The following is a 53,084-nucleotide window of genomic DNA, read 5'->3' on the forward strand; positions in this document are numbered from 1 at the left end:
TCATGGGTATCTATGGATATCTATGGGTTGTCCATAGGGTGCCCACATGCGTGCTGTGTGTGCTATGGGGTATCTATGTGTGTCTGTGTGTGTCTGTGGGTGTCCATGAGTACCCATGCGGTGTCCATGGGGTGCCCACTCGCTGTGTGTGCCATGGGTATCTATGGGTGTCTATGGGGATCCATGGTTATCTTATGTGTATCTAGGGGTACCCATGTGGTACCTGTGTGGTGCCCACACGTGCTGTGTGTGCTATGGGTATCTCTGGATGTCCATGCGTGACTGTGGGGTGCCCATGCATGCTGTGTGCGCTATGGGGCATCTATGGGGTGTCTATGTGTGTCTGTGGGTATCTGTGGGTGTCCATGGGTACCCAGGTGGTGTCCATGGGGTGCCCACGCACTGTGTGTGTCTATGTGTATCTATATGTATCTATGTGTGTCTATGGGTACCCATGTGGTACCCACGCGTGCTGTGTGTGCTATGGGTATCCATGGTTACCTGTGTGATTCCATGTGTACCTATGTGGTACCCATGTGATGCCCACGTGAGCTGTGTGTGCTATGGGTATCCATAGTTATCTATGTGCATCCATGTGTACCTATGTGGTACCCATGTGGTACCCATGTGATGCCCACGTGCGCTATGTGTGCTATGGGTATCCATGGTTACCTGTGTGCATCCATGTGTACCTATGTGGTACCCATGTGGTACCCACATGTGCTGTGTGTGCTATGGGTATCCATGGTTACCTGTGTGCATCCATGTGTACCTATGTGGTACACATGTGGTACCCACGCGTGCTGTGTGTGCTATGGGTATCCATGGTTATCTATGTGCATCCATGTGTACCTATGTGGTACACATGTGGTACCCACGTGTGCTGTGTGTGCTATGGGTATCCATGGTTATCTATGTGCATCCATGTGTACCTATGTGGTACCCATGTGGTACCCATGTGATGCCCACGTGAGCTGTGTGTGCTATGGGTATCCATGGTTACCTATGTGCATCCATGTGTACCTATGTGGCACCCATGTGGTACCCACATGCGCTGTGTGTGCTATGGGTATCCATGGTTCCCTGTGTGCATCCATGTGCACCTATGTGGTACCCATGTGGTACCCATGTGATGCCCACGTGCGCTGTGTGTGCTATGGGTATCCATGGTTACCTATGTGCATCCATGTGTACCTATGTGGCACCCATGTGGTACCCGTGTGGTACCCACGTGTGCTGTGTGTGCTATGGGTATCCATGGTTACCTGTGTGCATCCATGTGTACCTATGTGGTACCCATGTCGTACCCATGTGATGCCCACGTGCACTATGTGTGCTATGGGTATCCATGGTTACCTGTGTGCATCCATGTGTACCTATGTGGTACCCATGTCGTACCCATGTGATGCCCACGTGCGCTATGTGTGCTATGGGTATCCATGGTTACCTGTGTGCATCCATGTGTACCTATGTGGTACCCATGTGGTACCCATGTGATGCCCACGTGCACTATGTGTGCTATGGGTATCCATGGTTACCTGTGTGCATCCATGTGTACCTATGTGGTACCCATGTGGTACCCACATGTGCTGTGTGTGCTATGGGTATCCATGGTTACCTGTGCATCCATGTGTACCTATGTGGTACCCATGTCGTACCCATGTGATGCCCACGCGTGCTGTGTGTGCTATAGGTATCCATGGTTACCTGCGTGCATCCATGTGTACCTATGTGGTACCCATGTGGCACCCATGTGATGCCCACGTGAGCTGTGTGTGCTATGGGTATCCATGGTTATCTATGTGCATCCATGTGTACCTATGTGGTACCCATGTGGTACCCATGTGATGGCCACGTGAGCTGTGTGTGTTATGGGTATCCATGGTTACCTGTGTGCATCCATGTGTACGTATGTGGTACCCATGTGGTACCCACGTGGCGCTGTGTGTGCTATGGGTATCCATGGTTACCTGTGTGCATCCATGTGTACGTATGTGGTACCCATGTCGTACCCATGTGATGCCCACGTTTGCTGTGTGTGCTATGGGTATCCATGGTTACCTACGTGCATCCATGTGTACCTATGTGGTACTCATGTCGTACCCATGTGATGCCCACGTGAGCTTTGTGTGCTATGGGTATCCATGGTTACCTACGTGCATCCATGTGTACCTATGTGGTACTCATGTCGTACCCATGTGATGCCCACGTGTGCTGTGTGTGCTATGGGTATCCATAGTTACCTATGTGCATCCATGTGTACCTATGTGGTACCCATGTGGTACCCACGTGTGCTGTGTGTGCTATGGGTATCCATGGTTACCTATGTGCATCCATGTGTACCTATGTGGTACACATGTGGTACCCATGTGATGCCCACGTGAGCTGTGTGTGCTATGGGTATCCATGGTTATCTATGTGCATCCATGCATACCTATGTAGTACCCATGTAGTACCCATGTGATGCCCACGTGAGCTGTGTGTACTATGGGTATCCATGGTTACCTGTGTGCCTCCATGTGTACCTATGTGGTACCCATGGGATGCCCATGTGATGCCCACGTGCACTGTGTGTGTCTATGGGATACCCATGTGGTGCCTATGTGCTGTGTGTGTCTATGTGTATCTATGTGTACACATGTAGTACCCATGTGATGCCCACGTGCTGTGTGTGTCTATGGGTACCCATGTGGTGCCTATGCACTCTGTGTGTCTGTGTATCTATGTGTATCCATGTGGTACCCGTGTGATGCTCATGCTGTGTGTGTCTGTGTGTATCTATGTGTATCCATGTGGTACCCATGTGATGCTCGTGCTGTGTGTGTCTATGTGTATCTATGTGTACACATGTGGTACCGATGTGATGCTCATGCTGTGTGTGTCTGTGTGTATCCATGTGTACACATGTGGTACCCATGTGATGCCCATGCTGTGTGTGTCTGTGTGTATCTGTGTGTACACATGTGGCACCCATGTGATGCTCATGCTGTGTGTGTCTGTGTGTATCTATATGTACACATGTGGTACCCATGTGATGCTCATGCTGTGTGTGTCTGTATCTGTGTGTATCCATGTGGTACCCATGTGATGCTGTGTCTGTGTGTATCTATGTGTATCCATGTGGTACCCGTGTGATGCTCATGCTGTGTATGTCTATGTGTATCTATGTGTACACATGCGGTACCCATGTGATGCTCATGCTGTGTGTGTCTGTGTGTATCCATGTGTACACATGTGGTACCCATGTGATGCTGTGTGTGTCTATGTGTATCTATATGTACACATGTGGTACCCATGTGATGCTCATGTTGTGTGTGTCTGTGTGTATCTGTGTGTATCCATGTGGTACCCATGTGATGCTCATGCTGTGTCCATGTGTACACATGTGGTACCCATGTGATGCTGTGTGTGTCTATGTGTATCTATATGTACACATGTGGTACCCATGTGATGCTCATGCTGTGTGTGTCTGTGTGTATCTATGTGTACACATGTGGTACCCATGTGATGCTGTGTGTGTCTGTGTGTATCCATGTGTACACATGCGGTACCCATGTGATGCTCATGCTGTGTGTGTCTGTGTGTATCCATGTGTACACATGTGGTACCCATGTGATGCTGTGTGTGTCTATGTGTATCTATATGTACACATGTGGTACCCATGTGATGCTCATGCTGTGTGTGTCTGTGTGTATCTGTGTGTATCCATGTGGTACCCATGTGATGCTCATGCTGTGTGTGTCTGTGTGTATCTATGTGTACACATGTGGTACCCATGTGATGCTGTGTGTGTCTGTGTGTATCTATGTGTATCCATGTGGTACCCATGTGATGCTCATGATGTGTATGTCTATGTGTATCTATGTGTACCCATGTGGTACCCATGTGATGCTCATGCTGTGTGTGTCTGTGTGTATCTATGTGTACACATGTGGTACCCATGTGATGCTCATGCTGTGTCTATGTGTACCCATGTGTACCCATGTGACGCCCGTGCACTATGTATGTGTACACACATACATAGCTTACGCTCTGTGTGTACCCACGTGATGCCCATGTTCTGTGTGTACCCATGTGGTACCCACATGATGCCCACGCTGTATCTATGTGGTACCCATGTGGTACTCATGCGGTATCCATGTGATGCCCACGCTCTGTGTGCATCCGTGTGCACCCATGCGGCACCCATGTAGTACCCAGATGATGCCCACGCTCTGTGTGTACCCATGTGGTACCCATGTGATGCCCATGCGCTGTGTATGTGTGTCTGTGTGTATCCGTGTGCATCCATGGGCACCCCATGACCCCCATGCTCTGTGTGTATCTGTGTGTCCCCATAGGTCCCCACACGTTACCCCACGCACTGTGTATGTGTATCCATGTCCCCATGGGTCCCCACACGTTACCCCACGCACTGTGTATGTGTATCCATGTGTCCCCATAGGTCCCCACACGTTACCCCACGCACTGTGTATGTGTATCCATGTCCCATAGGTCCCCACACGTTACCCCACGCACTGTGTATGTGTATCCATGTCCCCATGGGTCCCCACACGTTACCCCACGCACTGTGTATGTGTATCCATGTGTCCCCATAGCTCCCCACACGTTACCCCACGCACTGTGTATGTGTATCCATGTGTCCCCATGGGTCCCCACACGTTACCCCACGCACTGTGTATGTGTATCCATGTCCCCATGGGTCCCCACACGTTACCCCACGCACTGTGTATGTGTATCCATGTCCCATAGGTCCCCACACGTTACCCCACGCACTGTGTATGTGTATCCATGTCCCCATAGGTCCCCACACGTTACCCCACGCACTGTGTATGTGTATCCATGTCCCCATAGGTCCCCACACGTTACCCCACGCACTGTGTATGTGTATCCATGTCCCCATGGGTCCCCACACGTTACCCCACGCACTGTGTATGTGTATCCATGTCCCCATAGGTCCCCACACGTTACCCCACGCACTGTGTATGTGTATCCATGTGTCCCCATAGGTCCCCACACGTTACCCCACGCACTGTGTATGTGTATCCATGTGTCCCCATAGGTCCCCACACGTTACCCCACGCACTGTGTATGTGTCCCCATGGGGTCCCCCGTGACCCCCCGCTCCCTGTGCCGCAGGTGGCCCCCGGCCATGAGCCAGCGCCCGTCGCTCTCCACCTTCAGCTCCGAGAACTTCTCGGACGGGGACGGGGACGGGGACGGGGAGGGGCTGACGAGCGAGGCCTCCCCCAGCGCCACCCCCGACGTGGGCAGCACCAACACGGACGAGCGCCCGGACGAGCGCTCCGAGGATTTGCTCTCGCAGGGCTCCGAGATCCCCATGGACGCCGCCCCCCACGACGGCCCCGCGCGCCCCAAGGTCAGAGACCCCCCAGGGGTGGGTGCTTGGGGAGGGGGGTCTTGGGGTACCCAAGGATGGGGTGAGCAAGGGGAAAGGGGACCCCAGAGGTGGGGGCTATTGGATGGGGGTTTCTTAGGGTCCCCCAATGCTGCTCATATGGGGTGGGGGGCCCTTAGGGTACCCCAGGATGGGGTTAGCAAGGGGAAAGGGGACCCCAGAGGTGGGGGCTATTGGATGGGGGTTTCTTAGGGTCCCCCAATGCTGCTCATATGGGGTGGGGGGTCCTTGGGGTACCCCCGGATGGGGTAAGGGGAAAGGGGTCCCTCGGGATGGGTGCTTTTGGATGGGGGAGGATTCTTAGGGTCCCCCAGAGATGGGTGCTTTTGGATGGGGGTTTCTTAGGGTCCCCCAATGCTGCTCATATGGGGGGGGGGTCCTTAGGGTACCCCCGGATGGGGCTAGCAATGGGAAAGGGGACCCTCGGGATGGGTGCTTTTGGATGGGGGGTTCTCAGGGTCCTCCAATGCTGCTCATACAGGGTGGGGGGTCCTTAAGGTACCCCCCGGGATGGGGTTAGCAAGGGGAAAGGGGACCCCAGAGGTGGGTGCTTTTGGACGGGGGGGGATTCTTAGGGTCCCCCAGTGCTGCTCATATGGGGTGGGGGGTCCTTAGGGTACCCCCAGATGGGGTTAGCAAGGGGAAAGGGGTCCCTCGGGATGGGTGCTATTGAATGGGGGGGGTCCCGGGGTCCTCCAATGCTGCTCATATGGAGTGGGGGGGGCCTTAGGGTACCCCCGGATGGGGTTAGCAAGGGGAAAGGGGTCCCTCGGGATGGGTGCTACTGGGTTGGGGGTCCTTAGGGTCCCTCAATGCTGCTCATATGGGGTGGGGGTCCTTAGGGTACCCCCAGATGGGGTTAGCAATGGGAAAGGGGACCCCAGAGATGGCGGCTTTTGGATGGGGGGGTCCTTAGGGTCCCTCAATGCTGCTCATATGGGGGTGGGGGGGTCCTTAGGGTACACCCGGATGGGGTTAGCAGTGGGAAAGGGGTCCCTCGGGATGGGTGCTTTTGGATGGGGGGGTCCTTAGGGTCCCTCAATGCTGCTCATATGGGGTGGGGGGTCCTTAGGGTACCCCAGGATGGGGTTAGCAAGGGGAAAGGGGACCCCAGAGATGGGTGCTCTTGGATGGGGGGGGTTTTAGGGTCCCCCAATGCTGCTCATATGGGGGGGGGGGGGGGTCCTTAGGGTACCCCAGGATGGGGTTAGCAAGGGGAAAGGGGACCCCAGAGATGGGTGCTTTTGGATGGGGGGGTTCTCAGGGTCCCCCAATGCTGCTCATATGGGGTGGGGGGCCCTTAGGGTACCCCAGGATGGGGTTAGCAAGGGGAAAGGGGACCCCAGAGATGGGTGCTATTGGATGGGGGGGTTCTCAGGGTCCCCCAATTCTGCTCATATGGGGGTGGGGGGTCCTTGGGGTACCCCCAGATGGGGTGAGCAAGGGGAAAGGGGTCCCTCGGGATGGGTGCTTTGGGATGGGGGGGTTCTCAGGGTCCCCCAATGCTGCTCATATGGGGTGGGGGGTCCTTAAGGTACCCCCCGGATGGGGTGAGCAAGGGGAAAGGGGTCCCTCGGGATGGGTGCTTTTGGATGGGGGTTTCTTAGAGTCCCCCAATGCTGCTCATATGGGGTGGGGGGTCCTTAAGGTACCCCAGGATGGGGTTAGCAAGGGGAAAGGGGACCCCAGAGGTGGGTGCTTTTGGATGGGGGGTTTCTTAGGGTCCCCCAGTGCTGCTCATATGGGGGGGGGGGTGTCCTTAGGGTACTCCAGGATGGGGTTAGCAAGGGGAAAGGGGTCCCTCGGGATGGGTGCTTTTGGATGGGGGGGTTCTCAGGGTCCCCCAATGCTGCTCATATGGGGTGGGGGGTCCATAGGGTACCCCCGGATGGGGTTAGCAAGGGGAAAGGGGTCCCTCGGGATGGGTGCTACTGGGTTGGGGGTCCTTAGGGTCCCTCAATGCTGCTCATATGGGGTGAGGGGTCCTTAGGGTACCCCCAGATGGGGTTAGCAATGGGAAAGGGGACCCCAGAGATGGCGGCTTTTGGATGGGGGGGTTCTTAGGGTTCCCCAATGCTGCTCATATGGGGTGGGGGGGTCCTTAGGGTACCCCCGGGATGTTGTTAGCAAGGGGAAAGGGGACCCCAGAGGTGGGTGCTTTTGGATGGGGGGGTCCTTAGGGTCCCTCAATGCTGCTCATATGGGGGTGGGGGGGTCCTTAGATTACCCCCAGATGGGGTTAGCAAGGGGAAAGGCGTCCCTCGGGATGGGTGCTTTTGGATGGGGGTTTCTTAGGGTCCCCCAGTGCTGCTCATATGGGGTGGGGGGATCCTTGGGGTACCCCAGGATGGGGTTAGCAAGGGGAAATGGGACCCCAGAGATGGGTGCTATTGGATGGGGGGGGTCCCAGGGTCCTCCAATGCTGCTCATATGGGGTGGGGGGTCCTTGGGGTACCCCCGGATGGGGTTAGCAATGGGAAAGGGGGCCCTCGGGATGGGTGCTTTTGGATGGGGGTTTCTTAGGGTCCCCCAATGCTGCTCATATGGGGGGGGGTCCTTAGGGTACCCCCAGATGGGGTTAGCAAGGGCAAAGGGGACCCCAGAGATGGGTGCTTTTGGATGGGGGGGGTTTTAGGGTCCCCCAATGCTGCTCATATGGGGGGGGGGGGGTCCTTAGGGTACCCCAGGATGGGGTTAGCAAGGGGAAAGGGGACCCCAGAGATGGGTGCTTTTGGATGGGGGGGTTCTCAGGGTCCCCCAATGCTGCTCATATGGGGTGGGGGGCCCTTAGGGTACCCCAGGATGGGGTTAGCAAGGGGAAAGGGGACCCCAGAGATGGGTGCTATTGGATGGGGGGGTTCTTAGGGTCCCTCAATGCTGCTCATATGGGGTGGGGGGGGCCTTAGGGTACCCCAGGATGGGGTTAGCAGTGGGAAAGGGGTCCCTCGGGATGGGTGCTTTTGGATGGGGGGGGGTCCCAGGGTCCCCCAATGCTGCTCATATGGGGTGGGGGGATCCTTGGGGTACCCAAGGATGGGGTGAGCAAGGGGAAAGGGGTCCCTCGGGATGGGTGCTATTGAATGGGGGGGCGTCCTGGGGTCCTCCAATGCTGCTCATACAGGGTGGGGGGTCCTTAGGGTACCCCAGGATGGGGTTAGCAGTGGGAAAGGGGACCCGAGAGATGGGTGCTTTTGGATGGGGGGGGATTCTTAGGGTCCCCCAGTGCTGCTCATATGGGGTGGGGGATCCTTGGGGTACCCCCAGATGGGGTTAGCAATGGGAAAGAGGGCCCTCGGGATGGGTGCTATTGGATGGGGGGGTTCTCAGGGTCCCCCAATGCTGCTCATATGGGGTGGGGGGTCCTTAGGGTCCCCCAGGGCTGGGTGCTGTGGGGTGGGGGGTCCTTGGGGTCCCCCAGGGCTGGGTGCTGTGGGGTGGGGGGGTCCTTGGGGTCCCCCAGGGCTGGGTGCTGTGGGGTGGGGGGGTCCTTGGGGTCCCCCAGGGCTGGGTGCTGTGGGGTGGGGGGGCCCTTGGGGTCCCGCAGGGCTGGGTGCTGTGGGGTGGGGGGGTCCTTGGGGTCCCCCAGGGCTGGGTGCTGTGGGGTGGGGGGGTCCTTGGGGTCCCCCAGGGCTGGGTGCTGTGGGGTGGGGGGTCCTTGGGGTCCCCAGGGCTGGGTGCTGTGGGGTGGTGATGCCCTGAGCCCCCCCAGCTGGGGTTAGCAAAGGGCAAGGGGGTTCCCCAGAGATGGGTGCTGTTGAGGGGGTGTCTCCAAGGGATGGGTGCTATGGGGGGGGGAGACACCTTAGGGTCCCCCCGGAAGTGACTGGCAACGTGAAAGGGGACCCCCAGGACGGGGGGCTCTAAGGTCACCCAGAGCTTGACATTATGGGATGGAGGGGAGGGGGGGGGGGGTTCAGACCCCCAGGGCTGGGACTTAAGGGGAGGGGGGGCCTCCAAGGCTGGATCCCATAGGGAAGAGCTTTGGGGTCCCCAAGGTCATGGAAAGGGGGGTTGGGGGGGGGGGGTCTGAGGATGCTGAACCCCCCCTTTCTGTTGTGTGCCCCCCCCCCAGGTCTCCGAGGACTCGGACTGCGACAGCGCGGAGCTGGATCACTCAGGCAGCGGCGAGGGCCCCCCCCGGCCCACGGCCCCCCCCGGCCTGTGACCTGCATCCCCCCGCACCCCCCCCACTTGTACAGCCCCATATATTTATATAAATATCTATGGATCTCTAGAGGAAGCCGTCTCTGTGCATGGGGGGGGCAGGGACACCAATAGGGGTCAATACTGCCTATCCCCCCCCCGTGTTTCTGTAGGACCTACTGTAATGCCCCCCCACCTAAAGAGGGGGGGGGAAGACAGGAGCTGTGTGTTCCCCCCCCCCAGGGGATGATTTGGGCTGAACCCCATCTCCAGTCCCAGCCCTGCTTTACTGGGGGGACTGGGAGCACTGGGGGGGGGGAGTAAAGGATGGTGGCCCCCCAGACCAGGGGTTAAATTGGGGGGAGACAACAAAGCATAGAAGGGGTTGAAATCCCCCCCCTCCAGCCCCACTCCTTTACTGGGGGGACTGGGACCAGTGGATCTGGGGGGGGGGGTGTTAAAGCAAAGCCCCTCCCAAAGGGGAACCTAAAGGATTTGGGGGTGCTGCTTCCCATTAAAGAGCAAGGAAACCCCCAACCCCAATGGATCCACCTGCACCCCCCCCGGGGCAGAGTGAGCCCAGGGCATGGGGGGGGCTCTGAGCACACACAGGGGGTGCTACGGCCACATGAAGGGGGTACAGGGGGTAAATGGGGGATACACAGGAAGTGCTATGGGGGGGCACACAGGAGGTGCTCTGGGGGGGACAGGGGGTCCTATGGGGGGGGCACACAGGGGTGCTCTGGGGGGGCATAAAGGAGGTGCTATGGGGGGGCACACAGGGGTGCTACGGGGGGCACAAAGGAGGTGCTATGGGGAGCACAAAGGAGGTGCTATGGGGAGCACACAGGGGTTGCTATGGGGGGCACACAGGGGTGCTCTGGGGGGGGACACAGGGGGTGCTATGAGGGGCAGGGCACACAGGGGTGCTCTGGGGGGGGCACAAAGGAGGTGCTATGGGGGGGCAGGGCACAAGGTGTTCTGGGGGGGCACACAGGAGGTGCTATGGGGAGCACACAGGGGTGCTCTGGGGGGGGCAGGGCACACAGGGGTGCTATGGGGAGCACACAGGGGTGCTATGGGGGGCAGGGCATACAGGGGGTGCTATGGAGGGGCACACAGGTGGTGCTATGGGGGGCACACAGGGGTGCTCTGGGGAGTACACAGGGGGTGCTCTGGGGGGCAGGGCACACAGGGGTGCTATGGGGAGCACACAGGGGGTGCTATGGGGGGCAGGGCACACAGGGGTGCTCTGGGGGGCCACACAGAAGGTGCTATGGGGAGCACACAGGGGTGCTCTGGGGAGTACACAGGGGGTGCTCTGGGGGGCAGGGCACACAGGGGTGCTCTGGGGGGGGGCAGGGCACACAGGGGGTGCTCTGGGGGGGGCAGGGCACACAGGGGTGCTCTGGGGGGGGCAGGGCACACAGGGGGTGCTCTGGGGGGGGCAGGGCACACAGGGGGTGCTCTGGGGGGGGCACACAGGGGTGCTCTGGGGGGGGCAGGGCACACAGGGGTGCTCTGGGGGGGGGCACACGGACAAAGCTCCCGTCCATCTTTTTATTAACTGCTTTTCCTGAAAAAGTCTCCTGCCGTTCCATGGAGCGAGGGCTCCCGTGCCCTGCCCTCCCCCCACATCCCCACCCCCCCCCTACCCCCCACCCCCCCCTCCCCCAGCGCCGGGGCACACGGGGGTGGGGGGGGGAAAGGAGGAAAACCAAAGAGAGGAGCATTGGGAGGAGAGAGAAGCTTTATAAAACTAAGATCTGGGCTCAGCGGGTGACCGGAGGAGTTAAAACGCTGATGCTTTGGGGGGGGGGGGGGGGTAAAGGAGGGGAGGGGGATGGGGGATAAAGGAAGAGAAAAAAAAAAAAAAAAAAAAAATCATCATCAAGAAACCAAGAGAAATCCCAAACAACTCAACCTGGTGAGTGGTGGAGAACCGGAAACCCAAAAATGTCCAAACTAAGGTTCTGGAAACCTGGGGCTGGCTCTAAAGGGGCTACACAGATGGATGGTGCGAGGCCGGGCTCCGCGGCGGGCCCTAGCTGCTTCCCATGCCCCCGGTCTCCGAGGAGAGCCTGCAACGAAGAAAAGGGCGTCAGAGTGGGGCTGGGGGGGGAAAGGGAAGGAGGAGCCCCATAGGGAGGTGCCCTGCTGGGGGGGAGCCCCATAGGGGGAAGTGGGGTACAAGGCAGAAGCAGCAAAGGGAGGGCAGCGGAACAAGGAGGGGGGGGCTCCAAGTGGGCTGGATCCAGAGGGAAGGGGTGGGGGCGGGAGGAGGGCACCCAAAGCACCCTGGGGTGCAGCAGCGCAAGGGGAAGGAGGGAAAGGGTTGGAACCCCCCCATGGAGAGGGTTAAGGGGGGGCACACACGATGCAATTGGGGGGGATCCCCCCCAGCAAGCAGGGCCAGCACCAGCATCCCCAAACCTGCACCAAGCAGCCACCTCCCTGCTATTTAAAGGGGGGGGGGCACCGCACTAGGGGTGAAAGCACCCTACTATGGGCGATGGGGGCTCCCCCCCCGGCTCCCAACCCCCCCCTCCCATAGCACAGATCTAGCAGAGCAGATTCTCACCGTGGCAACTTTATTACAGGGTACAGACATTCCAAGAGGATTAAATCCCGCCCCAAGTCGTTTATTCCATAACGACCCCCTCCCTCCACCCCCCCACCCCCCCCTCCACAAAGCACGATTGCAACTAAAAACTGGGAAGAAAGGAGAGGAAATCGTAAGGAAAAAAAGCTACAAGCCAGCAGGAGCAGGAGGAGTTAATGGCTCCCTAGGAGGGGAAATCATCTCTCCCCCGGCAAAACCCCCGGGGAGGGATGAGCACGGCCTCGCTCCAAAGAGGAAGAGGAGAAGCCAAAAAGGACCCAAGGCAGCGGGGAAAGGGCTTTTTCCCGGGTTCCCCTCGGGCTTCTCCAGCTGCTGGGGCTCTCAAGGCTCCAGCAGGCTCAGTAAGGAGCAAACCTCTGTTTTTCCGCTTTCAGTTTGTTAGGGGCACCCGGCACGGCCGGAGCCGAGGCGCCTTTAGCAGCAGAGACCACATTGAGAGCCAGGAGAGGGACGGGTTTCATGCCAAGCAGACTGGAGACACAGGGGGCACTCGGAAGAGGGTTGGGGAGGCTGACGGGTGCTTCGGAGGCCGCCGCTGCGGCGAGCGAGGGGGTGGTGGTGGTGGTGGTGGTGGTGGAGGAGGAGGAAGAAGAAGAAGAAGAAGAAGAAGGGGTGGAGGGTTGAGAGAGGTTGATGCTGAGGTGGTCAGGGGCCGTGGCGGAGGCTGCCTGGGAGGAGGGTTTAGCGCTTTCTAGACTGTAACAGAGCAGAAAAGGAACAAAAAAAAAAGACAAAAAAACCCAAAATCGACGGGTGGGTGGAAGGGCAACAGCAGGGAGGGAGCAGCACAGCACACACAGGGCCCAGCGCGGGGAACGGGGACCCCGTCGGGCCGGCCTCGCCTTAGGGACCCCCCATGGCGCTGGGGGCATCGACGCGAGGCAAAAAAGGAGAGGAAAATCCCAGCGGGTCCTGGCATGGAGCTGGCAGCACGGAGCGGGGGGGGGCACGGCCCTGCCACGGGCCCTTCGCCTCCATCCAGAGCTCCAGGGGCTGGGAAGAGGGGAGGACGCGGCCTCGGCACGGCTGGGAGCACCCTGGGATCCTGGCATCCCGCAGTGGGATGCTTGGGATTGCCCAGGAGCTGGCTCAAGGAGGTGGGGGGGGGGGTCCCTTCCTCTATCACCCACCAAAGATCAGCCCTCACCACACAAGCACCGGATGGAAGCAGCACAGCCCTAAACCACCTTTATGGACCCTATTCCAAGCAGGTCCAGGCCCTTCCAGCTTCCCACAAGCTGGGAAGCGACAGCACGAGGAAAAACGGGACAGCACGAGAGGGAAGTGGGGGGGAAAGGGACCAAAAGCAGGAGAAGCAGGGATTTGGGACCACCGCATCCCCCCCCACCGTCACCCCAATGGTGCCAGTCCCTCCCAGGCCCCCGGGCCCGGTGCTGGCGCTCACCTGACATTGATTAGATACTGGGCCAAGCTGATGCTGGCGGCCGAGCCGGTGATGGTGACCTGGCGGTCGGTGGAGCCCTCCACGGGGTTGGCAATCTTGATCTGAGCCCCCGACATCTGACGGATCTCGTTGATCTTGGCGCCCTGGCGCCCGATGATGCAGCCAATCAACTGCGGGGGAAGCAGCTCCCGTTAGCATCCCAGAGCATCCAACACCCTCTTCCCCCCCCCACCCCGGACCCCACTGGGCTCCACAGGCATCTCCCAAAGGGGGTTTCCTGCCCTAAAACGTGGCTGGAAACCCTAAGGGCTGAAGCCACAAGCTCCCCCCCCCCCCGCCCCGCTGGAAGGGCAGATCCCCATGGCTAAAGGAGGAAGCAGCGGGCTGGATCCCACCGGGATACTCACATCATTTGGAATGGTGAGTTCGTGAGAGGTGGTTTGAGCGGAGGCATCCAAACCTGCTCGGGAGACAGGGAGAAAGCGGCAGAGGTTGAGGGGGGCAGCACCCACGGACCCACGGCTGCTGCGGCCTCGGGGCTCCCTCGGAGGTGGATTCAAGACCGGAGGGCAAGGGCAGAGCTGTGAGTTACTGCACCCTCCCCACGCCTCCTGCTGCGTGTCCGTGTCGTGTCCCCATCCCCAGCTCTCTCCCCATTGCATCCCTGTGCCCTCATTCCATGGCACCACAGATGCTCCTCGCAGGCAGGGCAGGCGCCCAGCAATGTGCTCGTGCTGCTCCATCACCAGCTTTGAAGGGCTACGCTACCCCCTGCTCCTCCTCCTCATCCTCCTCCTCCTCACCACCACAGCCCCACGCCGGCCAGTGGAGCTCCACATGGGTCATAAATGGGGTCTTAAGGGTTTTAAAGACTTTTTTCTCCCCCCTTTCCCAGCTCATTCCCTGCTACAGGGAGAGGTGGGAGGCTCCAGCCCTCACCCCAGGGCTATGGGGGGGGGGGTGGAAGCAGTGTGGGGACACAACCTGGGTGTCCCCCCTTTGCCACCAGCAGTAAGTGCAGGCAAATGGCTCCAGCAGCTCCTTGGGCACGGGGTGGGGGGGAACTGCTCCCCCTCAGCACAAGGCTGAGGGTAAAAGGAGGGGGCTCGAGGCCTCCACCGAGCCCTGCTGCTCTCCACTGAGTCCCTGCACTGCCAGGGGGTACCTCCAGCCCGTCTAAAGCTCCCCTGAACCCCCCTTTTCCCCTCCCATCCGTGCACAAAGGCGGGGGGTGTTTAAGAGGGAGCAGGAGACCCCAGGCAGGATCCATACACGAGAGAATAACTACACATTTTGGTGTTCAATCATTACCCCAATAGCCTTTCACCTCTGGAGAGCTGGATTCAATGCCTGTCAAGATACAAGGGACAATGAGTTTCGGCCGTCTCCAGCTGAGAGCCCCAAGTGGGTATTTTAGCCACCTTAGCAGATCTACAGCAGATTTTGGGGGGTATGGGGGGGGCACAACTCAACAGTTGCCTGCTCAGGACTGGAGCAGCCAGAGGGGAATGAGGGGGTGCTGCAGGTCCGGGGAGGGGGGGGCTCCAAATGAATCGGCAGAGCTGTGGAGGATGAGGGTGAAGAGGAAGGGCAGCAGCACGGAGGCCCTGCCTGCTCGGCGGTTGCTTCTCGGTGGTGTTCTGCCTCTTACCCCCCTGTGGCCCCCCCAGAGGCCGGTACCAAAGTCACCCCCAGGCCAGGCTGAGCTGGAAGGGGGGGGGGGGGAATATGGAGGAGGGGGGGGGCACGTTTGGTTTTGGGCTGTTTGTGAGGCCCCGTGCCGAGGAGCCTGAGCCACGCTTAGCACACGTAAGAGAGAAGGAGTTTCCATACCACTGAATCCAGTGTTGCCATGAGACATTGGAAAGGGTGACTGTTGCATTGCCAACTGGTGCAGCTTGGTCAGCTAGAGGAGGAGGAGGGGAAGACAAGAGAGAGAAAGGCTGATGTTAGCCATTTCCCAAGCCCGGGGGAGGCGGGGAGGGGGACAGGACTCCGCACATCAACACAGACACTGCCAGTGGCACCGGGCCCCCCTCCCCGGCCCCATGGAGGGGGCAGGCTCCAGGCCAAGGTGGGCTGGGGAGGGCTGTGCCCACCCCCTGGTGAAGCGAGGCGGGAGAGGAGCTCAGGGACAGAAGCAGAGAGGAGAGGGCAGGGTCTGCCCCGCGCCATGCAGGGAGCAGCGAGGAGGGGGACAGGGGGGGATGTGGGGATGGAGACCGGCTCGGTCCAGCCGCCAGAGAAGCTCTTTTATAGCCCAGCTTCTTTCTAAGCCCTTCTCCTCCCTGGCCTGGTTGTGTCCAAACTCCCCCCCCCTCCCCAGTGACTGCTCTAAGGGTGCCAGGAGCAGAGATCAGCCCTACGGGATGAGCATGGTGCCGAGGATGGTGGTGGCCAACAGCGCCGGTGGGAATGCCAAAGGGTCCCCCCCCCACAAGCAGGCTGGGGACAGCCTGGGCTGGGCCCAAACCCCCCCTTTTCCTTGTCCCCAAGTGCCTCGGGAGAGCCACCAAGACAGTGACCCATGGGGTGCTGGTCTGGCTTCCTCCCGAGGGGCTGCGTGCCCGGTTTAAGGAGGGGGGGGGCAAAGGAGAAGCTGGAGCTGGTGTGAAATGGCCAAGCTGGGAAGAGGGAAGGGGGGGGAAAAAAATGACATCTGGGAGCAGGGAGAGGGGAGGAAAGTGTCAGAAAGGGGGCGAGGGAAGGCAAAAGGAGGGACCTGAGGCCAGGTGAAGCTGGCTGCAGGAGGGTGAGCTTTTTTGGGGGGGAAAGCTCAGCTCAGATCATTCAGCCCCAACGGCTCGAGTCGAGAGAGCACGGAGAACGTTTTGGAACGGGGGGAGGAGGAAAAGGGGTGCATTTTAGGACAAGAAGTTGTAAACAAAACTTACATCTGGCTGTGGAATGGCATACTGTCCTTGAATGGTATAGGCCTACAAAAAGGAGGAAAACAGTCCTATTAACAACCATCGGACAGCCACCCAGGGACAGACAGATTTCAACTAGCCAGGAAGTCAGAGAGCCAAGTGGAGAGTTCTCCGGGGCGAGGGAAGTGGGGCAGGGAGAGGCAGGGGACGGATCAATGCTGGAACAAGCAGTTTCTAGCCTCAAATTGGCCTCGAGGTGGCGTTTTGGGGCGGGAATGGCCAGTTTTGGTTGCCGTCCCCCCCAAAAAAAAAACAAAAAAAAAACCAAAACAAAAAAAAAAAAAAAAAAACAAAAACAAAACAGCAAAGTGGCAGACAAAAAAAAAAATTAAAAAAAAATCAAAAGAGAAGACGACACAACGGGCTGGGATCTTGATGAAGATGTTATGGTGTGGTGGAGTCCAACAATGCTTCTAGCCCTGCACCCCCCCCTCGCCGACAGGGGAAGAGCTCCAAGACCCCAACCAGCCCTGCTTAGCTCCTGGCCCCCTCCTCGGCCCGGCCCAAAGAAACCTCCACCCCCCCCACCAACCCCCCTCCAATGCCAATTCCAAAAAAAAATTCCCAATCCGAGTCCTCTCGTCACTTCCACACCTAGGAAACGTCGCCGGGCAAGCTAGAGGCAATGCTGGAGCTGGCTACTGATGCTAGACAAGGCAAAAGAGAGGCATTCGGGTCGGGGGGGGGGACGGGGGGGACGAGGCTGAGCGCCTGACCTGCCACAATTCCATGTCTTGAGGTTAAGGGACAGCCACAGACTTCAGATGCCTCCTGAAGCTACCCAGAAAGGAGGAGTCACTGGCTGGGGCCTGGCTGGCTAAGTCTTATGGGTGGGTTGGAGGGGGCCGGGCAGGTTGGGGATGGGTGGGAGAGGAGGGGGAGAGGGGGGTACACAGCCTCACTTCCAGGTCACCGGAAGAACTGCAGCCCAGGCTGGAATTGGCCCAAGTTCGTTGCCATGCAGTGGCTGCCGGGTGGCCTGCGTGAGGAGAGGTTGGTGGGCTCAGAGTCCAGTTCCCAGTGGACAGGAGTCCACAGCACAAAAGCCACCGGGATGACGGGGTTTTTGGGGGACGGGGACGGGGATGCCACCCTTGTTGGCAGTCTCAGAGAGGCCAAGGATTGAACAGGCCGTGGAGACTGAACTCCCCTCTCACCTCCTGAGGTGGTCCCTCCAAGTCAGTGTTGAGGCACAAGGTTGGGGCGGTGGGGGGGTAGTTCGCAGTGCCGCTGCTGTACCTGTCCTGTGGATAAATTAGAGGACTTCAGTCTCCAGGGCTGTCAATCCGAAACCTTCCGCTAACACCAAAGTCACATCGACACTTGAGCTCTGCTGGTCGAGGGCTAAACCTGCTCTAAAAGCACGGCTCTGAGCTGCAAAGACAGAGACGCGACACCACCGGGAGCGGGGCCCGGGCGGCTGCATCGGCCTGGCCGAAGGGGAACAGGGATGGAAGAGGAGGAAAAGGGGGGAGAAGACAAGGGGGAAAGGGAGGGAAGAGATGCGTGGCCATGGGAAGCCTGCTCCTCACTGCTCTAATGGGGAAGGCGGGGGGGGGGAACACACGGTACAGACCCCCCCTGCCAAGGGGCTCGGGGGGGGGCACACACACACAGGGATGTACCGGCCAGAGCAGGCGCATCCCCCGGGGTGCAGAGCGGCAGGAGAAGCTCTCGGAGAGGTGGGAAGGGGCTGACCGGGATCGGGAAGGGGAGGAGGAAGAGGCAGGGAGGGTGAAGGGGTTGGGGAGGGGGAGGCCAATGCGAGGAGGTCCCCAAATCAAGCGTGGCACCAGCCTGGCGAGGGGCTGGGGGGGAGCAGAGTCAGGGCTGGCTCGGTGGGGGGGGGGGGGGGGAGGCCGGCAGCAGCTACACCATTCCCTGCCTCTGGAATGCCAATAGCAGCCCCCGGGGCTGGCTCAGGGCTCCAGGCCGTGCCGGAGCCCATCCCAAGGGATCTCCCTGCCAGCGGATGCGTCTGCACCAGTATCCGTGGGGTCTGTGCCTCCCAAAGCCTTAAGGCAACCCTGAGAACTGCAGGGTGGGGAGTGCATCACCCACACCCGGGCCTGAGCCTCCTGCCTTGCCCAGCAGCCTGGACCTCCCCCCCCCAGCAGCAACCCCCACCCCAAATAGGGCCGGGGGGGTCAGGGCCTTACAGCAGACAGGACCCAAGGGAGCCCGTGCAGGTAGCAGCGGCTCCCTGGCCCAGCTCCATCCCCACCTCACCTGATGCCTACTCCTATCTGCACCCTCCCCTCGAGTGAGACGAAGCCTTTCCGCACCCAAACCCGACCCCACAACACGAGGGGCCTTTGCACCCCAAAACACCCCCCCCCCCTCATGCCCCCCCCCAAACCCCTCAGGGCCGGTCACCCACACCAGGTCACACCGAGGCCTCGGAGCCAGCCCCAGGGATGGGGCAGAGCCTGCATTTGGCCGCTGGAATTTTGGCCTGATCCAATTCCCCCTCTGCTGCCACCACGCGGGGCTTTGGGGTGCTGTGGCTGGCTCAGCGCAGGGCTCTTTGCCAGCTCCTCTTACCCCCCACATCAGCCCTTTCGGGCCCCCCCCCCATCCCGCCCCTGCCCTCATCCCTCCCTGGAGCAGGCTCTGGGAGGCTCAGGCCGGTGGGTGACAGGCCCGTGGAGCAGCCGACGTGCACTGGCCACGGTGAGACCCCCCCAGTCCCATCCCATCCCAGCCCACACCCCGGGAGCAGAGCAGAGGCCTTACCTGACCGCCTGCAAAGATGACAGGAGAGGTGGATGGCTTGGGCCGGTACGGGATGGTGACACCCTTCGGGGGAGACTGGGGACAGGCAGAGAGCAGAGTCACACAGAGCGGCACCGCAGCGGCCATGCCCCCCCCGCCCTGCACAGCATGGCTGGGCTCTGGGCTCAGCATCAGCCCTTTGGGAGGGAGCAAAACCACCCCATTCCTTCCCCATGCTGGGAATGGGACTGAGGGAGGACACCCAAGAACCAAAGAGGGTGACATGGGGCAGCAGGACACTGTACCCCGCACACAGATGCTCTGCTTCGGGTTCTTAAGCCAGCCCTTTGGGAGGGAGCAGAGCATCCCATTCCTGCCCCATGCTGGCAATGGGACTGAGGGAGGACACCCAAGGAGCAGAGAGGGTACAGAGGATGCTGAACCCTGCCCATTCAAGCTCTGCTTTGGGCTCAAAACCAGCCCTCTGGGAGGAGGCAGCGCAACCCAGTTCCTTCCCCATGCTGGGCATGGGACTGAGGGAGGACACCCAAGGAGTACTGAGGGTGACAAGGGACAGCAGGAGGACACCCAAGGAGCACTGAGGGTGACAAGGGACAGCAGGAGGACACCCAAGGAGCACTGAGGGTGACAAGGGACAGCAGGAGGACACCCAAGGAGCACTGAGGGTGACAAGGGACAGCAGGAGGACACCCAAGGAGCACTGAGGGTGACAAGGGACAGCAGGAGGACACCCAAGGAGCACTGAGGGTGACAAGGGACAGGAGGAGGACACCCAAGGAGCACAGAGGCTGACAAGGGACAGCAGAATGCTGCTGTGTACAACAATGCTCTGCTTTGGGTTCAAAATCAGCCCTCTGAGAGGAGGCAGAGCAACCCCATTCCTTCCCCATGCTGGGCAAGGGACTGAGGGAGGACACCAAAGGAGCAGAGAGGATGTCAGGGACAGCAGGAGGACACCCAAGGAGCAGGGACAGCAAGACCCCGCTGCTCCAGGCAGCTCTAGAGGCCTGGCTCAACACTGGTTTAAGCCTCACCTGGAGAAAGGAGGCTGTAATCCCCACTATCCCTTTATCCCCCCCCATTTGTCCCTCCTCAGCGTTTTCCACTCGCCAGGAGGGCTGCAGCTCAGCGAGGGCAGGAGGGATCCCTGCATTCCCAACGGGACACAGCCAGCTCCGGCAGGGGGAGGTGGGAGGGCAGGAAGGGGGGGCCCTACCTCCAGCATGACGACGCAGATCTGTTTGACACACTCGATGATGGACTGTGGGATCCCAGCGATGGTGATGGCTCGCTCGGTGGAGTTGGGCAGCATGTCCCCGGCCACCTGGACCTGTGCCCCCGTGCTCTGGCCAGGGGTAAAAATAGGCTGTGAGGGCCTGGGGAGGGCTGTGACCTCAGCAGCAAAGCCTGCAGCAGGGTTATACATAGCCAGCCCCCCCTCCCAGCATCAAAATCCTTTAATCCTAGCTGGAAATTATTTGGGAGCCCGGGGCAGGAGAGGAGGGTCTGGGTGCAGCAGGGCAGAGTTAACCCATCACAGCCCAGGGGGGGCAGGGACCAGGGTTAAATGGCACCCACTGAGGCCTGGAAGCGTGATCCCTCCTTCCAACAAGTGGGAAAACACTGGAGAGAGGGAGAAACCAAGAGCCCTGGGAAAGCAGGGAGCAGGAATCCAGTGCTGGGAAGGGGAGGGTCTGCCCCAGGCTCGGTTTCACCAGCACTAAAAATACAAAGAGCTCCCAAGGAGCGATGCCAGGCTGGGGCTGGGGCATGGATTGATCCCTCGGGGCGCCCTGGAATTCCACACGCACCTCTCGGATCTCCTTGATCTTGCAGCCTCCCTTGCCAATGAGGGACCCGCACTGGCTGGCGGGCACCACGAGCCGCAGGGTGACCGGGGGCCGGCTGGCGGCCGTGCTGTTGGTCATGGAGCTGCTGATGTCCTGCGGGAGGGAAGAGGAGGCACTCACAGGGATGTGGGGGGGAGGAAATGATCCTGGCACCACAGCCCAGGTCAAGGTGACCCTGGGCATATCCCGGCCCTGTTCCCAGGAATGGCATGGGAAGGATGGATGCAGCAGCCAAGTTCTGTGTTGTCTGCGTGGAAAGGGGGGGTTTAACTTCTCCCCCCAGCCCAGTGGCAATGGGGGGGGGGGGGGGGGACACATCCCATCATCCCACATGGGAACGGGCTGTGCTGGAGCTCCGCATTCCCGGCACCGGGATCAGAGCAGGAGCAGGCAGGGGAGAACAGGCCTGGCACGGGTGGCAGCCGTCATGTGCTGAAGGGGGAGGAGGCACAAGGCCATGGCTCAGACCTAAAATAAAGCTTTAACTCCGAGCGCAGCGCTTGGAATGTGGGAGCTGGGATGGGACCGGGAGCACTTGGAAATCTCCAGCGCTTGGGATACAGCACAAACAGCTCCTGTTGGGCAGCAGTGAGGCCCCGGGGCCGCCTCCTCCATTGGGAAGGATCCCAAATCCAACTGAAAACAGGGTTTTCACCCCCAGAAGCAAGGTGAGGGCTGTGGGGCTCAGCCCCAGGTCAAGAACGCTCCCGCCTTCCAAAGGATGTGGAGCGGGATGGAAGCTCAATACCATCACCCTGAGCAGGCTCTAACGCCCGGATCCAGGTTATCCAGGCCCAGCATCCCTCCTGGAAGTCGATTCAACAGGAGCAGGGGCACGATGCAGCTCCGCACCCCCAGGCCCCCTCCTCGGCAGGGCTGGAGCAGAGGTGCAGCGGAAGGGAATCATCCTCCTGCGCAGGGGATGAGCCAAGCCAGGGCATTCCCGGCCCTGCTCCCTCTGGAGCTCTGGGGCGTTTCCAGGCCAGGAACATCCCTGTGGATCCCAGCCCTCAACCACTTAGGGCGCCCAGGGAGGGGTCATCCCTGGTCCGAGCTGGCAGCAGAGCAAAGATGAGGCCCCACAGGGACAACAGCGGCTCATGCAGAACGAGCCCATCCCACTGCTCATCCCTAGGGAATGAGCTTCCTGCGTGCTCCGGGGCGGATCCAAGGGGATACTCATCCAGGGAAGGGCTGGAGGCTGCACACTCACCTCTTCCAGTTTGTCAATGATCATGGCAAAAGCTTTGAAGATGGCATTGGTGGGGCCAGCGAGGGTGATGATCCGCTCGGGACAATTCCCTTCGGAGATGTTGATGCGGGCACCGCTCTGCGGGAAGAGGAGCCCTCAGCACCCCGGGATCCCAAGGGATTCCCCGCCAGGGACAGACCCTCCCTTGCTTGGGGCAGGGGGGATCCATCAGGATTCCCCACAGAGAAGAACCCTCCCTCCATCGCTCAGTTGGGTATGGAGCCCGCAGCGCTTCCCACAGTGAGGAATCCTCTGGGTTCAGCCCACATCCAGCAGGATTCCCTCAACAGTGCTAAAAGCTCCCCTGCTCTGTTCAGTGCGGATCCATCCGGATTCCCACCACTGCTAAATCCTCCCTCATTCTGTTCAGCATGGATCCTTCAGGATGCCCACCCATGATCCATCATCCCTCACTGTTCAGCATGGATCCCTCAGGATGCCCACCCATGATCCACCCCCCCTCACTCTGTTCAGCATGGATCCCTCAGTATTGTCACCCATGATCCATCCTCCCTCACTCTGTTCAGCATGGATCTCTCAGGATGCCCACCCGTGATCCATCCTCCCTTGCTCTGTTCAGCATGGATCCCTCATAACTCCCACCCGTGATCCATCCTCCCTCACTGTTCACTATGGATCCCTCAGGATTGTCACCCCTGATCCATCCTCCCTCACTGTTCAGCATGGATCCCTCATGACTCCCACCTGTGATCTATCCTCTCTTGCTCTGTTCAGCATGGATCCCTCAGGATTGTCACCCGTGATTCACCCTCCCTCGCTGTTCAGCATGGATCCCTCAGGATGCCCACATGGGATTCATCCTCCCTTGCTCTGTTCAGCATGGATCCCTCATGACTCCCACCTGTGATCCATCCTCCCTCACTCTGTTCAGGATGGATCCCTCAGGATGCCCACCCGTGATCCATCCTCCCTTGCTCTGTTCAGCATGGATCCCTCATGACTCCCACCCATGATCCACCCTCCCTCACTCTGCTCAGCATGGATCCCTCAGGATGCACACCCATGATCCATCCTCCCTCTGTTCAGCATGGATCCCTCATGACTCTCACCCATGATCCATCCTCCCTTGCTCTGTTCAGCATGGATCCCTCAGGATCCCCACCCACGATCCACCCTCCCTCACTCTATTCAGCATGGATCCCTCATGACTCCCACCCGTGATCCACCCTCCCTCACTCTGCTCAGCATGGATCCCTCAGGATCCTCACCATGATCCATCCTCCCTCACTCTGTTCAGTATGGATCCCTCATGACTCCCACCTGTGATCCATCCTCCCTTGCTCTGTTCAGTATGGATCCCTCATGACTCCCACCTGTGATCCATCCTCCCTTGCTCTGTTCAGTATGGATCCCTCATGACTCCCACCTGTGATCCATCCTCCCTTGCTCTGTTCAGAGTGGATCCCTCAGGACCCCCACCCGTGATCCATCCTCCCTCACTCTGCTCAGCATGGATCCCTCAGGATGCCCACCCATGATCCATCCTCCCTCACTGTTCAGCATGGATCCCTCATGACTCCCACCCATGATCCATCCTCCCTCACTGTTCAGCATGGATCCCTCATGACTCCCACCCATGATCCATCCTCCCTCACTCTGTTCAGCATGGATCCCTCAGGATGCCCACCCATGATCCATCCTCCCTTGCTCTGTTCAGCATGGATCCCTCAGGATGCCCACCCGTGATCCATCCTCCCTCACTCTGTTCAGCATGGATCCCTCAGGATGCCCACCCGTGATCCATCCTCCCTCACTGTTCAGCATGGATCCCTCAGGATGCACACCCATGATCCATCCTCCCTCACTGTTCAGTATGGATCCCTCAGGATGCCCACCCATGATCCATCCTCCCTTGCTCTGTTCAGCATGGATCCCTCAGGATGCCCACCCATGATCCATCCTCCCATGCTCTGTTCAGCATGGATCCCTCATGACTCCCACCCGTGATCCATCCTCCCTCACTGTTCAGCATGGATCCCTCATGACTCTCACCCCTGATCCATCCTCCCTCACTGTTCAGCATGGATCCCTCAGGATTGTCACCCCTGATCCACCCTCCCTCGCTCCGTTCAGCATGGATCCCTCATGACTCTCACCCCTGATCCATCCTCCCTCACTGTCAGGCATGGATCCCTCATGACTCCCACCCATGATCCATCCTCCCTCACTCTGTTCAGCATGGATCCCTCAGGATCCCCACCCACGATCCACCCTCCCTCACTCTATTCAGCATGGATCCCTCATGACTCCCACCCGTGATCCACCCTCCCTCACTCTGCTCAGCATGGATCCCTCAGGATCCTCACCATGATCCATCCTCCCTCACTCTGTTCAGTATGGATCCCTCATGACTCCCACCTGTGATCCATCCTCCCTTGCTCTGTTCAGTATGGATCCCTCATGACTCCCACCTGTGATCCATCCTCCCTTGCTCTGTTCAGTATGGATCCCTCATGACTCCCACCTGTGATCCATCCTCCCTTGCTCTGTTCAGAGTGGATCCCTCAGGACCCCCACCCGTGATCCATCCTCCCTCACTCTGCTCAGCATGGATCCCTCAGGATGCCCACCCCATGATCCATCCTCCCTCACTGTTCAGCATGGATCCCTCATGACTCCCACCCATGATCCATCCTCCCTCACTGTTCAGCATGGATCCCTCATGACTCCCACCCATGATCCATCCTCCCTCACTCTGTTCAGCATGGATCCCTCAGGATGCCCACCCATGATCCATCCTCCCTTGCTCTGTTCAGCATGGATCCCTCAGGATGCCCACCCGTGGATCCATCCTCCCTCACTCTGTTCAGCATGGATCCCTCAGGATGCCCACCCCGTGATCCATCCTCCCTCACTGTTCAGCATGGATCCCTCAGGATGCCACACCCATGATCCATCCTCCCTCACTGTTCAGTATGGATCCCTCAGGATGCCCACCCATGATCCATCCTCCCTTGCTCTGTTCAGCATGGATCCCTCAGGATGCCCACCCATGATCCATCCTCCCATGCTCTGTTCAGCATGGATCCCTCATGACTCCCACCCGTGATCCATCCTCCCTCACTGTTCAGCATGGATCCCTCATGACTCTCACCCCTGATCCATCCTCCCTCACTGTTCAGCATGGATCCCTCAGGATTGTCACCCCTGATCCACCCTCCCTCGCTCCGTTCAGCATGGATCCTCATGACTCTCACCCCTGATCCATCCTCCCTCACTGTTCAGCATGGATCCCTCATGACTCCCACCCCTGATCCACCCTCCCTCACTGTTCAGCATGGATCCCTCATGACTCCCACCCCTGATCCACCCTCCCTCGCTCCGTTCAGCGTGGATCCCTCCGGATCCCCAGCCGTGCTCCCTCCTCCTCGCACCGCCTCAGCATTCCCCTCACTGATCCCTCCTCCCTGCCTCGCCTCCCTCGGGATTCCCTGCTGTGATCCCTCCCGGCAGCCATCTTCTCCCGGCCCCGCTTCCCGCCGGCTCTGCCTTCCCTTCCCAGCCTGCCCCGCGCGGCGCCGCCGCGATTCCCATTTCCCGACTCACCTCCTCCCGCATCTTCTTCACGGATTCCCCCTTCTGTGCCGGGAGAGAGAAGGGAAAAGGCGTCAGGGGCTGGGGGGGGCACCGGGAAGGAGGCGGGGGGGCAGGGATCGGGGCTTTGCTGCTCACTTACCTTCCCAATGATGCTTCCCACCTCCTGGCATGGAAACAAAAGCAGGAATTACTCAGTGCTTCCCAAACTCCGGGTGTTCCGAGCTTAAACAAATCCCTTCAGGAGCCCAAACGTGTTCCTCAGCGCCTCAGCCCCCCCCCCCCCCCAACTCAACTCTGCTCCCAAAGCTCCTGCCCTGCTTCCCAAAGCCGGGATTTTTATTGCTGCCCCAAGCCCTGCTGAGCTGCCCAGGAGGCAGCCAGGTGCCAAGACCGCATCCCGACATTCCCAAGCCCCGCAGCCAGCTCCAAGGCATCCAAGCGAGGCGGATTCGGTGCCGGGGCGGCCGGGACGGGGCATTCCCCCATCCCACAGGCACGTACCTTCCCGTGCATGAGCAGCCGGATGGTGAGCGTCACATTTAAACCTCCTTCAATGACCCCGGTGTCCATCTCGAGCCGGGCTTTGGTCACTGCTGAGCGGAGCTACAGGGAAGACAGGGGTGGATTGAGGGCTCGTCCCAACCCTTCCCTGCCGTTCCGGAGCCATCCCATGGGATTGGAGCCTCTCTGTGCCTCCTTCTCCTTCCTCAACACCCACCCCCCCCCACGGCGGGTGTGGGGATGCTCCTCTCCCCAGCGGCGATGGCAGAGCCTGATCCACAGCGATCCCGGCTCCTGCCTGGCATCTTCCCGGCCTCAATTCCACCCGGATCCAGCTCCAGTGGGGCCTCTCAGCCCCTGCCCTCCTCCAGAGGCTTCCCCAGCTCCAAAGAACTCCAAACCCTTCATCTAGACCAGGAGTTTTCCTCCCCCTGCACTAACAAACCCCCATTTCCTGCTGGCTTTACCCCATCTGGGGACGAGAAACCCGGAATTCCCAACTTTTCCCTGTGCCGGGAATGCTTTTCCAGCCCCGGGGCCGAGCTGCTTTACTCCAAGCAGATAAAGCCACATGAGCACACGATCAGGTTTCAACCGACGTGTGCCCCCCCCCCCCTTCCCCCGCTTGGAAAACACAGGGATCGGGCCCCAGTTGAACTGGGAATTCCATTAAACTTCCTACAGCCCCGGCTTCTCCTCCAGGCCTTGTTTACCCAAGCCCCAAGGATCCAGCGGGATCCAGCCCATCGTGCTCCGGGTTAACGCTCTTATTGAAGAGGGAACCACAGGCACAAACCGGGGCTCAACCTCCATAAACCCGGCCGGAATTCCCACTTTGGGAAGCGGCTCTCAGGAGCCGAGCCCGGCAGCCATAGGGGAAGAGGGAAGGAAGAGGTGAAGCCGGAGCTGGGCTGCTCAGGAGCATGGGAGCCGCGGATCCCGGTCCCATTCCCGGCCCGCTGCCCATGGGCATTGCTCGGTGATCCCGGCGCTTCCTTCCCATCCCAAAGCGCCGGGGGGGGGGGAGGCAAAGGGGGAAGCGGAGCCGCGGCGGGAGCCGGCGCTCTGATCCCGGCTTCCCTGCGGGAAAACGGCCCCCGAGCAGCTCCGTACCCGCTCCCGGGACCATAACTCTCCGGGACCATAACGGGGGGGGAAAGCAGAGGGAAGGCGGCTCCGATCCCGGCCTCCGAACCGGGACTGGGGGGGGGGGGGGGGAAGAAAGGGAACGGAACCGAGCCCCGAGCGCGGCCACATCCGGATGGCGGCGCTGAACCAGGCCGGGCCGTGGGGGGGGGGGGGGGGAACCGGGAAGTCCCGGAGCGGCTCAGGCCGGAGGGAACCGGAGCCGCAAACCGGGCCTGGGAGCGGGGAAGGGGAACAGACCCCCCCCCCGCGATGGCGGCAAAACCGGGCCCGGTGAGGAGAAAAAAATTCAAAATAACAATAAAAAAAGTGAAAAATGGAAAAAAGAAAAAAAAAGAAACAGTGGGAAAAAAAGCAAAATAAAACAAAAAAAAAAGGAAAAAATCACGGCCCCCCCCCCCCCCGCCCCCCCCCCGTCGGTACCGGTTGGGGGGGTTGGGGGGGGGGGGTCGCCGCCATGTGACGCACGAGCCCCCCCGGGCCGGTCTCCGCCGTGGGGAGGGGGGCGGGGGGGAGGTTACAGTGGGGGGAGGGGGCAGCGGCTGAGCCCCCCCCCCCTCCCCCCCCCAACCCCCACCGCGGGCGGCCCGGCCCCGCGCCGCGCACGCAGGCCGCGGCCTAGGTAGGCCGCGAGTAGGCCGCGCGTAGGCCGCGGTGTGCGGTGAGGGCGCGGCCGGGCGCCGCGAGGCGGGAGCGGCCGGAGCGGGGTACGCGAGGCCGAGGCTTCGTCGATGCGGCGGGAGAAGGGAGCGGATGGAGGGGGAAAGCGGGCAAACGGGGAGAGGAGACGGGATGGGGGTCGGGCCTACTGGAGCAGCGCCGGTAACGGCGGCGGGAGAAGGGCGCTGCGGGCGGAGCGGGAGCGGGAGGAGGAGGAGGAGGAAGAGAGAGAGGAGGAGGAGGGAGGGGAGGAGGGAGGGAAGGTGGGGGGGCGGCGGCGGGAGCGGCGGACGCGGCGGGAGCGGCGGCGCTGCTCGAGCTGCGGCGGCCGCGGCGGCTCTGGGCGGGGCGGCGGCGGCGGCGCGATTTACACCCGGCCCGACCCCGGAAACGGACGTACCAACGAGGCGAGGCGGGCGGGACAGAGCGGGCACCGAGCCCCGCCCCCAGCACCACCGAGACCGCGAGGGGAGAGGCAGAGCGGCAGCGGGGGAGCGGGGGCGCTGCGGCGGAGCGGAGGACTGAGGGGAGGGGCAAAGGGCAAGGAGAGGGGAGAGGGGGGCGATAACGGGGGCGATAACGGGTATAAAGAAGGCAGTAATGGGGTATAAAGGGGGCAATAGCAGGGTATAAGGGGGCAATAACGGGGTGTAAGGGGGCAATAACGGGGTGTAAGGAGGGCGATAATGTAGTATAAAGAAGGCAGTAATGGGGTATAAAGGGGGCAATAACGGGGTATAAGGGGGGCAATTAATGGGGTATAAGGAGGGCGATAGTGTAGTATAAAGAAGGTAATAATGGGGTATAACGGGCAATAGCGGGGTATAAAGGGGGCAATAATGGGGTATAAAGGGGGCAATAAGGGGGGCAATAACGGGGTGTAAAGACGGCAATAATGTAGTATAAAGAAGGCAGTAATGGGGTATAAAGGGGGGAATAACGGGGTATAAGTGGGGCAATAACGGGGTATAAGGAGGGCGATAGCATAGTATAAAGAAGGTAATAATGGGGTATAACGGGCAATAGCAGGTTATAAGGGGGCAATAATGGGGTATAAGGGGGCGATCACGGGGATATAAGGGGGGCAATAACGGTGTAAAAGAGAGCAATAATAGAGTATAAAGGGGCAATAATGGGGTATAAATGGGGCATTAGCAGGGTATAAGGGGGCAATAATGGGGTATAAGAGAGGCAATAACGGGGTGTAAAGAAGGCGATAATGTAGTATAAAGAAGGCAGTAATGGGGTATAAAGGGGGCAATAACAGGGTATAAGGAGGGCGATAGCATAGTATAAAGAAGGTAATGGGTATAAAAGGGGCAATAGCGGGGTATAAGGGGGCAATAATGGGGTATAAAGGGGGAAATAGCGGGGTAAACGCAGAGAAATAATGGAGTATAAAGGGGGCAAAAATGGGGTATAAAGAGCGCAATAGCGGGGTATAAGAGGGCAATAACAGGGTATAAGGACAGCAATAATGGAGTATAAAGGGGGCAATAACGGGGTATAAGGAGGGCAAAAACATAGTATAAAGAAGACAGTAATAGGGTATAAAGGGGGAATAGCAGGGTATAAGGGGGCAATAATGGGGTATAAAGGGGGGTGATAACAGATATAAGGGGCAATAATGTGGTATAAAGGGGGCGATAACAGGATATAAGGGGCAATAATGGGGTATAAAGGGGGCGATAACAGGATATAAGGCGGCAATAATGTAGTATAAAGAAGGCAGTAATGGGGTATAAAGGGGGGAATAGTGGGGTATAAGGGGGCAATAATGGTATAGGGGGCGATAACGGGATAGAAGAGGGGCAATAGCGGGGTATAAGGGGGGCGATAATGGGGTATAAAGGGGGCGATAATGTGGTATAAAGGGGGTGATAAGGGGATATAAGGGAGGTGATAACAGGGTATAAGGAGAGCAATACTGGGGTATAAAGGGAGCAATAGTGGGGTATAAAGGGGGCAATAACGGGATATAAGGGGGCAATAATGGGGTATAAGGAGGGCAATAAGGTAGTATAAAGAAGACAGTAATGGGGAATAAAGGGGGCAATATCAGGGTATAAGGGGGCAATAATGGGCTATAAGGGGGCAATAACGGGGTATGAAGGGCAATAACAGCGTATAAGGAGAGTGATAACGTAGTATAAAGAAGGCAATAATGGGGTATAAAGGGGGCAATAGCGGGGTATAAGGAGGGTGATAATGTAGTATAAAGAAGACAGTAATGGGGTATAAAGGGGACGATAACAGGATATAAGGGGGGAAATAATGGGATATGAAGGGGGCAATAACGGGGTATAAGGAGGGTGATAATATAGTATAAAGAAGACAGTAATGGGGTATAAAGGGGCAATAGTGGGGTATAAGGGGGCAATAATGGGGTATAAGGGGGCGATCACGGGATATAAGGGGGCAATAACGGTGTAAAAAGAGAGCAATAATAGAGTATAAAGGGGCAATAATGGGGTATAAATGGGGCATTAGCAGGGTATAAGGGGGCAATAATGGGGTATAAGAGAGGCAATAACGGGTGTAAGGGGGTAATAATAGGGTATAAGGGGGCAGGAAAATGACAATGGGGTAACGGGAGTAATGGGGACACGGGGGACTGCATGGGGGCAACAACAGGGGGCAAGAAGGGGGCAATTGGGGTCTGGAGGGGGACAATCATGGGGTATAAGGGGGGCAAGAAGAGGACAATGGGAGGTAGTGGGGGCATGAGGGGCTGGAGGTGGGGCAATAACGGGGGCAAGAAGGAAGCAGGGGGGCAGGTTGGGGGGCCACAGGGCAGGTTCCCCCCCTCCATGCTGACAGGGGCTGCATGTTTGTCCCCCCACCTCAATGGCACAAAGGAGACACTGACACAATGAGGGGGTCCCAGGGCTTTATTGGGGAACAGCGGGGGCACCCCAGCATCCCCCAGCACCCCCCAGCACCCAGGCCTGCCTGTGGGCTGAGGGGACGGGGGGGAGCACCAGGACATGGGAGGTCCTGGTTGGGCACGCGTGGTCATGGATGGACACAGGAGATCCCAGGGAGGTCCTGCTTGGCCATGGGTGGTCATGGATGCAGGTCCCACGTGGTCATGGATGCAGGTCCCATGTGGTCATGGATGCAGGTCCCACGTGGTCATGGGTGGTCATGGATGCAGGTCCCACGTGGTCATGGGTGGTCATGGATGCAGGTCCCACGTGGTCATGGGTGGTCATGGATGCAGGTCCCACATGGTCATGGATGCAGGTCCCACGTGGTCATGGATGCAGGTCCCACGTGGTCATGGATGCAGGTCCCATGTGGTCATGGATGCAGGTCCCACGTGGTCAGGGATGCAGGTCCCACATGGTCATGGGTGGTCATGGATGCAGGTCCCACGTGGTCATGGGTGGTCATGGATGCAGGTCCCACATGGTCATGGATGCAGGTCCCACATGGTCATGGATGCAGGTCCCACATGGCCATGGATGCAGGTCCCACGTGGTCATGGATGCAGGTCCCACGTGGTCATGGGTGGCCATGGATGCAGGTCCCACGTGGTCATGGGTGGCCATGGATGCAGGTCCCACGTGGTCAGGATGCAGGTCCCACGTGGTCATGGATGCAGGTCCCACGTGGTCATGGGTGGCCATGGATGCAGGTCCCACGTGGCCATGGATGCAGGTCCCACGTGGTCATGGATGCAGGTCCCACGTGGTCATGGGTGGTCATGGATGCAGGTCCCACGTGGTCACAGGTGGTCATGGATGCAGGTCCCACGTGGTCATGGGTGGCCATGGATGCAGGTCCCACATGGCCATGGGTGGTCATGGATGCAGGTCCCACGTGGTCATAGGTGGTCATGGGTGGCCATGGATACAGGTCCCACGTGGTCATGGATGCAGGTCCCACATGACCATGGGTGGTCATGGATGCAGGTCCCACGAGGCCATGGGTGGCCATGGATGCAGGTCCCACATGACCATGGGTGGCCATGGATGCAGGTCCCACGTGGTCACAGGTTGGTCACAGTTTCACACTGGTGGTCATGGGAGGTCTTCACAGTGATGGTCACGGGTGGTCACAGATGCTCATGGATGCTCCTAGTTGCTCACGGGTGGTCATGGTTGGACATGGGTGGTCATGGATGCAGGTCCCACATGGTCACGGGTGGTCATGGATGCAGGTCCCAGGTGGTCATGGATGGTTCTGTGTGGTCACGGGTGGACACAGAAGCTCATGGGTGGTCATGGTTGGACACGGGTGGTCATGCATGGTCATAGAAGCAGGTCCCATGAGGTCATGGGTGGTCATGGATGGTTCTGTGTGGTCACAGGTGGACACAGAAGCTCATGGGTGATCATGGTTGGACACGGGTGGTCATGCCTGGTCATGCATGGTCATGGATGCAGGTCCCACGTGGTCACGGGTGGTCATGGATGCAGGTCCCAGGTGGTCATGGATGGTTCTGTGTGGTCACGGGTGGACACAGAAGCTCATGGTGGTCATGGTTGGACACGGGTGGTCATGCATGGTCATAGAAGCAGGTCCCATGAGGTCATGGGTGGTCATGGATGGTTCTGTGTGGTCACAGGTGGACACAGAAGCTCATGGGTGATCATGGTTGGACATGGGTGGTCATGCATGGTCATGCATGGTCATGGATGCAGGTCCCACATGGTCACGGGTGGTCATGGACGCAGGTCCCAGGTGGTCATGGATGGTTCTGTGTGGTCACGGATGCACACAGAAGCTCATGGGTGGTCATGGTTGGACACGGGTGGTCATGCCTGGTCATGCATGGTCACAGAAGCAGGTCCCACGTGGTCACGGGTGGTCATGGATGCAGGTCCCAGGTGGCCACGGGTTGGTCACGGCTTCACGCTGGTGGTCATGGGAGGTCAGAGATGCTCCTGGGTGGTGCTGGCCACACGCTTGGTCACGCCTGGCCATGGACACGGGTGGTCCTGGGGGCTGGGGGCACACGGGATGGACACGGGGTGGTCATGGGGTGGTCATGGGGTGGCCACAGCAGGAGGTGGCCACTGGCCCCTGGTGGTGGCCTCAATCGGAGTCGCTGCTGGAGGAGGAGGAGGAGGACGAAGAGCGCTGGGGGGTGGGACGGGACAGGAGAGACGTGAGCACCCTGGGGACCCCCAAGTGCCCCCCACATGTGTGTGACCCCCCCCCATCACCTTGTGCCTCTTGTGAGCCTTCTTCATCTTCTTCTTCATCTTCTTCGCCGCCTTCTTGTCCAGCACAGGGGGGTAGAGGGGGGGGCACCCATGGTGGGGGGGCCGGGGGGGGGCATCCCAGGGTGGGGGGGGCACCCTGGGGGTCCCATTGGGCATGGGGGGGCCCACAATGGGGTGGGGGAGGCCCTGGGGGATACGGGGGGGTCCAGGGGGGTATGGGGGGTGCCCCGGTCCCCCGTGGGTGTGGGGGTGCCCCGGGGGGGGGGTGCATGGGGTTGGGAGGGGGGGATGGGGGGGGCACATGGGGTTTGGGGGGTACACGGGGGTTGGGGGGGGCGGCGGCCCTGGGGGGGGGGAGAGAGAAAAGTGAGGGGGGGACCCCAACCCCTTCACTGCCCGGGGGGGGCAGGAGGGGGGTCATGGGAGACCCCAAACCTGGGGTGTCCCCCCCTTTACCTGCACCCGGGTTCCACATGGAGGGGGCAGCTCCAGGACCTGGGGGGGCACAGGGTAAGTATGGGTGTGGGGTGCAAAGGGGGGATTTCGGGGTGCACGGGGGGGATTCGGGGTTCAGGGGGGTTGGGGTGCACCGGGGGTTATGGGGTGCAGGGGAAGAAATGGGGGTGCATGGGGTGGATATGGGGGTGCAGGGGGGTTGGGGTTGAGGATGGTTCTGGGGTGCATGGGGTGGATATGGGGGTGCAGGGGGGGTTGGGGTTGGGGCTGGTTCCGGGTGCATGGGGTGGATATGGGGGTGCAGGGGGGTTGGGGTTGAGGATGGTTCTGGGGTGCATGGGGTGGATATGGGGGTGCAGGGGGGGTTGGGGTTGGGGCTGGTTCCGGGGTGCATGGGGTGGATATGGGGGTGCAGGGGGGGTTGGGGTTGAGGATGGTTCTGGGGTGCATGGGGTGGATATGGGGGTGCAGGGGGGTTGGGGTTGAGGATGGTTCTGGGGTGCATGGGGTGGATATGGGGGTGCAGGGGGGTTGGGGTTGAGGATGGTTCTGGGGTGCATGGGGCAGATATGGGGGTGCAGGGGGGTTTGGGGTTGGGGCTGGTTCCGGGGTGCATGGGGTGGATATGGGGGTGCAGGAGGGGTTGTGGGGTGCATGGGGTGGATATGGGGGTGCACAGGGGGTTGTGGGGGTGCATGGGGTGGATGTGGGGGTTCAGGGGGGGTTGGGGCTGATTCTGGGGTGCAGGGGCGGATATAGGGGTGCAGGGGGGTTGGGGTTGAGGCTGGTTTTGCGATGCATGGGGCGGATATGGGGGTGCAGGGGGGTTTGGGGTTGGTTCTGGGGTACAGAGGGTGGATATGGGGCTGCAGGGGCGTTTGGGATTGGGGCTGGTTCTGGGGTGCAGGGGCAGATATTGGGGTGCAGGGGGGTCGGGGCTGGTTCTGGGGTGCAGGGGCGGATATGGGGGTGCTGGGGGGTTTGGGGTTGGATCTGGGGTGCATGGGGCAGATGTGGGGGTGCAGGGGGGTTGGGGCTGCTTCTGGGGTGCAGAGGGTGGATATGGGGGTGCAGGAGGGTTTGGGGTTGGGGCTGGGGTGAAGGGGGGATATTGGGGTGCAGGGGGGTTGGGGCTGATTCTGGGGTGCATGGGGTGGATATGGGGGTGCAGGGGGGTTTGGGGTTGGGGCTGGTTCTGGGGTGCAGGGGCAGATGTGGGGGTGCAGGGGGGGTTTGGGGCTGGGGGGGGGGCAGCTCCGTTCCCCACCTTCCGCCTTCGCTTCGACCTTGGCCCCTCCCGGCAGGAAGCGGGAGGGGGGCGGAGCTTCCCGCTGGTGGGCGGAGTGAGGGGCGGGGCTTGGCGCTGGCCCCGCCCCCGTCCCGGCTCGGTCTCCCCGCGCCAGGCGCTGCAGGCCCCGCTCGGCCGAGAGCCGCGCCTCGGGGTCCGGGTCCCCGCAGTCCTCGAGCAGCTCCGGCAGCGCCCCCCCGGGCTGCGGGACCCCCCCGGCCTCAGCGGGACCCCAACGGGGACCCCCGGGCACGGAACCCCTCAAATAGGGACCCCCCCAAAACAGGGACCCCCAAACAGGGACCCCACAAAACAGGGACCCCCAGAGCAGGGACCCCCCCCGAACAGGGACCCCCCAAACAAGGACTCCCCCAAAAAGGGACCCCTCCAAAACAGGGACCCCCCAGAGCAGGGACCCCTCCAAAACAGGGACCCCCCCCGAACAGGGGCCCCCCATAACACGGACCCCTCCCAAAACAGGGACCCCCAGAGCAACGACCCCCCCAAAACAGGGACCCCCCCGAACAGGGACCCCCCCCCAAAACAGGGACTCCCCCAAACGGACCCCCCTGAGCAGGGACCCCAAACAGGGACCCCCCCCAAAAAGGGAACCCCAAACAGGGACCCCCCTGAACATGAACCCCAGAGCAGGGACCCCCCCAAACAGGAACTCCCCCAAACAGGACCCCCCCCGAACAGGGGCCCCCCAAAACAGGGACCCCTCCCCAAACAGGGACCCCCAGAGCAATGACCCCCCCGAACAGGGCCCCCCCAAACAGGGCCCCCCCCAAAACAGGGATCCCCCCAAACAGGGACTCCCCCAAAGGGACCCCCCCGAAAAGGGACCCCCAAACAGGGACCCCCCTGAACATGAGCCCCAGAGCAGGGACCCTGCCAAACAGGGACCCCCCCCAAACAGGAACCCCCGAGCAGGGACCCCCCCATGCTGTGGGTCCCACAAACAGGGATACGATAACCCCCCCACCCCGAACAGGGGCACCCCCATGGCGGGGACCCCGCTGGTCACCCCATGGCACCCCCAAACACCCCTGGGGGGCTGGGTAGGGACTCCCCCATCATGGGCACCCCCAAACACCCCGGGCACCCCCAACACCCCCTGTGCACCCACACAGGGACTCCCCCATCATGGGCACCCCCAACACCCCGGGCACCCCCAAACACAAGGCCCCCCCATCACGGGCACCCCCAATACCCCGAACCCCCCCGGGCACCCCCAAACCCCCCCCGTGCACCCACACAGGGCCCCCCCCATCACGGACCCCCCTCCCCAATGGGCGCGGGCCGGGGCCGACCTGCGGGGTTCGGTGCCAGGCGGGGGGGATCAGCGGCCGGCGCCTCTCGTCCGCGGCCAAGCGGCGGAGCTGCGGCCCCGTGGGGCTGGAGCCCAGCTCGGCCTCGTAGGCGAGGCGGAAGGCGGGCACCGGGGCTCCTGCGGGGCCGGAGCGGGTGAAGGCGGGGAGGGGATGCGGGGCGGGGGATGCGGGGCAGAGGATGTGGGATGCAGGGATGCGGGGCGGGGGATGCGGGGATGCGGGGATGCAGGGCAGGGGATGCGGGGCAGGGGATGCAGGGCAGGGGATGCAGGATGCGGGGATGCAGGGCAGGTGATGTGGGGCAGGGGATGCAGGATGCGGGGCGGGGGATGTGGGGATGCGGGGCAGGGGGTGCGGGGCGGGGGATGCGGGATGCGGGGATGCAGGGCAGGGGATGCGGGGCAGGGGATGCAGGGCAGGGGATGCAGGATGCGGGGATGCGGGGCAGGGGATGCGGGGCGGGGACTGCAGGATGCAGGGATGCAGGGCAGGGGATGCAGGGCAGGGGATGGGGGACGGGGATGCGGGATGCGGGGATGTGGGGCGGGGGATGCAGGGCAGGGGATGCAGGGCAGGGAATGCGGGGAGGGGGATGCGGGGCAGGGGATGTAGGGTGGGGACTGCGGGATGCGGGGATGCAGGGCAGGGGATGCAGGGCAGGGGATGGGGGACGGGGATGCAGGATGCGGGGATGCGGGGCAGGGGATGCGGGGTGGGGGATGCAGGATGCGGGGATGCAGGGCAGGGGATGTAGGGTGGGGACTGAGGGATGCGGGGATGCGGGGTGGGGATGCGGGGCAGGGGATGTGGGATGCGGGCAGAGCATCCCCGTGCGCTCACCGGGGCTCAGGGCCTGGCAGCGGGACAGGATCTCCCAGAGCAGCAGCTCCAGCGCGTACACATCGGCCTGCAGCAGCGCCCGGCCCCAGGCGCGCAGGTCCGGGCTCTCGTCCAGGATCTCGGGGGCCAGGTACCGCTGCGTGCCCACCTGGAGCCGAGCAGAGCCCCCCCGGCCCGGCCCGGTCAGCACAGGGCGCTTCATGGGTACCGGGGCTCGGCTCTGTCCCTGTCATGTCCCCGGCCCCATCCCCATCCCTGGCCCCATCCTTGTTCTCATCCCATCATCCCAGTCCCTTCCCATCCCCACCCATGTCTCAATCCTATCCATGTCCCCATCCCATCCCCATCCCTGTCTCAATTCTATCCCTGTCCCCATCTCCATGTCCATCGGCATCCCCATCTCCATCCCCATTCCTATCTCAATTCTGTCCCTGTCCCCATCTCCATCCCTGTCCCCATCTCCATTCCCATCCCTGTCTCAATCCTATACCTGTCCCCATCTCCAGCTCCATCTGCATCCCCATCTCTATCCCCATCCCTGTCCCCATCCTTACTCCCATCCTACCTCCATCCCCATTAGCATCCCATCCTCATCACCTTTCCATCCCCATCCCTGTCTCAATCCTACCCCTGTCCCCATCTCCATCTGCATTCCCATCTCCATCCCCATCCCATCCCTGTCTCAACCCTATCCCCGTCCTCATCCTCATCCCTGACTCCACCCCATCACATCCCCATCTCTATCCCCATCCCCATCCCACCCCCATCCCTGTCTGTGTCCCATCCCTGTCCCTGTCCTTGTTCCCATCTAGTCTCCATCCCCATCCGTGTCTGCATCCCATCCCTGTCCCCATCCCTGTTCCCATCCACTGTTCATCCCTATCCCTGTCCCCTCCCTGTTCCCATCCACTCTCCATCCCCATCCCTGTCTCAACGCTATCCCTGTCCCCGTCCCTGTTCCCATCCACTCTGCATCCCCATCCCTGTCTGCATCCCATTCCTGTCCCCATCCCTGTTCCCATCCACTCTGCATCCCCATCCCTGTCTGCATCCCATTCCTGTCCCCATCCCTGTTCCCATCCACTCTCCATCCCCACCCCTCTCCATCCCTGTTCCCATTCACTCTCCATCCCCACCCCTGTCTCCATCCCCATCCCTGTTCCCATCCACTCTCCATCCCCACCCCTCTCCATCCCTGTTCCCATTCACTCTCCATCCCCACCCCTGTCTCCATCCCCATCCCTGTTCCCATCCACTCTCCATCCCCATCCCTGTCTCCATCCCCATCCCTGTTCCCATCCAGTCTCCATCCCCATCCCTGTCTGCATCCCATCCCTGTTCCCATCCCTGTTCCCATCCACTCTCCATCCTCATCCCTGTCTGCATCCCATCCCTGTCCCCATCCCTGTTCCCATCCACTCTCCATCCCCATCCCTGTCCCCATCCCTGTTCCCATCCACTCTCCATCCTCACCCCACTCTCCATTCCCATCCCCATCCCCATCCCTGTTCCCATCCACTCTCCATTCCCATCCCTGTCCCCATCCCTGTTCTCATCCACTCTCCATCCCCACCCCAGTCTCCATCCCCATCCCCATCCCTGTTCCCACCCCAGTCTCCATCCCTGTTCCCATCTCCATCCCCATCCCTGTCTCAACGCTATCCCTGTCCCGATCCCTGTCCCCATCCCAGTCTCCATCTCCATCCCCCATCCCCATCTCCGTCCCCATCCCTGTCCCCATCTCCATCCCCATCCCTGTCCCCATCCCCATCCCCATCCCCATCTCCATCCCCATCCCCGTCCCCATCCCTGTCCCCATCTCCATCCCCATCCCCATCCCCATCCCCATCTCCATCCCCATCCCCGTCCCCATCCCTGTCCCCATCTCCATCCCCATCCCTGTCCCCATCCCCATCTCCATCCCCATCCCCATCCCCGTCCCCATCCCTGTCCCCATCTCCATCCCCATCCCTGTCCCCATCCCCATCCCCATCCCCATCTCCATCCCCATCCCCGTCCCCACATCCCCATCCCCATCCCTGTTCCCATCCCCATCCCCATCCCCACCCCACCCCACGCCATCACCTTGCGGATGGGTCCCCCCCGTGGGGCCGCGGCTCCCCCCTGCACCCGCGGCGGCAGCGGCAGCTCCGGCCCGAGGTCACCGATGGCGCAGGTGCCGCGGTCCCGCAGCAGCGCGTTCTGGTCCCGCTGAACCACGCTGGGCTTGGAGAGACCTGGGGGGGGGGGCACGGGGGTGACGCAGGGGGTGCGGGGGGACGGGACCCCCATGGGGTGCTCCGGGGCTCACCGGGGCGCCGCAGCTCCCGGTGCAGGGGGGCCAAGCCCCGAGGCAGGGACAGCGCCAGGCGCACAATGCCCGGCCCGGGACCAACGGGGTGAGCCAGGAAGTGCCGCAGGGAGCCCTGGGGTGCGGGGGACACATGGACATACATGGACATACATGGACATACATGGACATACATGGACATACATGGACATACATGGACATACATGGGGACATACATGGACATACATGGACATACATGGACATACATGGGGACACACATGGGGACATACATGGACATACATGGACATACATGGACATACATGGACATACATGGACACACATGGACATACATGGACATACATGGACATACATGGACACACATGGACATACATGGACATACATGGACATACATGGACACATGGGGACACATGGACATACATGGACATACATGGACACACATGGACATACATGGGGACACACATGGGGACACATGGACATACATGGACATACATGGACATACATGGACATACATGGACACACATGGACATACATGGGGACACATGGACATACATGGACATACATGGGGACACACACACAACATGTGGGGACACACATGGGGACACACATGGGGACACACATGGGGACACATGGACATACATGGACATACATGGACATACATGGACATACATGGGGACACATGGACATACATGGACATACATGGACATACATGGGGACACATGGACATACATGGACATACATGGACATACATGGGGACACATGGACATACATGGACATACATGGGGACACATGGACATACATGGACATACATGGGGACACATGGACATACATGGACATACATGGACATACATGGGGACACATGGGGACATACATGGACATACATGGGGACACACATGGACACACATGGACATACATGGACATACATGGACACACATGGGGACACACATGGACACACATGGACATACATGGACATACATGGACACACATGGGGACACATGGACATACATGGACATACATGGACACACATGGGGACACACATGGACACACATGGACATACATGGACATACATGGACACACATGGACACACATGGACATACATGGACATACATGGACACACATGGGGACACACATGGACACACATGGACATACATGGACATACATGGGGACACACATGGGGACACACATGGACATACATGGACATACATGGACACACATGGGGACACACATGGACATACATGGACATACATGGGGACACACATGGGGACACACATGGACATACATGGACATACATGGGGACACACATGGGGACACACATGGACATACATGGACATACATGGGGACACACACACAACATGTGGGGACACACATGGGGACACACATGGGGACACATGGGGACACACATGGGGACACACATGGGGACACACATGGGGACACACATGAGGACACACATGGGGACACACATGGGGACACACATGGGGACACACATGGGGACACATGGGGACACACATGGGGACACATGGGGACACACATGGGGACACACATGGGGACACACATGGGGACACACATGGGGACACACATGGACATACATGGGGACACACATGGGGACACAACATGGGGACACACATGGGGACACACATGGGGACACACATGGGGACACATGGGGACACACATGGGGACACATGGGGACACACATGGGGACACACATGGGGACACACATGGGGACACACATGGGGACACACATGGACATACATGGGGACACACATGGGGACACATGGGGACACACATGGGGACACACATGGGGACACACATGAGGACACACATGGGGACACACATGAGGACACACATGGGGACACATGGGGACACACATGGGGACACATGGGGACACACATGGGGACACACATGGGGACACACATGGGGACACACATGGGGACACAACATGGGGACACACATGGGGACACACATGGGGACACACATGGGGACACATGGGGACACACATGGGGACACACATGGGGACACATGGGGACACACATGGGGACACACATGAGGACACACATGGGGACACATGGGGACACACATGGGGACACACATGGGGACACACATGAGGACACACATGGGGACACATGGGGACACACATGGGGACACATGGGGACACACATGGGGACACACATGGGGACACACATGGGGACACACATGGGGACACAACATGGGGACACACATGGGGACACACATGGGGACACATGGGGACACACATGGGGACACACATGGGGACACACATGGACACACATGGGGACACACATGAGGACACACATGGGGACACACATGGGGACACAACATGGGGACACACATGGGGACACACATGGGGACACACATGGGGACACAACATGGGGACACACATGGGGACACATGGGGACACACATGAGGACACACATGGGGACACACATGGACACACATGGGGACACACATGAGGACACACATGGGGACACACATGGGGACACAACATGGGGACACACATGGGGACACACATGGGGACACACATGGGGACACAACATGGGGACACACATGGGGACACATGGGGACACACATGAGGACACACATGGGGACACACATGGACACACATGGGGACACACATGAGGACACACATGGGGACACACATGGGGACACACATGGGGACACAACATGGGGACACACATGGGGACACACATGGGGACACACATGGACATACATGGGGACACACATGGGGACACATGGGGACACACATGAGGACACACATGGGGACACAACATGGGGACACACATGGGGACACACATGGGGACACATGGGGACACACATGAGGACACACATGGGGACACACATGGGGACACACATGGGGACACACATGGGGACACACATGGGGACACAACATGGGGACACACATGGGGACACACATGGGGACACACATGGGGACACATGGGGACACACATGGGGACACACATGGGGACACACATGGACACACATGGGGACACACATGGGGACACACATGGGGACACACATGGGGACACACATGGGGACACACATGGGGACACAACATGGGGACACACATGGGGACACACATGGGGACACACATGGGGACACACATGGGGACACACATGGGGACACACATGGGGACACAACATGGGGACACACATGGGGACACACATGGGGACACACATGGGGACACATGGGGACACACATGGGGACACACATGGGGACACATGGGGACACACATGGGGACACACATGGGGACACACATGGACACACATGGGGACACACATGAGGACACACATGGGGACACACATGGGGACACAACATGGGGACACACATGGGGACACACATGGGGACACACATGGGGACACACATGGGGACACATGGGGACACACATGAGGACACACATGGGGACACACATGGACACACATGGGGACACACATGGGGACACAACATGGGGACACACATGGGGACACACATGGGGACACACATGGGGACACAACATGGGGACACACATGGGGACACATGGGGACACACATGAGGACACACATGGGGACACACATGGACACACATGGGGACACACATGAGGACACACATGGGGACACACATGGGGACACACATGGGGACACAACATGGGGACACACATGGGGACACACATGGGGACACACATGGACATACATGGGGACACACATGGGGACACATGGGGACACACATGAGGACACACATGGGGACACAACATGGGGACACACATGGGGACACACATGGGGACACATGGGGACACACATGAGGACACACATGGGGACACACATGGGGACACACATGGGGACACACATGGGGACACACATGGGGACACAACATGGGGACACACATGGGGACACACATGGGGACACACATGGGGACACATGGGGACACACATGGGGACACACATGGGGACACACATGGGGACACAACATGGGGACACACATGGGGACACACATGGGGACACACATGGGGACACACATGGGGACACACATGGACATACATGGGGACACACATGGGGACACATGGGGACACACATGAGGACACACATGGGGACACAACATGGGGACACACATGGGGACACACATGGGGACACACATGGACATACATGGGGACACACATGGGGACACATGGGGACACACATGAGGACACACATGGGGACACATGGGGACACACATGGGGACACAACATGGGGACACACATGGGGACACACATGGGGACACACATGGACATACATGGGGACACACATGGGGACATATGGGGACACACATGAGGACACACATGGGGACACAACATGGGGACACACATGGGGACACACATGGGGACACATGGGGACACACATGAGGACACACATGGGGACACACATGGGGACACACATGGGGACACAACATGGGGACACACATGGGGACACATGGGGACACACATGGGGACACACATGGGGACACACATGGACACACATGGGGACACACATGGGGACACACATGGGGACACAACATGGGGACACACATGGGGACACACATGGGGACACACATGGGGACACATGGGGACACACATGGGGACACACATGGGGACACACATGGACACACATGGGGACACACATGAGGACACACATGGGGACACACATGGGGACACAACATGGGGACACACATGGGGACACACATGGGGACACACATGGGGACACAACATGGGGACACACATGGGGACACACATGGGGACACACATGGGGACACAACATGGGGACACACATGGGGACACACATGGGGACACACATGGACATACATGGGGACACACATGGGGACACATGGGGACACACATGAGGACACACATGGGGACACAACATGGGGACACACATGGGGACACACATGGGGACACACATGGACATACATGGGGACACACATGGGGACACATGGGGACACACATGAGGACACACATGGGGACACAACATGGGGACACACATGGGGACACACATGGGGACACACATGGGGACACACATGGGGACACATGGGGACACACATGGGGACACACATGGGGACACACATGGACATACATGGGGACACACATGGGGACACATGGGGACACACATGAGGACACACATGGGGACACACATGGGGACACACATGAGGACACATGGGGACACACATGGGGACACACATGGGGACACACATGGGGACACACATGGGGACACACATGAGGACACATGGGGACACACATGGGGACACACATGAGGACACATGAGGACACACATGGGGACACACATGGGGACACACATGAGGACACATGTGTTGGTGTGTGATGGCCATGGGCAGCCACAGTGGCTTTGGCACACGTGTGTGCACCCTGAACAGCACCAGCACCCCATGTGCACCCCATGTGCACCCATGTGACCCCACAGCACCCCATGTACACCTCATGTACACCCATGTCCACCCATAGCATCCCCAGCACCCCATGTCCACCCACAGCACCCATGTGCACCCCATGCACACCCCATGTCCACCCCCAGCACCCCATGTCCACCCACAGCACCCACAGCACCCCATGTCCACCCACAGCACCCACAGCACCCATGTGCACCCCATGTCCACCCCATGTCCACCCCCAGCACCCCCAGCACCCCATGTCCACCCACAGCACCCACAGCACCCATGTGCACCCAGAGCACGCCATGCACACCCCTAGCACCCATGTGCACCCCCAGCACCCCCAGCACCCCATGTCCACCCCAGCACCCCATGCACCCCGTGTCCACCCCCAGCACCCCATGCACACCCCACGTGCACCCCTGTGCACCCTCAGCACCCATGTCCACCCCCAGCACCCCTAGCACCCATGTGCACCCAGAGCACCCCATGTGCACCCCATGTGCACCCCATGCACCCATGTCCACCCCAGCACCCCCAGCACCCCATGTCCACCCCTAGCACCCATAGCACCCATGTGCACCCAGAGCACCCCCAGCACCCCCAGCACCCCCAGCACCCCCAGCACCCCATGCACCCCATGCACCCCCCATGTCCCCCCCCGTCCACCCGCCCCCCCTCTCGCGCTCACCGCTGGCCGCGGCTCCATCTCGAGGTTTCCCCCCCGCAGCCGCGCCGGGTTCCGGGGCCCCGCGAGCGGCAGCGCCGGCCCCGAGCGCTCCCCCGAGACCGGGAGGTGCCGCGCGGAGCCCGGCCACAGAGAGGGGAAACGGCCCCGGGGGAGCCCCTGCGGGAGGGGACGGGGAGCTGGGGGGAGGGAGCTGGGGGGAGCCATGGGGAGAGCTATGGGGGAGCTATGGGGAGAGAGCTATGGGGAGAGAGCTATGGGGGAGCTATGGGGAGCTATGGGGAGCTATGGGGAGCTATGGGGAACTGTAGGGGAGCTATGGGGAGCTATGGGGAGAGCTATGGGGGAGCTATGGGGAGAGAGCTATGGGGAGAGCTATGGGGAGAGAGCTATGGGGAGAGCTATGGGGGAGCTATGGGGAGAGAGCTATGGGGAGAGCTATGGGGAGAGCTATGGGGAGAGCTATGGGGAGAGAGCTATGGGGAGAGCTATGGGGGAGCTATGGGGAGCTGTGGGGAGAGAGCTATGGGGAGAGCTATGGGGAGAGAGCTATGGGGAGAGCTATGGGGAGAGAGCTATGGGGAGAGAGCTATGGGGAGCTATGGGGAGAGAGCTATGGGGAGCTATGGGGAGCTATGGGGAGAGAGCTATGGGGAGAGAGCTATGGGGAGAGAGCTATGGGGAGCTATGGGGAGCTATGGGGAGAGCTATGGGGAACTGTAGGGGAGCTATGGGGAGCTATGGGGAGAGAGCTATGGGGAGAGAGCTATGGGGAGAGCTATGGGGGAGCTATGGGGAGAGAGCTATGGGGAGAGAGCTATGGGGAGAGAGCTATGGGGAGAGAGCTATGGGGAGAGCTATGGGGGAGCTATGGGGAGAGAGCTATGGGGAGAGCTATGGGGAGAGCTATGGGGAGAGCTATGGGGAGAGAGCTATGGGGAGAGCTATGGGGAGAGAGCTATGGGGAGAGCTATGGGGAGAGAGCTATGGGGAGAGCTATGGGGGAGCTATGGGGAGCTATGGGGAGAGAGCTATGGGGAGAGCTATGGGGAGAGCTATGGGGAGCTATGGGGAGAGAGCTATGGGGAGAGCTATGGGGGAGCTATGGGGAGAGAGCTATGGGGAGAGAGCTATGGGGAGAGAGCTATGGGGAGAGAGCTATGGGGAGAGCTATGGGGGAGCTATGGGGAGAGAGCTATGGGGAGAGCTATGGGGAGAGCTATGGGGAGAGCTATGGGGAGAGAGCTATGGGGAGAGCTATGGGGAGAGAGCTATGGGGAGAGCTATGGGGAGAGAGCTATGGGGAGAGAGCTATGGGGAGCTATGGGGAGAGAGCTATGGGGAGCTATGGGGAGCTATGGGGAGAGAGCTATGGGGAGAGAGCTATGGGGAGAGAGCTATGGGGAGCTATGGGGAGCTATGGGGAGAGCTATGGGGAACTGTAGGGGAGCTATGGGGAGCTATGGGGAGAGAGCTATGGGGAGAGAGCTATGGGGAGAGCTATGGGGGAGCTATGGGGAGAGAGCTATGGGGAGAGAGCTATGGGGAGAGAGCTATGGGGAGAGAGCTATGGGGAGAGCTATGGGGGAGCTATGGGGAGAGAGCTATGGGGAGAGCTATGGGGAGAGCTATGGGGAGAGCTATGGGGAGAGAGCTATGGGGAGAGCTATGGGGAGAGAGCTATGGGGAGAGCTATGGGGAGAGAGCTATGGGGAGAGCTATGGGGGAGCTATGGGGAGCTATGGGGAGAGAGCTATGGGGAGAGCTATGGGGAGAGCTATGGGGAGCTATGGGGAGAGAGCTATGGGGAGAGCTATGGGGAGAGCTATGGGGAGCTATGGGGAGCTATGGGGAACTGTAGGGGAGCTATGGGGAGCTATGGGGAGAGCTATGGGGAGAGCTATGGGGAGCTGTGGGGGAGCCGTGGGGAGCTATGGGGAACTGTAGGGGAGCTATGGGGAGCTATGGGGAGAGCTATGGGGAGAGCTATGGGGAGCTGTGGGGGAGCCGTGGGGAGCTATGGGGAGCTGTGGGGGAGCCGTGGGGAGCTATGGGGAGCTGTGGGGGAGCCGTGGGGAGCTATGGGGAGCTGTGGGGGAGCCGTGGGGAGCTATGGGGAGCTATGCGGGAGCCATGGGGGGAGCCATAGGGACAGGGCAATAATGGGGAGCAATAGGGACAGAGGAGCCACAGGGACAGTGCAGCCATGGGGCGGGATAGTGCAGTAATGGGGGGACAGTGAAGCCATGGGGCAGGACAGTGCAGTAATGGGGGGGGTACAGTGCAGCTATGGGGCGGGACAGTGCAGTAATGGGGGGACAGTGAAGCCATGGGGCAGGACAGTGCAGTAATGGGGGGACAGTGAAGCCATGGGGCAGGACAGTGCAGTAATGGGGGGACAGTGCAGCTATGGGTCGGGACAGTGCAGTAATGGGGGGACAGTGAAGCCATGGGGCAGGACAGTGCAGTAATGGAGGGGGGGGACAGTGCAGCCATGGGGCGGGACAGTGCAGTAATGGGGGGACAGTGAAGCCATGGGGCGGGACAGTGCAGTAATGGGGGGACAGTGCAGCTATGGGGTGGGACAGTGCAGTAATGGGGGGACAGTGCAGCCATGGGGCGGGACAGTGCAGTAATGGGGGGACAGTGAAGCCATGGGGCGGGACAGTGCAGTAATGGGGGGACAGTGCAGCTATGGGGCGGGACAGTGCAGTAATGGGGGGACAGTGAAGCCATGGGGCGGGACAGTGCAGTAATGGGGGGACAGTGAAGCCATGGGGCGGGACAGTGCAGTAATGGGGGGACAGTGCAGCTATGGGGCGGGACAGTGCAGTAATGGAGGGGGGGACAGTGCAGCCATGGGGCGGGACAGTGCAGTAATGGAGGGGGGGGACAGTGCAGCCATGGGGCGGGACAGTGCAGTAATGGGGGGACAGTGCAGCCATGGGGCGGGACAGCGCCCCCGGGGGGAGCAATGGGGACAGGGCAGTAAGGGGGGACAGCGCCCCCGAGTGGCACCGAGCAGCAGCGACCCAGGGACAGGGACAGGGACCCGAGGGTGGGCTCCCATGAACCCCCATGGCCCCATAGACCGGGACAGGGAACCATAGAGAGCGACAGGGACCCACAGCACCCGCACACCCCATAGCACCGGGACAAGGACCCCCACAAACAGCGCCCCATAGACCGGGACAAGGACCCCCCACCATTGGGTGCCACCCCCCCCTTGGGTGCCCCTCCATGGGTGCCCACCCCAACCATTGGGTGCCCCCCCCATGGGTGCCCCCCCCCACCATTGGGTGCCCTCCCCCCCCCATGGGTGCTCCCCCCATGGGTTCCCACCCCCACCATTGGGTGCCACCCCCCACCATTGGGTGCCCCCACCCATGGGTGCCCCCCCTCACCATTGGGTGCCCCCCCCATGGGTGCCCCCCCTTCACCATTGGGGGCCCACCCCCCGGCTGCCCCCCCCACCATTGGGTGCCCTCCCCCCCCCCATGGGTGCTCCCCCCATGGGTTCCCACCCCCCCCATTGGGTGCCCCCCCACATGGGTGCCCCCCTCACCATTGGGTGCCCCCCCCATGGGTGCCCCCCCTCACCATTGGGTGCCCCCCCCATGGGTGCCACCCCTCACCATTGGGTGCCTCCCCCCCATGGGTGCCACCCCCCACCATTGGGTGCCCCCCCCCCCATATGGGTGCCTCCCTCACCATTGGGTGCCCCCCCCCCCATGGGTGCCCCCCTCACCATTGGGTGCCCCCCCATGGGTGCCCCCCCCACCATTGGGTGCCCTCCCCCCCCCCATGGGTGCCCCCCACCTTCAGGAAGCTCAGCGCAGGCAGCTCCGGGCTGGGGGGCTCGGGGGGGGCCCCGCTCCCCCCCCGACGTGGCCGCCCCCTGCGGGCCCTGGCCCGGCTCAGCCCTGGAACGGGGACGTGTGGGGCACGGGGACCCCCCCCGGGACCCCCATAACGCGGGAGCGGGGGACCCCCAGGAGCCCCCCATTGGGGACAAGGGGGGGGGGGCTGTGCCCGGGGGTCCCCATGTGTCCCCCCCCCATCCCCTGTGCCCCCCATCCCTACCGAGGACGCAGAGGCAGGCGAGGAGGAGCAGGAGGGGGCCGGCGCCCCACAGCCACAGCGCCCCCGCGCGGCCGGGCCCTGGGTGACGCCGGGTCCTCAGCCCCATAGAGGTGCCCCATAGATGCCACGGGCCCCACAGCCCCCCCATGGGCCCCACAGCCCCCCATGGGCCCCACAGCCCCCTAGAGGTCCCAGCACCAACCCCCCATAGACCCCCCCGCCGGGTCTCCCACATCCCAGAGGTTCCCTATAGGTCCCCTCTCCCTCCCCATGGGTCCCTTATGGGCCCCATATCCCACCCCTAGGGGACCCCTAAGGGTCCCAAGCCACCCCCAATGGGTCCACTGAGGGTCCCAGGGTCCTCCCCAAGTGACCCCAGTGGCTCCCATCCCCTGCACCCCATTACCCCCATTGCCCCCATTACCCTCATCCCATTACCCCCATTGCCCCCATTGCACCATTTCCCCCATTACCCTCTTTACCCCCATTGCCCCCCATTGCCCCCTTTTGCACCCATTACCCCATTGTCCCCCATTCCCATTACCCCCATTACCCCCCATTGCTCTTCTTTGCAACCACTACCCTATTCCCCCATTACCCCCATTAGCCCATTAAGCCATTACTCCCATTCCCCCATTACCCCATAAGCCTCATTCCCCTTCCCCTATTCGCCCCATTCCCCCCATTCCCCCCATTACCCCCCATTAGCCCATTCCCCCATTCCCCCCCATTGCCCCCCATTAACCCATTACCCCATAACCCCCTTCCCCCATTCCCCCATTTCTCCATTCCCCCCATTCCCCCATTCCCTCATTCCCCCCATCCCCCCATTCCCCCCATTCCCCCATTCCCCCATTACCCCCATTACCCCATAACCCCATCGACCCCATTACCCCGATTACCCCCATCCCCCCCATCCCCCCCGTTACCCTCATTACCCCATAACCCCATCGCCCCCATTCCCCCATCCCCCCCATTCCCCCATCCCCCCCATTACCCCATTACCCCCATTCCCCCATTACCCCATCCCCCCATTACCCCCATTACCCCGATTACCCCATTCCCCCATTACCCCATAGCCCCCTTCCCCCATTCCATCTCCCCATTACCCCGATTCCCCCCATTCTCCCATCCCCCCCATTCCCCATCCCCCCCCTTACCCCCATTACCCCATAAACCCATCACCCCCATTACCCCCATCCCCCCCATTCCCCCCATTCCCCCCATTACCCCATAGCCCCCTTACCCCCATTACCCCATTACCCCATAACCCCGATTACCCCCATCCCCCCGTTACCCCATTGCCCCCATCCCCCCGTACCTGCTCCGTCCCTTCCCGCGCCCCCCTCGCTCCCGTTCCCGTTCCCGTTCCCGTTGCAGAGCTCTCCCCGGCACAGGCACACGAGGACGGCGCCGCCCGGGGGCCCCGCGGGGCTGGGGGCGCACAGCGGGGAGGGGCAGGAGCGCCCCCGCCCCCCCAGCAGCCTGCGGGACCCACGGAGACCCATAGGGACACATAGGGACACATAGGGACCCATGGAGACACATAGGGACACATAGGGACACATAGAGACACATAGAGACACATAGAGACACATAGGGACACATAGAGACACATAGAGACACATAGAGACACATAGGGACACATGGAGACACATAGAGACACATAGGGACACATGGAGACACATAGAGACACATAGGGACACATAGAGACACATAGGGACACATAGAGACACATAGGGACACATGGAGACACATAGAGACACATAGGGACACATGGAGACACATAGGGACACATAGGGACACATAGAGACACATAGAGACACATAGAGACACATAGGGACACATGGAGACACATAGAGACACATAGGGACACATAGAGACACATAGAGACACATAGGGACACATAGAGACACATAGGGACACATAGGGACACATAGAGACACATAGGGACACATAGAGACCCATAGGGACACAGAGGGACCCATAGGGACACATAGGGACACATAGAGACACATAGGGACACATAGGGACACATAGAGACACATAGGGACACATAGAGACACATAGAGACACATAGAGACACATAGGGACACATAGAGACACATAGAGACACATAGGGACACATAGAGACACATAGGGACACATAGAGACACATAGAGACACATAGGGACACATAGAGACACATAGAGACACATAGAGACACATAGAGACACATAGAGACACATAGGGACACATAGGGACACATAGAGACACATAGAGACACATAGGGACACATAGAGACACATAGGGACACATAGGGACACATAGGGACACATAGAGACACATAGAGACACATAGAGACACATAGAGACACATAGGGACACAGAGGGACCCATAGGGACACATAGGGAACCATAGGGACACATAGGGACACATAGAGACACATAGGGAACCATAGAGACACATAGGGACACATAGAGACACATAGAGACACATAGAGACACATAGGGACACATAGAGACACATAGGGACACAGAGGGACCCATAGGGACCCATAGGGAACCATAGGGACACATAGAGACCCATAGAGACCCATAGGGACACACAGAGAGCCAGAGGGACCCATAGGGACACAGAGGGACCCATAGGGACACACAGGGTCACAAGGGGACCTACAGGGACCCCCTGGGACACACAGGGACCCACCGGGACCCACCGAGACCCACCGGGACCCACAGAAACACACCGAGACCCCCAGGGAACCACCGGGACCCATAGGGACACACCGAGACCCACAGCGACCCCCCGAGGGAACCCCAGGGACCCCCCTGAATCGGGACCCCCCCAGACCTACCCGTGGACACATCCAGGACCCCCTTACCCTCCCCCCCCCCGGACCCCCAGGACCCCCCTCTCCGTGTCCCCCCCCTCAGAACCCCCCCATCGAGGCCCCCTTCATTCCCCCCCCCCATTCCCGGCCCCACTGCTCAAGGCCAAGGTCAGGTCCTGGCAGCAGCAGCCGCGAATGGAACCGGGGGGGGGGGGGGGGGGTGTGGTTCCCATCCCTAAAACTGCCCCCCCCCAAGGCCGGATCAGCCCCAACCCCCCCCATAGGGCAGAATCGGGCCCTCCCCACACATAGGGCAGGATCGGGCCCCCCCCACCCCCCCCCACCCCATAGGGCAGGATCGGGCCCTCCCCCCCCCATAGGGCAGGATCCGCCCCCCATAGGGCAGGATCGGGTGTGTGTCCCCCCCATAGGGCAGGATCGGGCCCTCGCCCCCCATAGGGCAGGATTCCCCCCCGTAGGGCAGGATCGGGCCCTCACCA

At 60.5% G+C, this 53,084-nt stretch overlaps 4 protein-coding genes across 16 annotated transcripts; 2 read left to right on the plus strand and 2 right to left on the minus strand.

Moving 5' to 3' along the window:
- The first annotated feature begins 5,134 nt into the window (after positions 1–5,134).
- Positions 5,135–9,659, plus strand: LOC133263931 (mitogen-activated protein kinase kinase kinase 12-like). The gene is made up of 2 exons (XM_061443819.1): positions 5,135–5,380; positions 9,492–9,659. The coding sequence occupies exons 1-2, from the start codon at positions 5,153–5,155 to the stop codon at positions 9,582–9,584; spliced, it is 321 nt and encodes a 106-aa protein (XP_061299803.1). The 5' UTR covers positions 5,135–5,152; the 3' UTR covers positions 9,585–9,659.
- Positions 9,660–11,470: 1,811 nt separating this feature from the next.
- Positions 11,471–28,481, minus strand: PCBP2 (poly(rC) binding protein 2). 13 transcript variants are annotated; one of them, XM_061443830.1, is made up of 16 exons: positions 28,372–28,472; positions 26,418–26,519; positions 26,056–26,079; positions 25,926–25,958; positions 22,320–22,436; positions 21,068–21,199; positions 20,473–20,601; positions 19,257–19,331; positions 17,678–17,764; positions 17,434–17,499; positions 16,485–16,526; positions 15,424–15,496; positions 14,902–14,940; positions 13,998–14,050; positions 13,591–13,760; positions 11,471–11,643 (listed from the first exon to the last, which is right to left on the minus strand). In XM_061443830.1, the coding sequence occupies exons 2-16, from the start codon at positions 26,484–26,486 to the stop codon at positions 11,607–11,609; spliced, it is 1,146 nt and encodes a 381-aa protein (XP_061299814.1). In that variant the 5' UTR covers positions 26,487–26,519; positions 28,372–28,472; the 3' UTR covers positions 11,471–11,606. The 13 variants fall into 13 exon arrangements, with proteins under 13 accessions (XP_061299814.1, XP_061299816.1, XP_061299817.1 ...); XM_061443831.1 differs by lacking the exon at positions 11,471–11,643 and adding an exon at positions 12,475–12,881 and having other exon boundaries at positions 28,372–28,481; XM_061443832.1 differs by lacking the exon at positions 17,434–17,499 and having other exon boundaries at positions 28,372–28,468.
- Positions 28,482–31,105: 2,624 nt separating this feature from the next.
- LOC133263930 (uncharacterized) lies at positions 31,106–33,343 on the plus strand. The gene is made up of 7 exons (XM_061443818.1): positions 31,106–31,268; positions 31,348–31,456; positions 31,516–31,627; positions 31,910–32,041; positions 32,174–32,279; positions 32,539–32,674; positions 33,013–33,343. The coding sequence occupies exons 1-7, from the start codon at positions 31,211–31,213 to the stop codon at positions 33,341–33,343; spliced, it is 984 nt and encodes a 327-aa protein (XP_061299802.1). The 5' UTR covers positions 31,106–31,210.
- Positions 33,344–35,223: 1,880 nt separating this feature from the next.
- Positions 35,224–51,257, minus strand: LOC133263933 (anti-Muellerian hormone type-2 receptor-like; the record flags this gene model as incomplete). Its single annotated transcript, XM_061443834.1, has 9 exons — positions 35,224–35,343; positions 36,455–36,591; positions 37,316–37,463; positions 39,401–39,552; positions 39,627–39,741; positions 45,693–45,848; positions 49,509–49,612; positions 49,773–49,867; positions 51,036–51,257. Coding segments are annotated over 9 exons (1,249 nt in total), but the record flags the coding sequence as incomplete, so codon positions are not given.
- Between the last annotated feature and the right edge of the window lie 1,827 nt (positions 51,258–53,084).

This window comes from Pezoporus flaviventris, unplaced genomic scaffold (assembly GCF_033815535.1).
Source record: "Pezoporus flaviventris isolate CSIRO_AGI_PZ_B2104156 unplaced genomic scaffold, CSIRO_AGI_Pfla_v1 ptg000536l, whole genome shotgun sequence".
NCBI lineage: Eukaryota > Metazoa > Chordata > Aves > Psittaciformes > Psittacidae > Pezoporus > Pezoporus flaviventris.

Bases quoted from the DNA above. Each gene is read 5' to 3' on its own strand.
- PCBP2 (XM_061443831.1), bottom strand. From the start codon at position 26,486: ATGGACACCGGGGTCATTGAAGGAGGTTTAAATGTGACGCTCACCATC. The intron at 26,080-26,417 runs GTACGTGCCTGT...TTTCCATGCCAG, and splicing joins GGCTGCTCATGCACGGGAAG to GAGGTGGGAAGCATCATTGG. The intron at 21,200-22,319 runs GTGAGTGTGCAG...TCCCTCCCGCAG, and splicing joins TCATTGACAAACTGGAAGAG to GACATCAGCAGCTCCATGAC.
- LOC133263930 (XM_061443818.1), top strand. From the start codon at position 31,211: ATGGGAGGTCCTGGTTGGGCACGCGTGGTCATGGATGGACACAGGAGA. The intron at 31,269-31,347 runs GTCCTGCTTGGC...TCATGGATGCAG, and splicing joins ACACAGGAGATCCCAGGGAG to GTCCCACGTGGTCATGGGTG. The intron at 31,457-31,515 runs GTCATGGATGCA...TCATGGATGCAG, and splicing joins ATGGATGCAGGTCCCACATG to GTCCCATGTGGTCATGGATG.
- LOC133263931 (XM_061443819.1), top strand. From the start codon at position 5,153: ATGAGCCAGCGCCCGTCGCTCTCCACCTTCAGCTCCGAGAACTTCTCG. The intron at 5,381-9,491 runs GTCAGAGACCCC...CCCCCCCCCCAG, and splicing joins ACGGCCCCGCGCGCCCCAAG to GTCTCCGAGGACTCGGACTG.